Here is a 72,089-nt window from a genome sequence, read left to right as displayed (position 1 = left end):
TGGGAGGTGGGAGGAGGGTTCATGTTTGGGAACTTATGTACACTCGCGGTGGATTCATGTCAATGTATGGCAAAACCAATACAATATCGTAAAGTAAAATAAAGTAAGAATAAAAATTAAAAAAAAAAGAAAAAAATGGGTACTGAGGATTGGGTTCTTAAAGGTAAAAAATTGATAACAAATACCAAAAAGCAAAGATTAAAAATCTAGAGTAGAGGTTAGATTCTCAAAAATACAATATTAAAAAAAAAAAAAAAACAAAGTCACAAAAATTATAAAAAATATATATACATACATATGTGTGTGTGTGTGTGTGTGTGTGTGTGTGTGTGTGTGTGAAGTTTGCTTTAAAAATAGGGTCTTTTTTTTGCAAGGTAATAGTAGGTTATAAAAATGAAAATTAAAGGAGTAATAAAGGACTTAAAAAACTCTTTAAATTTGAAAAATGATAATAGTAAAAGTATATCTAGGACTTTCTCTGGAGCTGTTGTGGACAGTGTGGGGTCAGTTCATTTTCAGATATTTCCTTGATCCAGCTTGTACTTCTCAAGATTTATAGGTCCCTTCCTATGTAGTCAGTGCTAACTACAGGGTTTTAATCTATTGCACCTGTCACTTCCAAAGCAGTTTCCTCTGTTTATTTTAGCTTCCTCTGTTTGCTGGTCTCTTCAGTGTCTAATTTCCGCCCTGACACAAAGGGGCAGTGGTAGTCACCATTTTTAGACTCATTTGTTCAGTTGTACTGTGGGGAGGGAAGAACACTGCAAACAAATATCACTGGCATGCGTGGAAAGTGCTCACAGTGTCTCAGTCACGCTGGGTTTGCCCCAACTCCTAGCGTGTGTGCTTTCCCAGTCTACACTGCTCAGGCTCTAGTTCGCTCTTCCAGGAACTGTCTGAGGTGGGCCCTGGGTTGCATGCACTTCCCAGGTTTAAGCCGCTCAGGTTCAGGTTCTTGGGTATTCCACAGAGGAGACTTGGTTGGGCCTGTGTTTTGTGCCCTTCCCAGGTCCAAGCAGCTCAGGTGACCAGTGCTTGGTAAGCGCAGTCACCCTCAGTTGGAGCTTGTGTCTTATTGCCTCCCCATCCTAGCCACTTGGTTTTCCGGGTGTACAAAGGGCACACCTTCTCAGATGTGCCGTGTCTCTCCTCTGGGGAGTTGGTCTCTGGCTGTGACCCTCCCAGAGGATGTTGACTGTCCAGCATCCCAAGAAGTCTTGGTTATTAACGAAGCCTGCTTGCAGTTTGGTAGAGGATGCCTCTCTGGGGCCTCAATTGCCCCCTTCTGGCTCTGGCTGCCCTTGCCTGCCTGTCTCAGGTGGGGGATGGGCCAGTCCATAGACGGCTAGCTCTGCTTAGTCTTTTGTTCTTTGAGCGGGACTGGCAGTGTCTTAGGTTAGGGGTTTTTGCGGGATAGCTATCCCACAGTCTGGGTTGCTATCTGAAGTTAGTTCCCTCAGATTGCCCTCAGGGCATTCAGGCCCAGTCCTTACCCTCAGCAATACAGCCTGCACCTCCTTGTCCAGTCCCCACTTGCAGTGTCTGAAGCCCTTCCTCTGAAGCCCTAGTAACCCCTGATCTTCACACTATGTTCACAGTTTTGTCTTTTCCATCATGTCATATATTTGGAATCAATTGGTTACAATTATTATACAATTGGATACAATTGTTATACAATTGGTTATAATTGTAATCAATTGGTTACAATTGATGAGTCAATATTGATTCATTACTATTAACATAGTGTGCCATAGTTTACATTCAAATTCACTGTGTGTTAAACATTATATGAGTTTGGCAAATGTATAATGACATATATACCCCATTACAGAATCATGCAGAAAAGTTTCACTGCCCTAAAATTCCCTGAACCCCACGAATTCTTTCCTCCCTGCCTTCCTCTGAAGCCCTAGTAACCGCTGATCTTCATACTATGTCCACAGTTTTGTCTTTTCCATCATGTCATATATTTGGAATCATGGCAAACAGGCTTTTCAAATTGGCTTTTTTCACTTGGCAATATGTATTTAAACTTCTTTCATGTTTTTGTGTTGTTTGATAGCTCATTTCTTTATTAATGCTAAATAGTATTCCATTGTCAAGATACACCACATTATTTATCCATTCACCTACTAAAAGACATCTTGATTTGTTCTAAGTTGTAGCAATTACGCACAAAGCTTCTATAAACATCTATGTGCAGGTATTTCTGTATGTGTAAGTTTTCTATAGGTTGGATGGCCTCACCAACTCAATGGACATGAGTTTGAGCAAGCTCCAGGAGTTGTGATGGACAGGGAAGCCTGGCGTGCTGCAGTCCATGGGGTCACAAGTAAGCAACAGATCTGAAGTTTTCTATGGGCTTCTCTGGTGGCTCAGTAGTAAAGAATCCACCTGCAATGCAGGAACTACAGGAATGCAAGTTTGATCCCTGGGTCAGGAAGATACCCTGGAGGAAGGCATGGCAACCCATTCCAATATTCTTGCCTGAAGAATCCCATGGACGGAGGAGCCTGATGGACTGCAGTCCACAGGGTCACAAAGAGTCAGACGTGACTGAAGTGACTTAGCACACACACACGAAGGTTTCAACTCCTTTGTGTAAATACAAAGAAGTATGCTTGCTGTATGCCATGATAAGATTATGTTTAGTTATGTGAGAAATTGCCAAACTGTCTCCCAAAATGGCAATGCCAGTTTTCATCCCCACCATCAGTAAACGAAAGTTCTTGATGTTCTATATCCTTACCATTAATTGGTGTTATCAATTTTTGGATTATAATCATTCTAATAGGCATGTAGTGGTATCTCATTGTTCAATTTACATTTCCCTAATGATGTATGACATGGAACATCTTTTCATATTCTTATTTGTCATCTGTATTTCTTCTTTGGTTAGGTGTCTGCTAAGGTATTCGGCCCTTTTAAAAATTGGGTTGTTAGTTTCATTGTTGAATTTTAAGAGATTTTACATTTTGGATTAAAGTCCTTTATCATATATGTCTTTTTCAAATATTTTCTAGTTTGTAATTTGTCTTTTAATTCTCTTGACATTGCTTTTAGCAGAGCAGAAGTTTTTAATTTTAATGAATCAAAGTTTATAAATTATTTTTATTTCACAGATCATGCTTCTTGTATCTAAAGTCACTGACAAACTCAAGGTCATCTATATCCTCTCCTACATCATGGAGTTTTGGAGTTTTATACTTCTGTGTTTTTCAAACAGGCCTATGATTCATTTTGAGTTAATTTTTATGAAAGGTATAAGATCCATTTCTTTCTTTCTCTCCTTTGCGTATGGATGTCCAGTTGTTCTGGCACCAACTGTTGAACATTTTTCTTTACATTGTAATAATTTTAATTTTTCTGATTATTATTTTGAATTTTTAAGTTTTCTATATAAACATTTACTTGTTGTTAGTTGGTCAGTTGTGTTTGACTCTTTTTGACCCCATGAACCATAGCCCACGAGGATCCTCTTTCCAGGGGATTTCTCAGGCAAGGATACTGTAATGAATTGTCATTCCCTTCTCCAGGGGATCTTCCCAACCCAGGGATCAAACTTGGGTATCCTGCATTGGTAGGCAGATTCTTTACTTTCTGAGCCACCTGGGAAGCCCATAGAAATATTCATACTGTTGAGCAATAATGAAATTTTGCTTCTTCTCTTTTAACTTTATATGTTCTCTCTCTATCTTTTCCAAATGCACTATCTAGTGCCTCCAGTACTATGTTAGATTGATGTGGTTATAGGATGCATGTTATCTTATTCCTGATTTTAGAGGGAATGCTTTAAACACTTCACTGTAGATTATGGTGTCTGTTGCAGCTTTTTAAAACATTTTATTCATGTATAATTCATGTAACATAAAATCTACCCTTTAAAAGTATATATTTTAGTGCCTTTTAGTATGTTCAGAGAGTACAACCATTGCCACTTTCTAACTTGAGAGTATTTTCATCATTCAAACATAAACCCCTTACTTACTAACAATTCTCCCAACCCTCAGTCCCTGGAAACCACTAATCTATTTTTTGTCTGTATAGATTAGCTTATTCTGTACATTTCACATAAACAGAATCATATAATATGGGGCATTTTGTGTCTGGCTTCTTTCATTTAGCATAATGGTTTAAACGTTATCCATGTTCAAGTAATTTATCCAAGTATCAGTAATTTGTCAGTTTTTATTGATGAATACTATTTCATTATATAAATATACCATTATTTTAAAAACAAATCATCAGCTGATGGATGTTGAGGATATTTCTACTTTTTGGCTTTTTTGAATAATGCTGCTGTAAATGATTGTTTTACAGATTTTTGCCCACATATATGTTTTCAATTCTCTCAGATGTATACCCAGGTCATATGACAATTCTATATTTATTTTTTTGAGGAACTGCCAAACTGTTTTCCAAACCAGCTGTGCTGTAGATTTTGTAAATACCTTTATTTCCTAAAGTTTGAGAAGTTTCTTCCCCTTTTTAGTTTGCTAAATTATGTTAAAATTATGAATGGATGTTGAATTCTACCAATTTTTTCCTGCCTTTATTGAGTTAATCATATGTTTTTTCCTCCATAATATGTAAATGTAGTACAGTGCATTAGTAGATTTTCTAATGTTGAGTCAAATTATCCGTCTTAGAATAAATCCAATAAGGTTTTAATGGCTTGACTAATTTATACATGCCAAAATTAAGGCATTAATAACTTGGTGGGAATTTTTGCATTAATGTTAATGAATATGGGGTCCAATACATTTTCTTTTTTCATTTTATCCTTGTGATGGTATAAAAAGTGTACGGCTTTTTTAAAAAAATAAAATTGGTTTGGAATTTTCCCTTCACTTATTTCCCCCCAGTTTTATTGAGAAATAATTGACATACACAGTTGTATAAGTTTAGGGTGTACAGCTTCCCTGGTGATATAGTGGAAATGTAACAGACACAAGAAACACGGGTTCAACCCCTGGGTTGGGAAGATGCCTGAAAATTCCATGTCCAGAGGAGCCTGCTGGGCTACAGTTCATGGGGTTACAAAGAGCTGGACACAATTGAGCACTGAGCACAAACATACTGAGCACAAGGTGTACAGCATGATGGCTTAATTTACATATATTGTGTAACGGTTACCACAATAGGCTGAGCTAATATCCATCTTCACATATAATGTTTTAACGAAGAAAGAAGAAATGAGAAAAGGGGATAAAACTTTTTCTTTCTTATGTGAATTCAGGATTTACTGTCTTAACAACATTCATATACAACATACAGCAATATTAACTATATATTTATCAAATTCTGTATTATATTTCTTGTGCTTACTTATAAGTGGAACTTTATCTTTCAACCACCTGCCTCCAATTCCCACTCCCCTGCCAATTTCTTAAGGTTTGACAGAACATACTCATAAAAATACCTCAGTTTAGTGAGTTTTGTGTCATGACTTTTAAATACTGATTGCATTCCATGAATAACCACATAAGATGAATAAAATGTTGTATTTTTCTTGCATCAGTTTCAGAAATTTTATTTCTTTAGTTTCACCCATGTTTTCAAAATTATTAAGATAAAGTTGTTCATGATAGTCTCTATTTAACTTTTAATATCTCCTGCATCATGCCTTTTCCTATTTTTTAATTACAAAAACCTGGTCCAGGAATTCTGATTTCCAGGATATACCCAGCAAAATTGCATCCAGGACTGCAGATACTTTTGAAATTTAGGGAGAAGTGAGACACCAGGAAGTCTGAAGTGATCTCACTGTCTTCTGATTCTTAGAGAAAATCACATTTGTTTAAAAAAGTAAGTTACATGGAAACACATGATTTGAAAAATTATAGTATCTTATAATTTTTCAATAGGTGTAATCACTGTTAACACATTGGAATATATTCTCCATAGATATCATTTACTTCCATAGGAATGAGACCACAGTAAATATACTCTTTGAAAATTTCTTTTTTAAATACTTTATTTATTTGGCTGCATTGGGTCCCAGTTGTGGGCACACAGGTTCTTCCTTTGTGGCATGGGTTCAGTAGTTGCAGCACCTAGGCTTATTTGCCCTGAGGCATGTGGGATCTTAGTTTCCCCACAAGGGATCAAATCCATGCCCACTGTACTGCAAGGTGAAATCCCTGGTGGCTCAGAGGTTAAAGTGTCTGCCTGGAATTCGGAAGACCAGGTTTGATCCCTGGGTTGGGAAGATCCCCTGGAGAAGGAAATGGCAATCCACTCCAGTACTCTTGCTTGGAGAATCCCATGGAGGGATGAGCCTGGTGGGCTACAGTCCATGGGGTCACAAAGAGTCGGACACGACTGAGTGAGTTCACTTTCACTTTCACTTTCACTATGTACTGCAAGGTGGATTCTTAACCACTGGATGACCAGGGAAGTCCCTGGAAACATTTTTTGTTTGTTTGTTTTATGTAATATATCTTAGCTACATTTTCATGGTCTAAACACTGTAATTTAACAGTATGATAGGCTGCATATTGGACTTCAGTTCAGTTCAGTCTCCAAATCATGTCTGACTCTTTTAAACCCCATGGACTGCAGCAAGCCAGGCTTTCTTGTCCATCACCAACTCTCAGAGCTTGCTCAAACTCATGTCCAGGGAGTCGGTGATGCCATTCAATCATCTCAGCCTCTGTTGTCCCCTTCTCCTCCTGCCTTCAATCTTTCCCAGCATCAGGGTCTTTTCAAAAGAGTCAGTTCTTCACATCAGGTGGCCAAAGTATCATAGTTTCAGCTTCAGCATCAGTCCTTCCAATGAATATTCAGGGTTGATTTTCTTTAGGATTGACTGGTTTAATCTTGCAGTCCAAGGGACTCTCATGAGTCTTCTCCAACACCACAGTTCAAAAGCATCAATTCTTTGGTGCTCAGCTTTCCTTATGGTCCAACTTTCACATCCATACATGAATACTGGGGAAAAAACATATTTTGAGTAGATGGTACTTTGTTGGCAAAGTAACATCTCTGCTTTTTAATATGCTGTCTAGGTTGGTCATAATTTTTCTTCCAAGGAGCAAGCATCTTTTAACTTCCAAGGAGCATGCAGTCACCATCTGCAGTGATTTTGGAGCTCAAAAAAATAAAATCTTTCCCTATTTCCATTATTACTCCGTCTATTTGACATGAAGTGATGGAACTGAATGCCATGATCTTAGTTTTAAAAATGTTGAGTTTTTCATTTTCTTTTTTCCACTCTCCTCTTTCACTTTCATCAAGAGGCTCTTCAGTTCCTCTTCACTTTCTGCCATAATGGTGGTGTCATCTGCATATCTGAGGTTATTGATATTTCTTCCGACAATCTTGATCCCAGCTTGTGCTTCATCCAGCCCGGCATTTTGCACGATGTACTCTGCATGTAAGTTTAGCAAGTATGGTGACAATATACAGCTTTGATGTACTCCTTTCCCAACTTGGAACCAGTTCATTGTTCCATGTCCTGTTATAACTGTTGCTTCTTGACCTGCATACAGATTTCTCAGGAGGCACGTAAGGCGGTCTGGTATTCCCATCTCTTTAAGAATTTTCCACAGTTTGTTTTGATCCAGACAAACAAATGATATAGTGTAGTCAATAAAACAGAAGTAGATGTTTTTCTGGAACTCTTTTCTTTTTTCTATGATCCAATGGATGTTGGCAATTTGATCTCTGGTTGCACTGCCTTTTCTAAATCCAGCTTGAACATCTGGAAGTTCTTTGTTCATTTACTGTTGAAGCCCTGCTTGAGAATTTTGAGCATCACTTTGAGATCATGGGAGATGAGCACAATTGTGTGGTAGTTGGAACATTCTTTGGCATTACCTTTCTTTGGGATTAGAATGAAAACTGACCTTTTCCAGTCCTGTGGCCACTGCTTAATTTTCCAAATTTGCTGACATATTGAGTGCAGCACTTTCACAACATCATCTTTTAGGATTTGAAATAGTTCAACTGGAATTCCATCACCTCCATTAGCTTTGTTCATAATGATGCTTCCTTGAGAAACCTATATGCAAGTCAGGAAGCAACAATTAGAACTGGACATGGAACAACAGACTGGTTCCAAATAAGAAAAGGCGTATGTCAAGACTGTATATTGTCACCCTGCTTATTTAACTTATATGCAGAATATATCATGAGAAACGCTGGGCTGGAAGAAACACAAGCTGGAATCAAGATTGCCTGGAGAAATATCAATAACCTCAGATATGCAGATAACACCACCTTTATGGCAGAAAGTGAAGAGAAACTAAAAATCTTCTTGATGAAAGTGAAAGAGATGAGTGAGAAAGTTGGCTGAAAGCTCAACATTCAGAAAACTGAGACCAAGGCCTCTGGCCCCATCACTTCATGGGAAATAAATGGGGAAACAGTGGAAACAGTGTCAGACTTTATTTTTTTGAGCTCCAAAATCACTGCAGATGGTGACTGCAGCCATGAAAGTAAAAGATGCTTACTCCTTGGAAGGAAAGTTATAACCAACCTAGATAGTATATTCAAAAGCAGAGACATTACTTTGCCGACTAAGGTCCATCTAGTCAAGGCTATGGTTTTTCCTGTGGTCATGTATGGATGTGAGTGTTGGACTGTGAAGAAAGCTGAGTGCTGAAGAATTGATGCTTTTGAACTGTGGTGTTGGAGAATACTCTTGAGAGTCCCTTGGACTGCAAGGAGATCTAACCAGTCCATCCTAAATGAAACCAGTCCTGGTGTTCATTGGAAGGACTGATGCTGAAACTCCAATACTTTGGCCACCTCATGCGAATAGTTGACTCATTGGAAAAGACCCTGATTCTGGGAGGGATTAGGGGCAGGAGGAGAAGGAGACCATAGAGGATGAGATGGCTGGATGTCATCACCAACTCAATGGACATGAGTCTGAGTGAACTCCAGGAGTTGGTGATGGACAGGGAGGCCTGGCTTGCTGTGATTCATGGGATTGCAAAGATTTGGACATGACTGAGTGACTGAACTGAACTGAGCTGAACTGAAGGCCCACTTAACTTTGCACTCCAGGATGTCTGGCTCTACATGAGTGGTCTTACCACTGTGGTTATCTGGGTCATTAACATTTTTTGTAAAATTCTGCAAATTCTCACCAGCTCTTTTTAATATCTGCTGTTTATGTTAGGTTCATACCATTTCTGTCCTTTATTGTGCCCATTTTTGCATGAAATATTCCCTTGGTATCTCCATTTTTCTTGAAGAGATCTCTAGTCTTTCCCATTCTATAGTTTTCTTCTATTTCTTTGCATTGATCACTTAGGAAGGCATTCTTATCTCTCCTTGCTGTTTTTTAGAACTCTGAACATGGGTATATCTTACATTTCTTCTTTGCCTTTAGCTTCTCTTCTTTTCTAAGCTGTTTGTAAGACCTCATCAGACAACCATTTTGCCTTTTTGCATTTCTTTTTCTTGGGGAGGTTCTTGATCACTGCCTCTTGTACAATGTCACAAACCTCTGTCCATCGCTCTTCAGGCACTCTCTCTATCAGATCTGATTCCTGGAACCTATTTGTCACTTCCATGGTATAATTGTAAGGGATTTGATTTAGATCACACTTGAATGGTTAATGGTTTTCTCTACTTTCTTCAATTTAAGTCTGAATTTTGCAATAAGGAGTTCATGATCTGAGCTACAGTCAGCTCTTGGTCTTGTTTTTTGGTGACTGTTATAGAGTTTCTCCATCTTCAGCTGCAAAGAATATAATCAATCTGATTTCCATCATTGACCATCTGGTGATGTCCATGTGTAGTCATCTCTTGTGTTATTGGAAGAGGGTGCTTGCTATGACCAGTGCGTTCTCTTTGGAAAAACTCTTTTAGTCTTTGCCCTGCTTCATTCTGTACTCCAGGGAAAAATTTTACTGTTGCTCCCAGTATCTCTTGACTTCCTACATTTTCATTCCAGTCCCCTGTGATGAAAAGGACATCTTTCTGTGTGTGTTAGTTTTAGAAGGTCTTGTAGGTCTTCATAGAACCGTTCAACTTCAGCTTCTTCAGCACTATTAGTTGGGGCATATATTTAGATTACTGTGATACTGAATTGTTTGCCTTGGAAATTAACAGAGATTATTCTGTCATTTTTGAGACTGCACCCAAGTGCTGCATTTCAGACTCTTTTGTTGACTATGAGGGTTACTTCATTTCTTCTAAGGGATTCTTGCCCACAGTAGTAGATATAATGATAATCTGAATTAAATTCACCCATTCAACTCAATTTTAGTTCACTGATTCCTAAAATGTCGATGCTCACTCTTGCCATCTCCTGTTTGACCACTTCCAATTTACCTTGATTCATGGACCTAACATTCCAGGTTCCTATGTAGTATTGTTCTTTACAGTATCAGACTTTACTTCCATCATCAGTCACATCCACAGTTGGGTGTTGTTTTTGCTTTGGCTCCATCTCTTCATTCCTTCTGAAGTTATTTCTCTACTCTTCTCCAGTAGCACATTGGGCCCCTACCAACCTGGGAGGTCATCTTTCAGTGTTGTATCTTTTTGTCTTTTCACACTGTTCATGAGGTTCTCGAGGCAAGCATACTGAAGTGGTTTGCCATTCCCTTCTCCAGTGGACCACATTTTGTCAGAACTCTCCACTATGACCTGTCTCTCTTGGATGGCCCTACACGGCATGCCTCATAGTTTCATTGAGTTAGACAAGGCTGTGGTCCATGTGATCAGTTTGGTTAGTTTTCTGTGATTGTGGTTTTCATTCTGTCTACCCTCTGATGGGTAAGGATAAGAGGCTTATGGGAGCTTTCTGAAGGGAAAGACTGACTGTGGGGGAAACTGGGTCTTGTTCTGATGGGTATGGCCATACTCAGTAAATCCTTAAGCCAAATTTCTGATGATTGGCAGGGTTGTATTCCCTCCCTGTTGTTTGGCCTGAGGCAAAACTATGGTAGGGGTAATGAAGGTAATGGTGACCTCCTTCAAAAGGACTTTTGCTAGCACTATTGTATTCAATGTTCCTGACCTAACAAGATGGTGGAGTAGAAGGATGTGTGCTCATCTTCTGAGAGAACTCCAAAATTGCAACTCACTGCTGAACAACCATCAGCAGAAGAACATTGTATCCCACCAAAAAAAGGTACCCTACATCCAAGGGCAAAGGACAATCCCCAACAAGATGGTAGGAGGGGCAAAATCACATTTTAGAATAAAACCCCATACCCACCAGAGATGCTCAGAGGGCTCAAACAAAACCTTTTGTGCAGCAGGACCCAGAGACCTCACAGAGAGTGAGCCAGACCTACTTTTGAGTGTTTGAGTGTTTCCTGTGAAGGCATGCGTCAGAAGTGACCTGCTGTGGGGACAGGGGCTCTGGCTGCACCAGGTCTGGGTCATGCAGTGTGTGGGATAAGCACTTTTGTAGGAGGTCACCATTAGCCCGGCCATACAGATGTCTAGCAGACGACCCACGAACTGCAGAACAATTATGCCAAAGAAATTCTCTCACTGTTAAGAAAGTTCTAGGACCCGCAACAGATTTCCCAACCTGGGGATCCAGCAAAGGGACTGAGAACCCCCAGGGAATTTGACTCTGGAGGCCAGTGGGATTTGATTACAGAACTTCCACAAGACTGGGGAAACAGACTCTTGGAGGGCACAAACAAAACCTCATGTGCACCAGGAGCCAGGAGAAAGGAAGAGTATCTCCACAAAAGACTGAGCCAGACTTGCCTGTGAATGTCCAGGAGTCTCCAGTGGAGGTGTGGGTCCACAGTGCCCTGAATATTTGAAAATCAGTCTATTTTAATTTCCATCCTAACTCTTCTCTCTTGCATATTCCAGTTCACAGTTACTTCTCCCTTCTTTGCCCTCCTTTAATACTTGCCTTATTTAATCTCTGATATACCATCTTTCATTTTATTCACTATATCAATCTCTTATTGTTTCCTTAGTAAGACTATTTTTTTTTTCTTGTATTCCACCATCACAGTAAGAATGCAGTGGATGCTCATCTACTTGTTAACTTCATATGATCTTATAAATCTGGGCTTCCTGAATTCAGCAGGCAAAGGCATACAAATTATGTTCATATCAAAGTTCTCCTTAACTAACCAGGAAATATTTTTTTGCTCCATTCTTGAAGAGAGGAAACCCTGTTGTGCTCACATTCTGAATAGCCGCCAGCACATTGCTGAATCTCAATAAATGTTAAACAAGAAAAGCTGAGATATATTAAACATTGCCCTGCAGTTCACTCCATCTGCAGATGTCAGTATTTATTCTAACCAAAGCTTTCTCTGGCCTACAGTTGATTTTCATAAAGGGATTCATCTGTTCATCTGTCCCTTCATTTTAAGCCAAATGTGTTCACAGGCAGGGGTGGAGCCAGAGGCATAAATAGTTCAATATTCCTAATCATTTTATTTGTTCATTAACAAAGAGAAATAGTCTTATACTAAATTTTTAAAACATCTTTTCAATGGTTGATGAGTTTCTCAATACACTCTCATTCATTTGTGCTATTAAACTTTAAGATATATGGAGTATTTAAAAAACAATATTAAAGATATATTTTTAAACATCTTCCTGAAGCTTTCTCCTTTCTGTACCAAAGAGAATGGTCTCAGGTATGAAGTTTTCTGTTCAGAAAAGTGCCTCCACATTGCTTCCTTGCTTAAGCTACACTAAAATTTGTTTTATTAATATCCTTGTGATTTCCTTATTCAGATATCTGTATAACAGAATCTCTCTGCTGCAAGTGAGAGGTAAGTATTTCCCACCAGAAGAATTTGGTTCTGAATATACAATCTTCTCAACAACAATGCCAAATGTATCCATGATTCCTTCCCCAGTTATGTATATTAAAGGCTTCTGACAGGATAAACTAAAACTCTAGAAGTGTAGTTTTATTCCAAACATCCTTTTTCTAAAAATGGTATAGGTTAGAGTTCTGAACAAAGATATTTCATGCAAATACAGGCAGCACAAACAGGTCTAAGGAATGGTTCAAATTTGTAATTTAACATGAAAATATACTGCCCCGATAGTTTTTGCTGAGGTGTAGACTAAAGGTCAGGCTTCCCTGGTGGCTCAGATAGTAAAGAATCTGCCTGCAATGCAGGAGACTTGGGTTCAATCCCTGGGTTGGGAAGATCCCTTGGTGAAGGGCACTGCAACCCACTTCAGTATTCTTGCCTGGAGAATACCCATGGACAGAGGAGCCTGGTGGGCTACAGTCCATGTGGTCACAAAGAGTCAGAAACAACTGCGTAACTAAGCACAGCACACAGAGTAAAGGTCAGGCTTCCCTGGTAGCTCAGCTGGTAAAGAATCTACCTGCAATGCAGGAGACCCTGGCTTGATTCCTGGGTTGGGAAGATGCCCTGGAGAAGGGATAGGCTACCCACTCCAGTATTCTTGGGCTTCTCTGGTGGCTCAGACGTTAAGGAATCCACCTGCAATGAGGGAGATGTGGCTTCTATCCCTGGGTTGGGAAGATCCCCTGGAGGAGGGCATGGCAACTGACTCCAGTATTCTTGCCTGGAGAATCCCCATGGACAGAATACCTGGTGGACTACAGTCCATGGGGTCGCAAAGAGTCAGGTACGACTGAGCAACTAAGCACAGCACAGTGCAGACAGTGGTCTTGTAAGAAAAGGATTTACCAATTGACACAAACAGGAGCCTTCATGGCCAGTTGTGTATGCACCTATATTTCTAGAAGAGACCTTTGAAATTCTTCATACAGAAAATGCCAGTGCAGGGTGATTCTTAAGTTCCTCTGGCCGAGCTAAGATGTAAATTACCATCGTGAGATTTCAAACCGAGTCTTAGTATACAAAACCCCCTAGGTCAGAGTCCCTCCAGCAAGCACCTCCAATCTTACTCTACAACTGTGAAGCGTGTTAAAAACAGAACATATCATGCTCTGTATAGTACCTGTTTCTTGCGTGTTCTACAAGCACAGATGAGCCAGCAATATTTTTTCTGGTGGTCTTGTTGGGATTGTGAAGAGAAAATGCACCCATTGATGACATTAGAGGGATATTGTCATTGTCGTTTAGTTGCTAAGTTGTGTCTGACTCTTTGCAACTTCATGGACTGTATCCCGCCAGACTCCTCTGTCCATGGGATTCTCCAGGCAAAAATACTGTAGTGGATAGCCATTCCCTTCTCTATGGGATCTTCCTGACCCAGGGATCGAACTCATGTCTCCTACACTGGCAGGCACATTCTTTACCACTTAGCCATCTAGTAAACCTATTTAGAGGGATATAGATTCTTTTAATTTAGATAAAATATAAAGCACCTTAAAAGTCTGATAGAAGTGGATTTGCTTCAATATTTTTAAGAAATTTTCTAAGATTTACATTTATTCTTTAAAAAAAATACAAACTGAGTGACAAAATACTTGCTCTACAAAAGGGGAGAATACAGATGGTGACATGTGGTTAACCATGGCCGATTATATGTTTTAAAATAATGAAAGTTAAATAAAAATCATAATACTGAAGGAGAAAAGAGAACAAAAACAATAAAGGAGAAATGCAAATAACCTTGAGGAGTAGTAACAGATACAATAGAAGTTAGAAAGCTGAAAGCTAAGTCTCTGAGAGGAGTGAAGGAATGTGATAGAGGAGAGCAATGAAACAAGTGCATTTATTTTCAGAACCCAGGAAGGGTCAGAAATTATAATCTCTAGGTAGTTCTGAAGGTTTGGATGTGGGCATGGTTCAAAAAAATAAGAGAGAGAGAAGCAGAATATTTGATGATTTGTGTAAAGAGCACTAAGACTTCCAGATCTACTCCCCATTCCAACATAAAATGGGGACGATTGAAACAAGGGGATTCTAGACCTGTGGATCACTAAGAATGAGAATACCACAATTTAAGCCAGGATATTATCTTGGAATCTACATCCTGAGTGATGGAATGCTCTCAGGTCTTTCTGTGTCTGTCAATTTCTACAGCACTGACAACCAAGATTAAAATTCCAAGAAAGGGATTGGGGGGTGGATTCTGCTTGGGCTGGTTTACCAAGGAAAGATAATACACATATACACACTGCAATCAGCTGTACAGGGCCACATTCCTAAATATTAAAACTCTTAAAATGAGAAATAGACCAAAACACACAAAAAAGGAGTTTAGAGGAAACAGAGATAATACAGGGAGCAAAACAGAACGTCATTATCATCATTACCATCATGAACAGAACTATGAAAAACATTAATGAATGGTTGGAAGAAGTTGATGAAACTGCCCAGAAAGCGGGTAAAATATCAGGCCTTGAAAACAACAGAAAAGATGAAAAACCAGATCAGTTCTGGAGGTCCTACTTCATAATAGAATTGCCCCAAAAGCCTGAAAAGTAATCACGGGGCAGGAAGTTATTAATAAAACAATGAAATAGAATTTCCCATAAATGAAGGACAAGAGTTTCCAGAATAAAGGTGCCAACAAAATAAAATAAATGAAAGAAAACATAGACAAACTCACATTACTGTGAAATTTCAGAGAACTGAGGTGCTGAGAAGATCCTAAAAACTTCCCTAAAGGAAATAAAACAAACAGAAAACAAAGTAACATACAGAGGCTCTGAAACAAGAATACATTTTCTCAACAGTAACACTGGATGGCAGATGATATTGGAGAAATATTTTCAAAATCCAAAACAAAAATAATTCTCAATCTAAGAATTATATCTCGATAAGGATCCTTGGGGCTGGTGCACTGGGATGACCCGGAGGGATGGTATGGGGAGGGAAGTGGGAGGGGGGTTCAGAATGGGGAACACATGTATGCCTGTGGCGGATTCATGTTGATGTGTGGCAGAACCAATACAATATTGCAAAGTAATTAGCCTCCAATTAAATAAATTTAAATTAAAAAATATGGTTTTAAAAAAAAGAATTATGTCTCATTAAAGCCTCAAACAAGTGAAAAGTGATGCTTAAGATAATGCTTAAGAGAATCCTTCAAATACCAACTAAGCTAAGAGATAATATCTTAAACTAAAAATTTAAAAAAAAAAAACTGTAAGTGTTAGCATGCTATTCAGAAATAGCAAGATAAGTGTCAAAAGAAACATCTAAAAGAGTTGAAAGCTATTAGTCTAGGGAATGGTACTTGAGGGTGGAGATGGGGTGGGGAAGTAGACTGCTGTTTTTCTTATTTTGACTTTTTAAGGCATGGTCATGTATTATTTATAAAAAAATAAGAACTGCATAAAAAAGAAATATGATGACTTCAAGAGGGATTTATTTTTGAGCCTCAACATCAACTCATCCTAGTCTTAAGGTAACTATATGATTGATATGAAGAACCTAACCACCTTTTATTAATATAAACTCTTCCAGAAATAATCCAGCAGGTTTTTAATGCTTTATTTACTAAAGTGAGATTTTACTCTAGTTGAATGCCAGTAATATAGAAAGCTTCTAAATAATTTTAGCTGCAAAGTAAGCACTGAACTTTTAGCTTCAGAAATGCCCTTTTGAGACGTCTTTCTATTGTGCCTCCCATAAAAGTTTCTGTGCTCTTGTTGGCCTAAGTAGATGTGTGACATCTCTATCAATGAAAATTTCTCACTACTCTTCCTAAGAATGACATTATTCCAATAAAAAAAAGTACTAACTATAAGCCAGCTCTGATTAAAACTTTATACAGAGAGGGGAGTTAGGGTCTCTTATGTGTGATAATTTGAGTGCTCTTTGTGTATAGCCTGTGGGAAGGGATGGTATAAAAAAAATAGCCTGGAGTGAGGAAACTCTGGCATCCTTCTTAGATTAATGTAGCACTCCTGTATCCATTTCAACAAAACTGTTTTTGTAGTTTCAGCAGCAAATGCAGTAGGCATAGTATACTCTGTTTACTAAATAATTCTATAAACTTGGATAAGATTATAGAATTAACTGAGGATGGAATATTACCTACATTATGGAGTTAATATAAAGATTACATGAGATAATATTTGTAAGGTGTTCAATGCACGCCATGACACATTAGAGTTCATGCAATCTTGTTTCTTAGTTCCTTCTTAAAATCCTTCCAACTTGAAATTTATTCTTATGAGTGATTTATTTTCTATAATTTATTTAGTCTGTGGTCACTATGCTATTTCCTAAATCCTTATTTCACCCCTTAAATAGTTTAGGAAAATGCTGCTAATACTATTTTGCTTTTAAATAGCCCCTTTCCTAGAGAGTATACAGGAGGGAAATACAGTGATTGAAATCGTCATTTTAAACATTTTCAAAGATCATATAGGAAAATAAAATACATAAAAACAGATGATCAGCATTTCTCGACACATATTCATTATTGATAGGAACCTACCATAATACTTTTTATATGGTTAAAAAAATAGGCTGCATTAATATGATAAGAATCTACAGTTTCTTGTCTAAGTTTGGTCTTCTTTCAAAGTGAGTCTTAATATCCAAAACCCTCCAGTTGAGAGTCCCTCCATCAAGTCTCTCCCACCTTACTCTTCAACTGTGATGTGTTTTAAAGTCATTGTGTCTAGAGTTGTTATGCTGCTTTTATTTGAAGAAAAGTGCAGCTGCAATGTAAAATCCTTACATTTGTCAAACCTTCCTTTCATTCACCTGCAATATTGCATTCTTTACCCATGTAGACAGAGTCTCATGTGCTTTCTTACTTCTACTTTAGGACCTTCTCTGATGCCTTTACTGTCTTCTCTCTTCTCTTGTATTTGAGATTTGTATTTAGTAAGGTCCCTGATGATCCAATTCAATCTTTATTTATTGCTCATGTACTTGGTACATGACTAGTATAAGATAACAAGGCAAAGGGCTTCCTTTACAGGACCTACATAAAAAAGAAGAAATGGCTTAGATCCACTGCTGTCAGTTGAATCCTTGAAAAGGCTTGTTTAGAACTATATAAGAGGTGGGGAAGATAACAGTATAGCTCAGTGCCTAGCCTATAGTATGTGCTCAATAAATTTGAGCTATTATTCCTTCCCAGAATAATTAACTACATATTCTTTATTCTATTTACTGTTATCTGTTATTTGTTTAGTTTTTTTTTTTTTTTAATTTGGATTACTGTTTGCTACCATTACCATGTGAAAAGCTTGTTAGGATCACAATCCCTAAAAGAACTTACCCCAGTGCCACTCTGCAGGGCACTATGTACAGTACACTTCCCACACCAAGTCCTCAGTCAGTGCTGCTGTGGGTTATGGTGAAAGAATTTTTAAGAACCTCTCTGCCTATGGTATAATAACATCTGGGTTCTCTTCCTGTATTTCCAGTTCATTCAACCTCACCTCTAGTAGTCCCTATTTTTTTTTTTTCCATATGAGTGCTGCCAGAGCAAGCAGAGTGAATGACCATATATGTGGAATATTTGAGGGTCTCAGAAAGGTGTCTGTCTCTTATATACCACCCTTCTTATCTTATGATTATTTTTTTTAGTTCAAACAGAAGTACCATGACCACTTATTACTGTAAAATAGATTCTCCTTTGAAAAATGAGAAAATGTAGGTGCAGAAACCCAAATGCTTTGTCCAGGGCCATTCAATTAATAAATGGAGCTGGAATTAAAGCTCCAAAACTCAAGTAGGTTCTTTGCTCTTGGTAATTTTAAAAATACAGCTATCACTCAAAAGAAAAGGTCATCTATTTCCTAAATTTCCTTTTGAAATGAAAAATTATAGAGATGATAACTACATATAGGGCCTATTACTACCAAATCTTTAAAAGGCTTGACCTTCTGTTTTTCTGAAAAATTTCCAGCTAGCTCTGGATGCTACATCCTTGATTCATGTTAGGGATTTACATATGGACCAGAGACTTGAGCACAAAAGTATTATGAATTTATATATAAAAGTACAGGACCCTTGTCCTATAGCACACTTCCTAATGCTAATGTCAAGGTAAAGACTAGGGCCTCTAAGTTGCTACATTGAGCCCTCCTCCTTCATGACTGAGAAGAGATTTTCCTTTTCTTCTCTATAGTTTTTTCTCTCTATGATGCTATTTTCCCCCAACCTCTCTCAATTCCATTCTTCCTCTCATTTCTAAGGCCAACTTGGTTTGGTCAACTGAATTAAATTTCTTATTTGTTCTCAAAGGGAAAACAAATCAGGAAGGGGAACAGAGAGGGAGAAAGTGACTAGACCTAAATGGCTGAAATCTTTATACTCCATTTTCCGTTTCAAACACAGAAAGGATAAAACCTTCTCTATTAAGGGTTATTGTTGGTGTTCACTTGCTAAGTCGTGTCCAACCATTTGTGACTCTTGGACTGCAGTTTGCCAGGCTTCCCAGTCCTTCGTTATCTCCTGGAGTTTGCTCAAACTCATGTCCATTGAGTCAGTGATGCCATCCAGTTATCTCAACTTCTGTCACTCCCTTCTCCTCCTGCCCTCAAACTTCCTCAGCATCAGGGTCTTTTCCAGTGAGTTGGCTCTTCACATCAGATGGCCAGAGTATTGGAGTTTCAACTTCAGCATCAGTCCTTCCAATGAATATTCAGAACTAATTTCCTTTAGGGTTGACTCATTTGATCTCCTTGCAGTTCGAGGCACTCTCAAGAATCTTCTCCAGCACCACAATTCGAAGGCATCAATTCTTCAGCTCTCAGCCGACATTATGGTCCATCTCTCACATCCATACATGACTACTGGAAAAACCATAGCTTTGACTAGATGGACTTCTGTCAGCAACGTCATGTCTCTGCTTTTTAATACGCTATGGGTGTTATAACTTCCCTTCCAGGAGCAAGTGTCTTAATTTCATGGCTGCAGTCACTGTCTGCAGTGACTTTTGGAGCCCCCAAAAATACAATCTGTCATTGTTTCCATTGTTTCCTCATCTATGTGCCATGAAGTGATGGGACCAGATGCCATGATCTTAGCTTTTGGAATGCTGAGTTTTGAGCCAGCTTTTCCACTCTCCTCTTTCACTTTCATCAAGAGGCTCTTTAGTTCTTCTTCGCTTTCTGCCATAAGGGTGGTGTCATCTGCATATCTGAGGTTATTGATATTTCTCCCAGCAATCTTCATTCCAGCTTGTGCTTCCTCCAGCCTAGCGTTTCTCATGATGTACTCTGCATATAAGTTAAATAAGCAGGGTGACAAAATAAAACCTTGACATACTCCTTTCCCAATTTGGAACCAGTCCATTGTTCCATGTCTGGTTCTAATATTCTAACTGTTGTTCTTGACCTGCATACAGGTTTCTCAGGAGACAGGTCTGGTATTCCCATCTCTTTAAGAATTTTCCACAGTTTTTTGTGATCCATACAGTCAAAGGCTTTGGTGTAGACAATAAAATAGAAGTAGATGTTTTTTTTCTGGAATTTCCTTGCTTTCTCTATGATCCAACAAATGTTGGCAATTTGATCTCTGGTTCCTTTGCCTTTTCTAAATCCAGCTTGTACATCTGGAATTTCTCGATTCACATAATATTAAAGGTACAACATAGCAAAAAGATGATTCCCAATTCATGTAAAACTCACACGAAGCTAATTTGTGTCTTAGAAAGTCAGAAGATTTCTTTTCCTCAAGCAGTCGCAAGTTGTCTCTGGGAAACCAGAATAATTCACATTAGTGTTGATAACCCCACTCTTTCAATCTCCACAAAAGAAAAGGATATTTTTCAACTACTTGTTCTATAGAGATGTGTGAAAATTGGTCAGTAATTCTCTTAGTTTCTCCTACACAAACCACTGAAGCATTTTTTTTTTTGTTTTGTTTTGTTTTATAGAACTTAACAGCTACTAAGACTGAAAACTATGAAATGAAGTGTTTCATAGTAGTTTCATATTCTGGAAGCAGAATATCAGTAAAGAGAGCAAGATGTCAGGCTCTTGGACAATACATATTAGTATAGCCCAAAGCTATCTAAAGAAGAGTTTCTGGGTGAAATGAGGCTTTGTAGTGAGTGGGATACAATTTGAAAATGAAGAAGGGAAGGATGGAATGGGTGGTAATTGAAGAAAAGAATTTGTATTGCTTTGATGGTTAATGGTAAATTTTATTTAAGTAGAGCCTATCTAAGAAAGACTTTATGATCATAATGGGACCTTGAAATACCTCATGAAAAAATTTCATATTTGCCTTGAAGCAGCTATTTTAAGTGGTTCAAAGATTAGCCGTAGTTCATTAGAAATTCTTTGGGTAGGGGAGGCAGGTCCCTGGACTTGCATTTGAAAATAGTTCATTGAACAGATTTCCAAAGACCCCACTGCACAGCCAGAGTTGTATAATAATATCAGTAGCAGTTCACAGGAAAGTGGAAAAGTCTGTGGAAATTAGAATTTGTAATATCTAGGGTGGCAATAAGCAAGAAGGTTAAACTGCCTTTTGCACAGAATTACAGAACTTATCACACTTAATTTTTTTGGTATGTAAATAAAAGGGACAAAGAAGTGAAACCATATATTCAGTTCAGTGCAGTTGATCAGTCGTGTCCAACTCTTTGTGACCGCATGAATCACAGCACGCCAGGCCTCGCTGTCCATCACCAACTCTCGGAGTTCACTCAGACTTACGTCCATCAAGTTAGTGATGCCATCCAGCCATCTCATCCTCTGTCCTCCCCTTCTCCTCCTGCCCCCAATTCCTCCCAGCATCAGAGTCTTTTCCAATGAGTCACTTCTTCACATGAGGTGGCCAAAGTACTGGTGTTTCAGCTTTAGCATCATTCCTTCCAAAGAAATCCCAGGGCTGATCTCCTTCAGAATGGATGGACTGGTTGGAGCTCCTTGCAGTCCAAGGGACTCTCAAGAGTCTTCTCCAACACCACAGTTCAAAAGCATCAGTTCTTCAGCACTCAGCTTTCATCACAGTCCAACTCTCACATCCATACATGACTACTGGAAAAACCATAGCCTTGACTAGACAGACCTTAGTCGGCAAAGTAATGTCTCTGCTTTTGAATATGCTATCTAGGTTGCTCATAACTTTTCCTCCAAGGAGTGTCTTTTAATTTCATGGCTGAAATCACCATCTGAAGTGATTTTGGAGCCCAGAAAAATAGAGTCTGACACTGTTTCCACTGTTTGCCCATCTATTTCCCATGAAGTGATGGGACCAGATGCCATGATCTTCATTTTCTGAATGTTGAGCTTTAGACTAACTTTTCACTTTCCTCTTTCACTTTCACCAAGAAGGTCTTTAGTTCCTCTTCACTTTCTGCCATAAGGGTGGTGTCATCTGCATATCTGAGGTTATTGATATTTCTCATGGCAATCTTGATTCCAGCTGTGTTTCTTCCAGTCCAGTGTTTCTCATGATGTACTCTGCATAAAAGTTAAATAAGCAGGGTGACAATATACATCCTTGACGTACTCCTTTTCTATTTGGAACCAGTCTGTTGTTCCATGTCCAGTTCTAACTGCTGCTTCCTGATCTGCATACAGATATCTCAAGAGGCAGGTCAGGTGCTCTGGTATTCCCATCTGTTTCAGAATTTTCCACAGTTTATTGTGATCCACACATTCAAAGGCTTTGGCATAGTCAATAAAGCAGAAATGGATGTTTTTCTGGAACTCTCTTGCTTTTTCCATGATCCAGCAGACGTTGGCAATTTGATCTCTGGTTCCTCTGCCTTTTCTAAAACCAGCTTGAACATCAGGAAGTTCACGGCTCATGTATTGCTGAAGCCTGGCTTGGAGAATTTTGAGCATTACTTTACTAGCATGTGAGATGAATGCAATTGTGCGGTAGTTTGAGCATTCTTTGGCATTGCCTTTCTTTGGGATTGGAATGAAAACTGACCTTTTCCAGTGCTGTGGCCACTGGTGAGTTTTCCAAATTTGCTGGCATATTGAGTGCAGCACTTTGACAGCATCATCCTTCAGGATTTGAAATAGCTCAACTGGAATGCCATCACCTCCACTAGCTTTGTTTGTAGTGATGCTTTCTAAGGCCCACTTGACTTCACATTCCAGGATGTCTGGCTCTAGATGAGTGATCACACCATCATGATTATCCGGGTCATGAAGATCTTTTTTGTACAGTTCTTCTGTGTATTCTTGCCACCTCTTCTTAATATCTTCTGCTTCTGTTAGGTCCAGAGCATTTCTGTCCTTTATTGAGCCCATCTTTGCATGAAATGTTCCTTTGGTATCTCTAATTTTCTTGAAGAGATCTCTAGTCTTTCCCATTCTGTTGCTTTCCTCTATTTCTTTGCATTGCTTGCTGAAGAAGGCTTTCTTATCTCTTCTTGCTATTCTTTGGAACTCTGCATTCAGATGCTTATATCTTTCCGTTTCTCCTTTGCTTTTCACCTCTCTTCTTTTCACAGCTATTTGTAAGGCCTCCCCATACAGCCATTTTGCTTTTTTGCATTTCTTTTCCATGGGGATGGTCTTGATCCCTGTCTCCTGTAAAATGTCATGAACCTCTGTCCATAGTTCATCAGGCAGTCTATCTATCAGATCTAGGCCCTTAAATCTATTTCTCACTTCCACTGTATAATCATAAGGGATTTGATTTAGGTCATACCTGAATGGTCTAGCGGATTTCCCTACTTTCTTCAATTTAAGGCTGAATTTGGTAATAAGGAGTTCATGATCTGAGCCACAGTCAACTCAAAAGTAGGAAGTCAAGAAACACCTGGAGTAGCAGGCAAATTTGTCCTTTGAATGTGGAATGAAGCAGGGCAAAGACTAATAGAGTTTTGCCAAGAAAATGCACTGGTCATAGCAAACACCCTCTTTCAACAACACAGAAGACTCTACACATGGACATCACCAGAAGGTTAACACTGAAACCACATATTGCATCTACTTTATGCTTAGATTCTTGTCAAAATCTTAACTTTTTTGTGTCTTTCTAAAATGCCCTTCAGATGGGGCAGGATCATGGTGGTGAACTAAGAAGACCCTGAGCTCACCTTCCCCCACAGACACACCAAACCTACAATTACTTATAGAGTGACCTTCACTGAAATTGACCCGGGGACTATCAGAAGAGCCCTTCTACAACCAAGGCTGCAAAGAAAGATGCAAAGAAAGATACAAATTCTGACAGGAAGGGAGGAAAAGTCATCTGGTTGGAACTTATGCCCCAGTAGTGGACACAGAAGAAGAGGGGGATCTCACAAGTTCATAGATCATCCCTAAGAAATGAGAGGTTTGAGGCCCATATTAGGCCCCCCAACCTTGAGTCCAGATATCAAAAAAATAAGACCCACTACCTGGTTTGAAACCAATGGGGCTTACCAGAGAATTCTAAGAAACTACGACTCTGCTCTTGAAGAGTGCATGCTCCCAGTCCCAGCACATAGGCAGCAGATTGAAAACTTCCTGGTGCTCTGGATAGACTGCCAGGACCACTCCAGCATGCATGTCAGTGCACACCAGTTTCCTGCTCCAGCCCCTCCTGCACCAGCGCTCAATCCTCTAGCCAGAACAGAGATCTTCTTGGCTTTGTACACACACACACACCCTGGGGAAGAAGTGAAGCCAGCCAGCTTGGGCCCCACTGCCACCCTGTGCAAGAGTACACCAAGAAAGGAACTGAGCCAGATCAGGCTGGAGCCCTGCATCTATTCAGGGCAAAGACCTCAGAAGTGTAGCTCCATCTCTGAACAAGGCAGAGATCCAGAGCCAGATCATAAGTATAGATCCAACCCCCCAGGTTGTGGACATGCCCCCAATCAAGACAGAAACTGCCATCATTCCAAGAAGAAGCCCAGCTTCTTCAGGCTCCTGCCCCAGGTCTGGACCCACCTCCTGATAAGGTGGTGACCACCACCCAAATAAACAAAATAAGAAATGAAAGAGGAAAAATAACAGCTGACATCATGAAATACAATCATAAAAGAATACTGCATCAACAGTTATATGCCAACAAATTGGACAACCTAAAATAAATGGATAAATTCATAGAAAAAAATAATTTTCCAAGTCTGAATTAGGAATAAATTGATAATCCAAACAGACTGATTACTATTATATAAATCAAATCAGTAATCAAAAAACTCCCAACAAACGAAAGTCTAGGGGAATTCTACCAAACATAAAGAAGAGCTAATACCTATCCTTCTCAAATTATTCCAAAAAAAAAAAAAAATGAAGAAGAGGTAATACTCCCAAATTCATAGTGTGAGGTCAACATTACCCTGATACTAAAACCAGAGAAAAACACTCCAAAATAAAAAAGAAAATTACAAGCCAACATCCCTGATGAATGTTGATGCAAAAGTCACCAAGAATTATTAGCAAATCAAATCCAATGATATATAAAAGGAATCACACACCATGATCAAGTGAGGCATTACAGGAATACAAGTATGGGTCAAAATCTGCAAATCAGGACTCGCTGGTGGTACAGAGATTGAGAATCCACCTTGCAATGCAAGGGACATAGGTTTAATCCCTGGCTGGGGTTCTAAGATCCCACATGCTTCAGAACAACTAAGCTTATGTGCCACAACAAAGATCCTGTTTGCTGCAACTAGGACCTGAGGCAACCAAACAAATAAATAAATAAATATACTTTTTAAAATCAGCAAATCAACCAATGTTATACACCACATTAATAAAATGAAGGATAAAAATCACATGATCATCTCAATAGATGCATAAAAAACACTTGACAAAATTCAATACTCATTCATGATAAAAAAAAAAAAACTCTCAACAAAGTGGGTATAGAGGGAACATATTTCAACATAATAAAAGCCATTTATGACAAACTCACAGCTAACATCATACTCAATGGTGAAAAACAGAAAGCTTTTTCTCTAAAATCAGGAACAAGAGAAGGATGGCCACTATAACCACTACTTTTTAACATAGTATTGGAAGTCCTAGCTTCAACAATCAGACAAGAAAAAGAAATAAAGGCATAGAAATTAGAAGGGAAGAAATTAAAAACTGTCACTATTTGCAGATTACATGACACTATATATAGAAAACTAAAGTCTTCACCAAATATATATATATATATATATGTGTGTGTATATATATATATATATATATATATATATATATATATATATATGAGAACTAATATATTAATCCAGTAAAGTTGCTGGATACAAGATTAGTATACAAAAATATGTTGTTCTTCTATACACTAATACTGAACTATCAGAAAGAGAAAGCAAATCACATTTACAATCACATAAGGAATGAACTAACAGGAAAAAAATTAACCAAGGAGGTGAAAGACCTATGGTCTGAAAACTATAAGACATTGTGAAGGAAACTGAGGATGATATAAATAAGTGGAAAGATATCCCATGTTTATGGATTGGAAGAATTAATATTGTTAAAAAGTTTATACTACCCAAAGCAATCTCCAGGTTTAATGTAATCCATGACACTTTCCCAGAAATAGGCCAAATAATCCTAACATTGATATAGAACCAGAAAAGACCCTGAATAGCCAAAGTAATCTTGAGAAAAAAGAACAAAGTTGGAGGTATCTCACTCCCTGGCTTTAAACTACACTATACATTTTCAGTAATCAAACAGCATGGTTCCGGCACACAAGCAGACACATACATCAAGGGAATGGAAAACAGAGCCCAGAAATAAACCCATGCACATATGGTCAATTAATTAATGACAGAGGAGCCAGGAATGTAAAATGGGGAAAAGACGGTCTCTTCAATAAATGCTGTTGGGAAAATAGGACAGCCACTGCAAAAGAATGAAACTGGATGATTATCTTACACCATATACAAAATTAGGTCAAAAGGGAGTAAAGACTTGAATGTAAGATCTGATACAGCAAAATTCCTAGAAGAAAACCTAGGTAGTAAGCTCCTTGATATAGATCTTAATGATAGTTTTTTTTTTCAATTTGACACCACAATAAAAGTAATAAAAGCAAAAATAAACAAGTGGGAATATATCAAACTATTCCCACAACAAGAGAAACAATAAAATGATAAGGCATCAAACAGAATGGGAGAAAATACTTGAGAATCATCTATCTGATAAAGTGTTACTATCCAAAATATACAAAGAACTTGTATAAGTCAATAGCAAAACAAGTGAAATCCAATTCAAAGAATAACCAAATGACCTGCATAGATATTTTTCTAAAAAATACATACAGATGGCCAGTAGGTACATGAAAAAATGTTCTACATCACTAATCACCAGGGAGATGCAAATCAAAGCACAACAAAATATCACCTCACACATTTTAGAATGGCTATTATCAAAAAGACCAGAAATAATTAATGTTGGTAAGGATGTGGATGAAAGGGAATCCTCATGCACTGTTGGTGGGAACATAAAATGGTGCAGGCACTATGGAAAACAGTATGGAGTTTCCTCAAAAAAATAAAACTAGAACTACTTTATGATCCATCAATTCCACTCTTGAGTATATATCCAAAGAAATTAAAAACATTAATTAGAAAACATATATGCATGTCAATGTTCATAGTGGCATTTTATTTATGGTAGTCATTATATAGAAGTAACCTAAGTGTCCTATAACAGATGAATGAATAAAAAAGATGTGATACACTTACACAATGGAATATTATTCAACTATAAAATGAATGTGATTTTTTTCATTTGTTACAATATAGATTGACTTGGAGAATATTATACTTAGTAAAATAAATCTGATAGAGATAGACAAATACTACATGTTTTCACTTATATGAGGAATCTAAAAAATAATACAAATGAATCAATGTAACAAAAAGAAACAGATTCACATATACCAAGAACAAACTATTGGTTACCAGTGGGGAGCAGGATAGAGGGAGTAGCTAGATAGGTAAAGGGGATTAAGAGGTACAAACTACTATGTATAAAATTGGTAAGTTACAAGGATGTAATGTACAGAACAGGAAATATAACCAATATTTAGTAATAACTTTATATGGAGTATAATGTATAAAAATATGGAATCACTATGTTGTACACCTGAACTAATATAACACTGTAAGTCAACTATACTTCAGTCAATTAAAATAAATAGGTAGATATATAGACAGCCTTCTAATCCATTCTCCCAGCATTTTATCTACCCAAAAAGTAAGTGTAACTCAGACTTCAGTAGTTATATTTAGTGTGTTTGAGAAGCCAGGCTTATTCATTATTTATAAATCTCATGGCAAAATGAAAGCCAGTCATGCACTGGAGAAAAGTACACTGGACTCTGCATTGGGAGATATAATTTGGCCCTTGCTCTGCCTTAAGCATGTGTTTCAATCTCTTTACCTCCCTGTCTCTATCTCTCTTTCTCTCTCTTTGCTTCAATTTTACATTTTCTAAAATGAAGAGAATCAGCTATATGTTCTTTAAGGTGCCTTCTGAAACAGAAGAGAAGGGGGCAGGGCACAACCTTTAAAAGAATGACATACCATAGGACATGGCAAAAATTGGTTAGAACCAACTTGGTCCAAGATGGTGGAAGAGTCCACTTCCAGTGGACTTTGAGTCTCATTATATGCATATTGTAATACATTAACATACTAAATGACACAACCACCAGTGCCATGACAGTTCTGAGGTTAACTATAAAAGGTCAAAAAATGGGCAGTGGCCTAATTCCTGGGAATGCCCACCTCTTCCCTGAAATAATTGAAATAATCTTCCCACTCATTAGCCAATGAAATTATCCAGCCCCTCAAAACTAGACACTCAATATCTCAGGGCCTCTTGCCTTCTGCGATGGCCCACACTCTGTCTGTGGAGTGTCTTTCTCCCCAAGGCCTCTTGCTTTTTGAGACAAACCTCATTCTATCTATGGAATGTGTATCTCTCTAAATAAATCCATTTTTTACCTATCACTTTGTCTCTCATTGAATTCTTTCTGCCATGAGACATCAAGAACCTGAGCTTCACAAGAAATGCAAATCAAAACTACAATGAAGTATCACCTCACCTGTCAGAATGACCACCATCAAAAATCTATAAGCAACAAATTCTGGAGAAGATGTGGAGAAAAGGGAACTCTTTTGCACTGTTGATGGGAATGTAAATTCCCACCAGTCACTATTGGTACAGCCAGTATACAGATTCCTTAAAAAAACTAGGAATTAGTTAGGATGACCCAGCAGTCCCACTACTGGGCATATACCCTTAGAAAACCATAATTCAAAAAGACACATGTACCTCAATGTCCCCTGCAGTGCTATTTACAATAGCCAGGACATGGAAGCAACCTAGATGTCCATCAACAGATGAATGGATAAAGAAGATGTGGTACATATATACAATGAAATATTATTAGCCATAGAAAATAATGCATTTGAGTCAGTTCTAATGAGATGGATGGACTTAGAGCCTGTTATTCAGAGTGAAGTAAGTCAGAAAGAGAAAAACAAATATTGTATATTAATACATATATATGAAATCTAGGAAAATCATACTGATGAACTTATTTGCAGGGCAGGAATAAAGACACAGGCATAGAGAACTGACTTGTGGACATAGCAGGGAAAGGAGAGGGTGGGACGAATTGAGAGGATAGCACTGACATATATACACTACTGTGTGTAAAATAGATAGCTAGTAAGCAGTTGCTGGGAACACAGAGGACTCAACCTGGAGCTCTGTGATGACGTAGAGAGGTGGCATGGGGGATTGGAAGGGAATATATGTATACTTCTGGCTGATTCACATTGTTGTATAGAAGAAACCAACACAGCACTGGAAAACAATTATCCTCAAATTAAAAATATTTTAAAAAGAACCTGAGGTTCATTAAGTTCTGAGAACAGGTAGATGAGCTCAAATAAAAGACTGTGTTCAAGTCCTAATCTGGGTTTATGCAGGGTAGAGTCCAGCATGCAGGTTTGAGTTCCATCTGAGTTGTGCAGTTTCACTTCCAGATACAGAATAAAGTTCTATGATCTTGTTACCGAATGCCTGATACACGGTAAGGTCAAACAATACCAAAATGTCGAAGTGTGGAGCAGAGAAAGGTTAACTGAAGGGCCATACAAGGAGACAGGTGTCTCAGTTCAATTCAGTCACTCAATCTTGTCCAACTCTTTGAGACCCCAGGAATCGCAGCATGCCAGGCCTCCCTGTCCATCACCAACTCTCGGAGTTCACTCAGACTCACGTCCATCGAGTTAGTGAGGCCATCCAGCAATCTCATCCTCTGCTGTTCCCTTCTCCTCTTGCCCCCAATCCCTCCCAGCATCAAAGTCTTTTCCAATGAGTCAACTCTTTGCATGAGGTGGCCAAAGTACTGGAGTTTCAGCTTTAGCATCATTCCTTCCAAAGAACACCCAGGGCTGATCTCCTTTAGAATGGGCTGGTTGGATCTCCTTGCAGTCCAAGGGACTCTCAAGAGTCTTCTCCAACACCACAGTTCAAAAGCATCAATTCATTGGCGCTCAGCTTTCTTCACAGTCCCACTCTCACATCCATACATGACCACAGGAAAAACCATAGCCTTGACTAGATGGACCTTTGTTGGCAAAGTAATGTCTCTGCTTTTGAATATGCTATCTAGGTTGGTCATAACTTTTTTTCTAAGGAGTAAGCGTCTTTAATTTCATGGCTGCAATCACCATCTGTAGTGACTTTGGAGCCCCCCAAAATAAAGTCTGACACTGTTTCCACTGTTTCCCCATCTATTTCCCAGGAAGTGATGGGACCAGATGCCATGATCTTCGTTTTCCGAATGTTGATCTGTAAGCCAATATTTTCACTCTCCTCTTTCACTTTCATCAAGAGGGTCTTTAGTTCCTCTTCACTTTCTGCCATAAGGGTGGTGTCATCTGCATATCTGAGGTTATTGATATTTCTCCCGGCAATCTTGATTCCAACTTCTGTTTCTTCCAGTCCAGCATTTCTCATCATGTAGTCTGCATAGAAGCTAAATAAGCAGGGTGACAATATACAGCCTTGACATACTCCTTTTCCTGTTTGGAACCAGTCTGTTGTTCCATGTCCAGTTCTAACTGCTGCTTCCTCACCTGCATATAGGTTTCTCAAGAGGCAGGTCAGGTGGTCTGGTATTCCCATCTGTTTCAGAATTTTCCAGTTTATTGTGATCCACACAGTCAAAGGCTTTGGCATAGTCCATAAAGCAGAAATAGATGTTTTTCTGGAACTCTGTTGCTTTTTCCATGATCCAGCAGATGTGGGCAATTTGATCTCTGGTTCATCTGCCTTTTCTAAAATCAGCTTGAACATCTGGAAGTTCACCGTTCACATATTGCTGCAGCCTGGCTTGGAGAATTTTGAGCATTACTTTACTAGCGTGTAAGATGAGTGCAATTGTGTGGTAGTTTGTGCATTCTTTGGCATTGCCTTTCTTTGGGATTGGAATGAAAACTGACCTTTTCCAGTCGTGTGGCCACTGCTGAGTTTTCCAAATGTGCTGGCATATTGAGTGCAGCACTTTCACAGCATCATCTTTCAGGATGTCTGGTGTCCCCCCAATCCCCTCAAACACTCTGAAAGCTTTCAGCAAAGCCATCAGAGTTCTAGGCCCCAGCCAAGAGGAGGGGAGCTTTCATGCAGCACTCAGCCTGGGTCCTCCCACCAGTGCCCAGGCCTGGCTGAAGAGGCAGATGTTAGCTGATGACACCCTCAGGGCCGGGTCCCTAGACCCTGCCCAGCCATCATCCCTGAGGGAGCCAGGTGCCTAAGACCCAGCCAGCCTTCAGGCTTTTCATTTAACCTGGACAGAGTCATTTGTATAGGATCAATAGAAATGCGTGTTGTAGCAAAAGGCCATCAGTTGAATTCTCAGCTCACAATGGCCCTGCTTTGACAATAGTCCAACCACAGAGCAAAGAGCAGACGTAATGACGGCAACCACCTTACAACTTAACCCTGACTCAGGCCACCTCCTAGGGGTAGACAACTGACCTAAGCTTTACTGAGTTTTGAAACATGAATGAGAAACTGGAGTTGATTGAAGCTCTTACCTTAATGGCAGCATCCATACACTTCAGGAGACTGCTGCCACCATTAGGTCAAGGAGATGGGGATGAGCTTGCAGTTCCAGCTGCTTTAAGGCCTGGGCCCAGCCAGTGAGCTGGCCGAGGCAAGGGCTCTGGAGCTCCTCAGCGCATGGCCCTCAGCGTGTCCCTGGGTCCCTTAGCTCACCTGGCAACCCTAAGGCTAGAGGGTCTGGAAAGAAGCTGCCACCTCTCACTGCACTCTGCCCAGAAGACTGCTAGGAGTCTGGCAGAGTGGGACTTCAAACCACTGCATGCAGAGTCTCAAGGTAATAGCTGTGCACCTGCTATTACAATCCTATGGTCCTGTTAAAAAGTGGAAGGAGCAAGTTATCATTCAACCAACAGCCAGGGAAAGCAACAAATTTATTAAAATAAAACAAACAACAAAAACTGTACATTGTAAAGGAACTGCATTAAAATGACTTTTTAATGGCAAAATTAACTTGTCTACTCTTGTACTATTCATGTTAAAAACAGTATAGGATTACTGATTTTAGTCATCTGTTCCATGTACTAAGAGACACTATGGATTGTTGTATGGTGGTCAGTTGATAACTGGTAGCCACAGTTAATGGGAGGAGATTCAGCAGTTTAGCAAAACAAGAAGAGTAGAATGTCATTCACACAAACAGAAGGAGAAAAGAAAGTGAAGTCACTCAGTCATGTCCAGCTCTTTGTGACCTCATGGACTGTAGCCTACCAGGCTCCTCTGTCCATGGGATTCTCTAGGCAAGAGTACTGGAGTGGGTTACCATTTCCTTCTCCAGGGCATCTTCTTGACCCTGAGATGGAACCAGGTATTTTACATTGCAGCCAGATGCTTTCTACCAGGCTCAGCTGGTAAAGAATCTGTCTGCAATGTGGGAGACCTGTGTTCAATCCCTGGGTTGGGAAGATCCCCTGGAACAGGGAAAGGTTACCCACCCCAGTATTCTGACCTGGAGAATTCCATGGACTGTATAGTCCATGAGGTGGCAAAAAATCGAACACAACTGAGCTACTTTCACTTTCACAAACAGAAGAAGAGGATGCACTTAAATAGGAGAAATAGGGCTGTGCATTTGCTGAGCCTGGTACCATGGTCCTGAAAAGACTCTGGTCTCACTCAGGGTAGATGCTCTTATGGAATCATGTAGGGTTTGAAAACAGACATCTAGAAAACAGCATGGATTTGTCTTTTGTTCTTCCATTACTGTAACTATCAATTGATTTTAGTCTGCAGCTATAAAGCAGCCGAGTCATGTAGCATCTGCAACAAGGAGGAGATTACATTTGAATTCTGTATTAAAAGAAGCCTGGTTTGCCTCACTTTCAGCCACAAGTTCTTTGAGTCTGGAGGTTATGTCTTACTCATTTTTGTGTCACCCCCAAATCTCCTATAGAGTAATCAACACAGTTTCATAAATTATAAGCATTAAGCTGTCATGTTAATCAATAAAGAAGTACTTGCATTTTCAAGATTCAAAGCTTGTTTTTTTAAAAGGTGGATATTATATACTATGTTGGGTTTTAGTCAATATATAAAAATTGTTTGTGGTTAATACGTTAGGTGTCCAAAAGCACACTGACATACCCAAGAATCTTTGGGAAGCTTCCTGACTATTCTAAACATACTCAATTAAGTTTAGTTAATTACCATAGAAATTAATACAATTAATTTACTTAGAAAATATTTATTCTACACAGGTAGTTTAAAAAGTAACCTATCTAAACTATATGTGTTATTAATTTGAATTTGTAAGATTCTCTAAATATGTGGCATCAAGTCTCCTGTGTTGAGGCCAGGTTGATTATAGTTGGAAAAGGCAGTCTCTAGTGCACAGTGTTTTGACCCCTATTCAGTCATATCACCTGGGCCTGGAACACTTCCTATCCAACAAAGAGCCTACACAGTCTCTGCTGGACTTATTGTCTCCTTGTATGCTGGCATGAATGCTCAGTCATCTCAGTCGTGTCTGACTCTTTGCGAGTCTATGGACTATAGTCTGCCAGGCTCCTCTGTCCATGGGATTATATCCAGCCAAGAATACTGGAGTGAGTTGCCATTCCCTTCTCCAGGGGATCTTCCCGACCCAGGGGTCAAACCTGCATCTCCTGAATCTCCTGCATTGCAGGCCAGTTCTTCACTGCTGAGCCACCAGGAAGCCCACCTCCTTGTATGGGAATATCTATTTGTTCTTTTGTTCTGCTTAGGTGAGTACTCGAGTACTCAAGCACACTCTCAGCTTTCAGTATTTCAGACTCCACTGGAAGGGAGAGTTGTCCTTTTACTGCAGATTGATTGTTGCCAGTAGGCCCATTGCTTTTCACTAGCTGCCTTGACCACGTGCTACCCCTGGGGAACTGCTGTTCATTGTTGGAGCTGATCTTGCCCTGTTTTTTCTCTAGGTGAATAAAGGCTTTGTCCATCCAGTATTTGACTGTGCTGTTTTCCTTGGTTACTCTTGATACCAAGATGCAATGAGAAGAATCATTTGGACTTCTGTATCTGGTGGCTGGCATTGTAATGATCTTTGATAATTCTTCAGGTCATTGAAATCCTTCCCTGGAATTGGTGAACAATATACACAGTGTTCTTCTCAAAAAGTATAATAGTGATGATGAGATGATACCAGAGCAAATGATAATGGAAATTATAAGGGTTTCAGAATCAAATGCCATAGTCTGTATATAAGAAATATTAATTTGTTAAGGATCCATGTAAGTGTGAACTAAAAAATAAATAGTTAAAAGCTTTAGTTAAAATATGTTTAATAATTGATTATAAAATATGATAATAATTTGGAAATGTTCATATTTTCCTGGAATCTACAGTACTGTTGGTTGTCATACTTAATACTTGAAATTTTAAATTTGGAGAGCCAGCCATGAGTCTTCATTTTTACTTCCCTTCTTAAATGATGACAAAGACCCCTCCATCAAATGGACTGCCTTGCATGTCTCCTGGTTCAAAAGTAATACTCTCAGAAGCCCCTAGAAGCCTCAAATAGTAAATTTGCCTTTGCCAAACCCAAGTACCTAATTAGGATTTCTGAGCATGTATTAAATATTTCTTTCTTCTCTAAAAATGTACCATGAAGACCAGTCATTTAAGATCCAATTATATACTATGCTCATCTTTTGCTTCTTATTTCTTATTATATAGGTTCATTAGAAAATTCTTCATTGAAAAGTTTAGACTCATATGCAATGCTCTCCTTATCCTATCCCTTCCCTGTGTATCCTTTTGGATCTTAAATCAATAAAACTACCAATGATGGATGCAAACAGTTTAACTTTTGGTGAAAACTTACATAGGAAAAACTTATTTTTGGCTTGAAGAAATGAAAATTACATAATACTTGCAATCATGAGGGAATTTTGGAAGGCTTTAACATCATTGCAGCCACTCCAGAGGTACAGGTTTTTCAAATACCTTCCATGGGTATTCCTACATTTCCATAAATGTCTCTTAATTTTGTTCCTCCCCATGTAGAGTATTGATAGGAGTTGGTGAGACGAGAAGAGGAGGGAAAGTAGGAGTAAATAGTCAGCATTATAAGCATAAGGGCATTCTAGCCTGGCTAAATTTATTGTATTGATATGATAAGCATTTGCAAAAACCACACATTTTGCTAGGAGTCTTTAAACAACCTGTGTATGAAAAGTCAGTGTCTGAGACAGCAACTGCACATTTTAGGATGACATGGGTTGATGGAATACAAAAAAAAAAAAAAAGCCACCTCATAGGCAAATACTCATTTTAAAGCCACTTGAATTGCCAGCACATTTTGTCTTACAAATGTAAAGCTATATTTTCAAGACACAAAACCAAAATAGTACTGAAATCCATTAGAAAGTATGTGTGAAGGAGTCAGGCTTTGAGGACTTGGTTTTCATGATTTGAAAAGCAGAGGAAGAACGTCAAACTAATTTTCACCTGTATAGGGATTTGTTTTCCTCGCTCATTTAATATCAGAGCCAACAGTAATAAATGGTTTACTATGACCCTAAAACTTTCTCTTCATTTAGACCAACTGATTGGCAAGTCTATGAACAAATAGGTCATTTCCTATAGAAGGGCTATCATATATGCACTTTTTATTGCCATATTTGAAACCCCTTCATATTTTAGTTAAACTGCAATCCTTCACATGCTGACTACACAAGTATGTTCTATGACCATGGATTAGTGACAGTGGTTAGTACAAATAATTACTCATTATAATTAACAACAGCATGGTAAATCTTCCAGGCTACTTAGTTTAACATATAAAGTTAAATTTGAAAGACATCTTTCTTTTTATTCAACCCTTCACATTAGAAGAAGGGACTGTTTGCTATCCTTGTTTTCTAACACTGGATATAAGACAGATAGATAAAAACAACTTGCCAAAGGTCAAACAGAATATCAGGAAAAGTACTGGGAATAAAACTTCAGGCTTACTGATAACAAGGCACTTGGTTCCATTGCTTGACATTCTCATGCATGGTATTCTGACTTGTCTCCTATAATATGCACTACTATTGCCACTTCATTCTCTATAATTGCTTATTAGACTGGAGCTAACATGAACCAACACCAAACAGTGGTAGATATGGCACTATTTTGAAAGAGAAATTTGAACAGAATCAAGCTCAACTGTGACTCAAACATTCAGAAGAATCAGTTGAGCTTTGCAATACTTTTAACCATTCCACTTTTAGTTTACCTTGAAAATTCAAATCTCAGATTTGTCTTGGAAAATTACTTTTCACATTTCTCATAACAAGTCACAACTTCTATTAGCACATGATCAATTTTGTTGCTAACTGGTCATAATCAGACAATACAGCCAAAGACAAAAGATACAAAAACTTAGCTGGCCGTATCTCAACTTTAAATTTATAGTACTAAAGTGTGTTATTAATATACTTATGAATACAGCTGCATACAAGGAAATATTCATGTTTATACGATATGTATTGATTGAAAATAGACATTCTGTCAAAAATCCATCTGTAGAAGTCTGCTTTAGAGATAGTTTATTATGCTGCCAGGTCACTAAATATATAAATCCTCCTCTTGTACTTAGAATTTTCATGGAAAAAAAAAAAAACATTTGAGACAACTGTATCAGCAGCTACATATACTGAAATGCATGATGTAGGAAAGTGGGCAATATATTAAATTATCATTTTTCAAGCTGTCTCTATATTGGGTTAATAAATTGATATTTTTATAAAATTAAATTGCATAGCAGAGAAAAATATTCCTCAAATTGGTTTTACAGATGTTTTAATTGAATATCTTTTGGGGTGGGATGTAAGAAATTGAATTGACTGGTCATTTTAATGCATTAAAATAATCTGTGTAGATGATATGAATATTAAAATAAACACTTAATGGGATCACAATAGTTCAAAAATGTGGGTGTTATCATTAGTTCTCTTTCTGGCATTATTATGCACATGCCTAATACATAGAACTAGATGCACTAGTAGGCTGAATTTCTCTGTTTTGCATTCCTATTACCTTTTTAACCCAGATTCTTATCAATGCATTAAGTCATATGCCAATTCAGAGTTAGAAACCAGAACTAAGGCTAAATTTATTGTGTTTTTCTAGCAAAATGTTTTTACCTGCTTTGCCTAATCTTATGCTAAATACTCTAAATAGCTCACAGGGTAGCACTTGTAGCTCTTGCCTTGATATAACTGATTCCATTCTTAATTAAATTTTATGACAGCTCAGATCTGAAAAGCAATTTATTGTTCCCCTGTTAGATTTAGAAAAGACTGATATGTCCAAAGGCCTCCCTTGTTACTCAGCTGGTAAAGAATCTGCCTGCATGTGGGAGACCTGGGTTCGATCCCTTGGTTGAGAAGATCCCCTGGAGAAGGGAAAGGCTACCCACTCCAGTATCCTGGCCTGGAGAATTCCATGGACTGTGTAGTCCATGAGGTCCCAAAGAATTGGACATAACTGAGCAACTCTCATTTTCAGGACTTCCCTTGTGGCTCAGGTGGTAAAGAATTCTTCTGTAATGTGGGAGACCTGGGTTCAATCCCTGGTTTGGGAAGATCCCCTGGAGAAGGGAAAGGCTACCCACTCCAGTATTCTGGCCTGGAGAATTCCATGGACAGAGTCAGACATGACTGAATAACTTTCACTCAGTCGCTCATAAGTGAGTTCATCTTCTCCTGCAAGAGCTCAAAAATTACAACTCACTGCTGAACAACTGTAGACTGGAGAATGTTGGATCCCACCAAAAACATATACCCCATGTCCAAGGGCAAAGGAGAAGCCCCAGCAAGATGGTAGGAGGGGCAAAATCACATTTAGAATCAAACTTCATACCCACCAGAGACACTTGGAGGACTCAAACAAAACCTTGTACACAACAGGAGACCACAGAGACTGAACCAGACCTGCCTTTGAGTGAGTGTCTCTTATGGAGGTATGGATCAGCAGTGGCCTGCTTCAGGGGCAGGGGCTCTGGGTGCAGCAGACCTGGGTATGGCATAAGCCCTCTTAGGGGAGGTCGCCATTAACCCCACCATAGAGCCACTCAAACTACCAAACAATTGCACTCATCTCACATGCTAGTAAAGTAATGCTCAAAATTCTCCAAGACAGGCTTCAGCAATACGTGACCCGTGAACTCCCTGATGTTCAAGCTGGTTTTAGAAAAGGCAGAGGAACCAGAGATCAAATTGCCAACATCTGCTGGATCATGGAAAAAGCAAGAAAGTTCCAGAAAAACATCTATTTCTGCTTTATTGACTATGCCAAAGCCTTTGACTGTGTGGATCACAATAAACTGTGGAAAATTCTGAAAGAGATAGGAATACCAGACCACCTGACCTGACTCTTGAGAAATCTGTATGCAGGTGAGGAAGCAGCAGTTAGAACTGGACATGGAACAAGAGACTGGTTCCAAATAGGAAAAGGAGTACGTCAAGGCTGTATATTGTCACCCTGCTTATTTAACTTCTTCTTTTTTTTTTTTTTTTTTTTTTTTGTATTTACTGTTTGTAATTTTCTTTCTTTTTTTTTAATTTTTATTTTTACTCTATTTTACTTTACAATACTGTATTGGTTTTGCCATACATTGACATGAATCCACCACGGGTGTACATGCGTTCCCAAACATGAACCCCCCTCCCACCTCCCTCCCCATAACATCTCTCTGGGTCATCACCATGCACCAGCCCCAATCATCCTGTATCCTGCATCAGACATAGACTGGCGATTCGATTCTTACATGATAGTATACATGTTTCAATGCCATTCTCCCAAATCATCCCACCCTCTCCCTCTCCCTCTGAGTCCAAAAGTCCGCTCTACACATCTGTGTCTTTTTTGCTCCAGTTTCATCCATCTCATCAGAACTGATTCAAATGTATTCTTTTTAATGGCTGAGTAATACTCCATTGTGTATATGTACCAGAGCTTTCTTATCCATTCATCTGCTGATGGATATCTAGGTTGTTTCCATGTCCTGGCTATTATAAACAGTGCTGCGATGAACATTGGGGTACATGTGTCTCTTTCAATTCTGGTTTCCTCAGTGTGTATGCCCAGCAGTGGGATTGCCGGGTCATAAGGCAGTTCTATTTGCAATTTTTTAAGGAATCTCCACACTGTTCTCCATAGTGGCTGCACTAGTTTGCATTCCCACCAACAGTGTAGGAGGGTTCCCTTTTCTCCACACCCTCTCCAGCTATGCAGAGTACATCATGAGAAATGCTGGACTGGAAGAAACACAGCTGGAATCAAGATTGCCAGGAAAAATATCAATAAACTTAGATATGCAGATGACACCACCCTTATGGCAGAAAGTGAAGAGGAACTCAAAAGCCTCTTGATGAAAGTGAAAGAGGAGAGTGAAAAAGTTGGCTTAAAGCTCAACATTCAGAAAACGAAGATCATGGCATCCAGTCACATCAATTCATGGGAAATAGATGGGGAAACAGTGGAAACAGTGCCAGAATTTATTTTTTGGGCTCCAAAATCACTGAAGATGGTGACTGCAGCCATGAAATTAAAAGACGCTTACTCCTTGGAAGAAAAGTTATGACCAACCTAGATAGCATATTCCAAAGCAGAGACATTACTTTGCCGACTAAGGTCCATCTAGTTAAGGCTATGGTTTTTCCAGTAGTCATGTATGGATGTGAGAGTTGGACTGTGAAGAAAACTGAGTGCCAAATAATTGATGCTTTTGAACTGTGGTGTTGCAGAAGACTCTTGAAAGTCCCTTGGACTGCAAGGAGATACAACCAGTCCATTGTGAAGATCAGCCCTGGGTGTTCTTCGGAAGGAATGATGCTAAAGCTGAAACTCCAATACTTGGCCACTTCATGCGAAGAGTTGACTCATTGGAAAAGACTCTGATGTTGAGAGGAATTAGGGGCAGGAGGAGAAGGGGAGCACAGAGGATGAGATGGCTGGATGGCATCACTGACTTGATGGACGTGAGTCTGAGTGAACTCTGAGAGTTGGTGATGGACAGGGAGGCCTGGTGTGCTGCGATTCATGGGGTCGCAAAGAGTCGGACACGACTGATCAACTGAACTGAACTGAACTGAGAGCTACCAGAACTTCACAGGACTGGGGAAACAGATTCTTGAAGGGCACAAACAAAATCTTTTGTGCAGAGAAAGGAGCAGTGACCCCACAGGAGACTGACCCAGACTTGCTCAGGAGTGTCCAGGAGTCTCTGGCAGAGGCATAGGTTGGCAGAGGCCTGGTGCAGGGTCAGTGACACTGAGTGCAGCAGTAGGGGCATGAGATCTTTTGAAGGAGGTCACCATTATCTTCATTGCCTCCACCGTAGTTTCACCTCAGGTCAAACAACAGGGAGGGAACACAGCCCCAAACATCAACAGAAAATTGGATTAAAGATTTACTGAGCATGGCCCCAAGCTCATCAGAACAAGACCCAGTTTCCCTCTCAGTCTCTTCCATGATGAAGCTTCCATAAGCCTCTTATCCTTATCCATCAGAGGACAGACAGAATGAAAACCACAATCACAGAAAACTAGTCAAACTTATCACATGGACCACAACTTTGTCTAATTCAATGAAAACATGAGTCATGCCACGTAGGGCCACAAAAGATGTACGGGTCATGGTGGAGAGTTCTAATGAAACGTGGTCCACTGGAGAAGGGAATGGCAAACCGCTTCAGTATTCTTGCCTTGAGAACCCCATGAATAGTATGAAAAGGCAAAAAGATACAACACTGAAAGATGATTTCCCCAGGTCAGTAGGTGCCCAACATGCTACTGGAAAACAGTGGAGAAATAACTCCAGGAAGAATGAAGAGATGGAGCCAAAGCGAAAAACAACACTCAGTTGTGGATGTGACTGGTGATGGAAATACAGTTCAATGCTGTAAAGAACAATATTGCATAGGAACCTGGGATGTTATCTCCATGAATCAAGGCAAATTAGAAGTGGTCAAACAGGAGATGGCAAGAGTGAACATCAACATTTTAGGAATCAATGAAGTAAAATGGACTGGAACGGGTGACTTTAACTCAGAAGACCGTTATATCTACTACTGTGGGCAAGAATCCCTTAGAAGAAATGGAGTGGCCCTTATAGTTAACAAGAGTCCAAAATGCAGTACTTGGGTGCAATCTCAAAAATGACAGAATGATCTCTGTTCGTTTCCAAGGCAAACCATTCAACATCACAGTAATCCATGTTTATGTCCCAACCACTAATGTTGAAGAAGCGGAAGTTGCACAGTTCTCTGAAGACCTACAAGACCTTCTAGAACTAACACCAAAAAAAAAAAAAAAAAAAAAAGATGTCCTTTTCATCATAGGGGACTGGAATGCAAAAGTAGGAAGTCAATAAATAACTGGAGTAACAAGCAAATTTGGCTTTGAAGTACAGAATGAAGTAGGGCAAAAAGGCTAACAGAGTTTTGCCATCACTGGTCATAGCAAACACCCTCTTCCAACATCACAAGAGAAGACTCTACACAGACATCACCAGATGGTCAATAATGGAAATCAGATTGATTATATTCTATGCAGCCAAAGATGTAGAAGTTCTATAGAGTCAGCAAAAACAAAACCAGGAGCTGACTGTGGCTCAGATCATGAACTCCTTATTGCCAAATTCAGACTTAAATTCAAGAAAGTAGGAAAAACCACTAGAACATTCAGGTATGACCTCAATAGATTCAAGGGATTAGATCTGATAAACATAGTGCCTGAGAACTATGGACAGAGGTTTGTAACATTGTACAGGAGGCAGTGATCAAGCCCATCCCCAAGAAAAAGAAATGCAAAAAGGCAAAATAGTTGTCTGAGGAGGCCTTACGAAGAGCTGAGAAAAGAAGAGAAGTGAAAGCAAAGTAGAAAAGGAAAGATATACCCATTTGAATGCAGAGTTCCATTTGAATGCAGAGTTCCAAAGAATAGTAAGTAGAGGTAAGAAAGCCTTCCTAAGTGATCAATGCAAAGAATTAGAGGAAAACAATAGAATGGGAAAGACTAGAGATCTCTTTAAGAAAATTAGAGATAGCAAGGGAACATTTCATGCAAATATGGGCACAATAAAGGACAGAAATCGTATAGACCTAACAGAAGCAGAGGATATTAAGAAGAGGTGGCAAGAATACACAGACAAACTATATAAAAAACATCTTCATGACCACGAGGATGTGATCACTAAGCTAGAGCCAGACAGCCTGGAATGCAAAGTCAAGTGGGCCTTAGGAAGCATCACTACAAACAAAGCTAGTGGAGGTGATGGAATTCCAGTTGATCTATTTCAAATTCTAAAAGAAGGTCCTATGAAAGTGTTGCACTCAACATGTCAGCAAATTTGGAAAACTCAGCAGTGGCTACAGTACTGGAAAAGATAAGTTTTCACTCCAATCCTAAAGAAAGGCAATCTCAAAGAGTGTTCAAACTACCACACAATTGCACTCATCTCACACAGTAGCAAAATAATGCTCAAAATCCTCCAAGCCAGGCTTCACCAGTACATGAATTGTGAACTTCCAGATGTTCAAGCTGGTTCAGAAAAGTCAGAGGAACCAGATATCAAATTGTCAACATCCATTGGATCATAGAAAAAGCAAGAGAGTTCCAGAAAAAAAATCTATTTCTGCTTTATTGACTATACCAAAGCGTTTGACTGTGTGGATCACAACAAACTGTGGAAAATTCTGAAAGAGATGGGAATATCAGACCACCTGACCTGTCTCCTGATAAATTTGCTTGCAAGTGAAGAAGCAATAGTTAGAAATGGACATGGAACAACAGATAGGTTCCAAATCAAGAAAGGAGTACTTCAAAGCTGTAAATTGTCATTCTGCTTATTTAACTTATATGTAGAGTACATCATGTGAAATGCCGAGCTGGATGAAGCACAAGCTGAAATCAAGAATGCCAGGAGAAATATCAATAACCTCAGATATGCAGATGACATCACCCTTATGGGAGAAAGTGAAGAATAACTAAAGAGCCTCTTGATGAAAGTGAAAGAGCAGAGTGAAAAAGTTGGCTTAAAGCTCAACATCCAGAAACTAAGATCATGGCATCCGATCCCATCACTTCATGGCATATAGATGGGGAAACCTTGGAAACAGTGAGAGACTTTATTTTTGGGGGTTCCAAAATCACTGCATATGGTGACTGCAGTCATGAAATTAAAAGACGGTTGCTCCTTGGAAGAAAAGTTATGACCAACCTAGACAACATATTAAAAAGCAGAGACACACTTTTCAACAATGGTCCATCTAGTCAAAGCTCTGGTTTTTCCAATAGTCATGTATGGATGTGAGAATTGGACTATAAAGAAAGCTGAGTGCCAAAGAATTCATGCTTTTGAACTGTGGTTTTGGAGAAGACTGTTGAGAGTCCCTTGGACTTCAAGAAGATCCAACCAGTCAATCTTAAAGAAAATCAGTCCTGAGTATTCATTAGAAGGACTGATGCTGATGCTTTAGCTCCAATACTTTGGCCACCTAATGTGAAGAACTGACTCCTTGGAAAAGACCCTGATGCTGGGAAAGACTGAAGGCTGGAGGAGAAGGGGATGACAGAGGATGAGATGATTGGATGGCATCACTGACGTAATGGACATGAGTTTGAGTAAGTTCCACGAGTTGGTGTTGGACAGGGAAGCCTGTTGTGCTGGAGTCCATGGGGTTGCAAAGAGTCAGGCATGACTAAGCCACTGAACTGAACTGAGCTGAATTGATATGTCCAAGTACATCATTACTGGTTGATACAAATTGATGTCTATGTCTATAGGAAACCAATACACTGGATAATTGAACCTGTTCCACACATTTAGAAAAATTTACAGAAGATTTTCCAGTTTAATAATTTAGGGCTAGAATAGTCAAAAATCAGTTCTTTCAAATGGGTTCCATAAGATTTTTTATAGATATGCATGAAAGCAGAATATTACCACATTCAGTTCACATTATCTGAATAAATGTAACATTCAGCTTTTTTAAAAAAAGACTATTTTTTAGAGCAGTTTTATGTTTACAACAAAATTGAGAGGAAAATACAGAGCATTCTCATATATCCCCTACATCCATGCTTGTGCTTCATTATCAATATTATCAACAGGCTTCCTTCATTATTGACATTACTCACCAAAATAGTACTTTTTTTTTTTTTTTTAGTAAGAATGACACATCCTGATCACTCAATATTCATAGTTTACCTTAGAGTTCACTCTTGGTGTTGTGCATTCTATGACTTTGGATAAAGTATTATGACATATGCATTATAATAATATCAGAGTATTTTCACTGCCTTAAGAATACCCTGGGCTCCACCTATTCTTCCCTCATAACTAACTAACCCATGGCAACAATGGATCTTTTTACTATCTTGATAGTTTTGCCTTTTCCAGAATGTCAAATTGTTGGAATCACCCAGTAGGTAGCCTTTTCAGATTGGCATCTTTCACTTAGCAATATGCTATTTAAGGTTCCTCCATGTCTCTATGTCTTTCCATGGTTTGAGTTCATTGCTTTTCAGTGCTAAATGAAGTTTTGTTGTCTGAATGTACCACAGTTTACCTATTCACCTACTGAAGACATCTTGGATGCTTCTAAGTTTTGGTAATGATAAAAGCTGCTATAAACATTCACAAATAGGTGTGTGTGTGTGTGTGTGTGTGTGTGTGTGTGTGTGTGTGTGTGAACCTAAGTTTTCAGCTCCTTTGGATAAATACCCAGGAGTGTGAATTCTAGATTTTATGGTAAGAGTATGTTTAGTTTTGTAAGAAATCAATAAGCTGTCTTCCAAAGTGGTCATATGATTTTTCACTCCTAAGAGCAGTATAAGAATGTTCCTGTTTCTCTTTTGCTGCCTCGCATACAGGGTTATCATTACCATCTTTTTAAATTCCATATATATGCGTTAGTATACTGTATTGGTGTTTTTCTTTCTGGCTTACTTCACTCTGTATAATAGGCTCCAGTTTCATTCACCTCATTAGAACTGAGTCAAATGTATTCTTTCTAATGGCTGAGTAATACTTCATTGTGTATATGTACCAACACGTGTATACCTGTGGTGAATTCATGTTGATGTATGGCAAAACCAATACAATATTGTAAAGTAATTAACCTCCAATTAAAATAAATAAATTTATATTTTTAAAAGAGAATTTTGCTGTTCCTCCACATGTTTCCCAGAATTTGGTGTTGTCAGTGTTCTGGACTTTGACCATTCTGTTAATAATAGATGTGCAGTGATACCTCATAATTTTGATTTGCTTTTTCCTAATAAAAAATAACATGGAACATCCTTTCATGTGCTTATTTATCTAGGAATTTATCTGTGTATCTTCTTCCATGAGGTGTCTGTTAAAATCTTAGCAGCGTGCATGACTGCTCAGTCATGTCTAACTCTTGTGACCCTATGGACTGTAGCCCATCAGACTCCTCTGTCCATGGAATTCTCCTGGCAAGAATACTGGAGTGGGTTGCTGTGACCTCCTCCAGGAGATCTTCCTGACTCAGGGATCTAAACCACGTCTCCTGTGTCTCCTGCATTGGCAGAGGGATTCTTTACCAGTGAGCTGCCAGGGAAGCCCTGTTAAAGTTTTAGGTTCACTTTTTAATTAGTATGTTTGTTTTCTTATTTTTGAGTTTTACAGGTTCTTTGTATATTCTGGATTCAAGTCCTTTATCAGATGTGTCTTTTGCAAATATTTTATTCTAGCTTGTCCAAAGGTGGCTTGTCCTTTAAGTCTCTTAATATTGTCTTTCACAGAGCAGAAGTTCTTAATTGTAGTCAAGTCCAGCTAGTTCACCAATCATTTCTTTCATGTTGTGCCTTTGATATTGTATTTAAAAAGGCAATAGCATACTAGGTCATCTAGTTTTTCTCCTATGTTATATCTTCCAAGAGTTTTATAGTTTTATATTTTATATTTAGGTCTATGATCCATTTTGAGTTAATTTTGTGAAAGGTTTAAGGCTAATATCTAGATTTATTTTTTGCATGTATATGTCTAGTTGTTTCAGCATCATTTGTTGAAGAGACTATCTCACTCCATTGCAACATTCACCTTCTTTGGTAATTTAGATTTAGCTTCAGTGATTGCAGTAGAAATTGGTACTCTATTCTGTCACTGCAGGTAATAACTGCATTTCTCTTTTCTTTTTATTACAAATCAATAATGCAATTAACATAACAAGCTCCCCAGAGCTATCTATGTAATTATTGCTTTTATAAAGTAAAGAATTGCCACATAAAATGTAAAACAGCTTGAAACAAAATCATAAAATAAATTCCAGAAAACCACTCCTTAGATAAACAAAATAGTGTACTTTTTACAACTGATCTACTTTAAGATTTTGTAAGAACTATTAAAGATAGACTAGCACCAACAAAATCAAGGAACTTTGTTCACTGAAAGTATCAACACAATCCAGCCTGGGTTCCCAAAAGAAAATGTGTCATCCTTCACATATGTTGATACCATCTGAGACCATTAATTCCTTTATTTTGTTTAACTTATGGAAAAGCAACTTTAGTACATGAGTAAGAAACTAAGAAGTCTGAGTGTGTGTGTGTGTGTGTGTGTGTGTGTGTATGTATATATATATATACATACACACACACTGTGTATGTATATATATATATACATACACACACACACATATACATATATACTGGTTACTATTTTAGTCAAATGACTTATGACAAACTTAATCTGAAGTATACTTAATGGCATTCATGAATTGTTTTCAGAATAAGTAGGCATAAATTGTAAGTAGGTAGCACACATAATACTAATTAATTAGTATTATGTTTGTATAACCACATCCTTCTCTCTCTCTCTCTCTCTCTCTCTCTCTCACACACACACACACACATGTTTCTTGTATCACTTTTAGATCTTCCAGTTTTTGAACAATTGTATCATCACTTGTATTTCATAGACTGTGAATTGAAAACAGTAAGGGGCACTGGCTGGGATGCATATTAAGATAGGCCACATAGTTAAATTACTTTAGGAAATGAAGCATCAGGGAGAAGATTGAAGTACATTTAAGTGGGTAGTTAGTGTCAAAAGATCTTGGCACATAGGTAGACAATGAGATATGACAGCCAGAAGTGAAGCACAATGATTTGAATTTATAACAAAATTCATAATTAATGCCTGATACCAACTGGAGGTGGCTAGGGCACCAAGGGTAGTCTCAAATTTAGAGAAGGGCTCTGTTCTTAGGTCAAAAAAGAACTCTAATTGCAATGATCAAAGGGCTTCTGGTCCCAGTAATACTGGAATAACTACTTGAGAAGTAGTTATTTAAGCCTCATCAGAATTTATGCCTCATACTGAAAAGGAGCCAGAGTGTAAATTAGGGCATTTGTTGGTCCAGACTTCTAGTGGTTTTACATCTCTGGAAAATTTCCATCACTGGAAACAAACCTAAACTTCATCATAGTTTACAAGGCTTACCTTGACCTGACTCACCCATAATCCTATTTTATATATATATTCTTTGGAACAGGCCAAACACAGTTTCATCTCTGGGCTTTTGCACTTTCTGTACTCTTTGCCTATAACTGTGGCTTTTTCCCTTAAATCAATAAGGCTTCTGCTCAAATGTCAGTTTCTTGAGATATACTTTCTGAGGATCTTATCTAAAACAGCAACCTACCACTTGCAAACCTCTTACCACTATCAATTTTCTTTTATATCTGACATCATTGAATATACTTGTCTATTTTGTAACTCCTCCATTAGAATACCAGTTTCATGAAGACAGAACTTTCTATTGTGTTACTCTTGTATCACTAGCACCAGAGTTGGCTACTGCTATGAAGCTAATGAAATTTAAACTTCAGGGACTCTCATTTGCATAGGTCCCTTTCAAAGCCCTGCATGTGATTTTTTACTTATAATTTTAGAGTCTTCTTTGCAAAGTGGATCTATCAAAATTATGTAAGCTTTTATTTTATTTTTGGCTGTTCCATGCAAGATCTTAGTTCCCTCACCAAGGATCAAACCTGCAACCCCTGCAGTGGAAGCTCAGAATCTTAAACACTGCACCTTCAGGGAGGTCCCAATCCTGTAAGCTTTTAGACCTCACTAAACCCCTGCTTAGTTTGACACTTCATAAGCTCTTAATAAATATTTTCAAATAAAAGAATAAAAATAAATGAATAATATCTTAGGGGAGAGAGGTGGGGGGGGTGGTTCAGGATGGGGAACACGTGTACACCCAAGGTGGATTCATGTTGATGTACGACAAACCCAATACAATATTGTAAAGTAATTAAAAAAATATTTCTTAGTTTTTTCCTTCATAGTACGTTTTGATAAGGATTGAATTTGGTTGAAAAGTAAAAGATATTAGGTGTCCATTGAAGATATAGAAACAGGACTGTTCTGAAGAATATAGAAGAGATACTAGAAGAGCATGATGTAGGCTCTAAAGGTAAACTTTACATCATATTTTTTCCTAGTGCTGGGATACTAATTAAAGCAAAGATGTACATTATATTTATTGCCTTAATAAATGGTACTCCAATTACAATTCCATTTCTTGAGACACAACCTTCTTTCTCTTATATTTCCTATAAGCTACCCTTTTTTAGTATATCCAGGGAATATCCGTACTTTAAGAAAATCACTGAAGCATGATTGCCTTCTCATTACTGCACTGGGTTACTTCTTACTTTTCCCTGTGAAAACATTGTTTTCACAGTTTTCAAGGCTTTTAAGAAAGATTATAGATTCAATCAAGATTGTGTCATAAAGTGGCATTTACTCAGTGGAAAAATAGATGCATATTGTATGCATACCTTATAAAGACAGTTAAATATCTATATTATATATATATATATATAATATACACAAACATATTATAGATTATATACATGCTAGAGAGAAAGATTTAGCAAGCACACCTTAAGATTTATTTTCACTTGTTAACTGTAGCTCTTCCATAGGATCATCTGGCTCTTCCTGAGTCACTAATAAGGAATTCATTGGAAAAGGAAATGGTAACCCACTCCAATATTCTTGCCACTCCAGTATCCTCTGTCCAGAAATCCCAGGGACAGAGGAGACTGACGGGCTACAGTCCATGAGATTGCAAAGAGTCAGACACAACTTAGCAACTGAACAACAACAATAAACATACAATCAGACAGATTGTGATTTGGAGAAATACCTCTTGATGGAAATGTGGCATAAAATGGAGAGTGAAGTGACCTAGCAATATGGAATGTAGAATTTTGTAAGAAAATAAAATTTCTGTATAGAGTCATAGTCACAAATGTTCAAATAATAAAGTCTGTGACTAAAGGAAAAAAAATAAGGAATTCATAAAAATGGGCCAATAATAAAAGAGCTTGGTTAAATAATACATTACACATTAAATAATGGTCAAAACTAGTTACAATGAAAACTATCTATGAATTGATCACTCTCAATTTATAGAAGCTCATCTGCCTTGGTTTTTAATCTACTCAAATTGTTTTTTGGCCAGTAGCACTGCCTCAGGCAACTTTATATCAACCTGACAAAAAGCAATAGAAAGTCTTGCTTCAGAGGTTTCTCATTGCTTAAACCCACAATACGTCTTTAAAAGCTCCAAGGTGTTATAATTAAAAATGTATCAATTGCTTAACTTGTCAACCAAAGGCAGTTATTATAAAGCAATATTTCCCCTCAAACAGCTAGAATCTCATTGCTCATGTGTGATGGCATTTAGAGAAAAAAAAAATAATTAAAGTGTAAATTTAACTTTTGGGAAGAAAAACCTCATCAAAGCATCTCTAAAACCTGGAATCTGTTCACTTTCTGGGAAGTATATGCTAACTTTTTATTAACCTTTATAGGTGAAAGTGAAAATGTTAGTTGTTCAGTTGTGTCTGACTCTTTGCGACCTTATGGACTGTATCCTGTCAGGCTCCTCTGTTCATGGGATTTTCCAGGCAAGAAAACTGGAGTGGGTTGCATTTCCTTCTCAAGGGAATCTTCTTGACCCAGGGATCAAACCCTGACCTAGAGATCGAACCCAGGTCTCTCATACTGCGGGCAGATTCTTTATCATCTGGGCCACCAGGGAAGCCCTAACATTTACAAGTAAACATGTGCAAGCACAATTAACATACAGATTTTTGAATGTGACTTGAGAGGAAGCATGAAAATTATCTCCACAAGTACTTGTATTGACTTGAATAACAGTATAGCAATTGAAATTGTAACGATATTTCCTTTTAATCATTTCATTCTTATTTTATCGTTCTCTTGCCCCCTCTTTTTCCTCAAGAAATATAGACTGCAATTAGTAGCATAATGATTAAAGAAATAATTACACACCGCAGGCTCACATCACAATAATTTAGGACAATTTCAAGCTTATACTACCATGTCAAATTAGCAAATTCTGTTACAAAAAATTTGTGAAGCAAAATTGCCCTATCTTCCTCTTATTCCACACCACCACCACCACCACCACACACACACACACACACACACACAAACAACACTGATGGTAAAAGAACCATTCTCCTATCTTGTATAAAAAAAGAATTACTTCTCCATAAATTAAAATTCAAGAATCAGTTCTACTCCACTGTGTTTGTACAAACAAGCTGCTTTTCATGGAGAGCTTTTATTTTAATTGAATAACAGACTCAACTCACTGCAAATAATTGTGTTGTTAATCTCACTACATTACTTTGAACTGAAAGTGAGGGAAAACTGGTCAATGTTAATCAATTGCCTTGGAGGAACAGAGAGTTCTTTTGACAGAGTTGCATAATGGATGAAGCACAAAATGAGATAATTGGGAGATGTTTGTCCTAGAGGGTGCTAAGTTCATAATTACAATTAAAAAGTTCTCTCATATCACAATATTATCCTTTGTAAAAACATACACTCTGTCTTACTTGACTGCATCAATATATATTTTTCCAAACCAATAATGTCCTGTTCATCCATAACCTAGCCTGAGGTTGGAAAACTAACAAAGAATGTAAATAATGCAGACTATTCATTTTTTTTTCCTAACATGAGTGCTATTGCATGCTCGCTCATAGATAGCTCCTTGACAAGAAAAGTGAAGACTTCCTTGAATATACAAACCTAGAGTGACTGCAAAAAATATATATATTTGAATGCTTTAATCCAAAATTTTAAATGTTTTAAAATTTTATTTTTTAAAATGTTTTATTTTGTATTGAGTTATAGTAAGTTAGCAAATAATGTTGTGGTAATTTCAGCTGAACAATGAAGGGACTCAGCCATATGTATACATGTATCCATTCTTCCCCAAACTCCCCTCCTATCCAGGCTACCATGTAACACTGAGCAGAGTTCCTTATACTATACAGTAAGTACTTATTATTTATCGATTTTAAACAGAGCAGTGTGTACATATTCAACCTCAACTCCTTAACTATTCCTTCCCCCAACCTTCCCCCCCACGACCATAAGTTTGTTTTTTAAGTCTGTGATTCTCTTTCTGTTATGTAAGTTCATTTGTATCTTTTCTTTTTAGATTCCACACATATAGGATATCATATGATATTTCTCCTTCTCTGTCTGACTTCACTCAGTATGACAATCTCTAGGTCCATCCATGTTGCTACAAATCTAATTGTTTCATTCTTTTTAATGGGTGAGTAATATTCCATTGTATATATGCACCACATCTTCTTTATCCATTCTTCTGTTGATGGACATTTAGGTTGCTTCCATGACTTGACTATTATAAACAGTGCTGCAGTGAACATTGGGATGCATGCCTCTTTTTGGATCATGTTCTTCTCTGGAATATATGCTCAAGAGTGTGATTGCAAGGTCTTTTGCTAGCTCTATTTTTAATTTTTTTTTTTTTATGGAACCTTCATACTGTTCTCCATAGTGGCTATATGAATTTACATTCTCACTAATAGTGTAGGAGGGTTCCCTTCTCTTCATGCCCTCTCCGGTGTTTATTGTTTGTGGATTTTTTGATGATGGCTGTTCTGGCTTGAATGAGGTGATATCTCATTGTAGTTTTGATTTTAATTTCTCTAATAATTATTGATGTTGAACATCTTTTTATATGCCTTTTGGCCATCTGTATGTCTTCTTTGGTGAAATGTCTATTTAGGTCTTCTGTCCATTTGTTGTTTATTCCAACATTTTAAATCTGTGTTGTTTCAGGATTATGTTTTATAAACTCTAAAATTTCCAAGTGAAGGCTTATATATTAGGATGTTTGAAAATTCATAGGCAGATAAATAATTTTTCAGAGATACTTTATATAAAGATGGTAATAGTTCAATATCTTGTTTCCTTCAAGAAAATCAAAGCATTTTGTTGGCAGCTCTTTGAGATGTGTCATATAGTCAACACATAATCCCTTAACAAAATCAGAGTTACTAATATATTGCATTACGATATTGTTTTTTTTTTTTTTTTTACAGCTTATAAAACACTTTTGTTGGTTTGAGACTTCAAGAGCACCTTGGATGAAATCTGAAACTGGTTCCCATACAGGAGAGAGACAAGAGAAAGAGGCCGCCCACCTCAGATTGGCAGGTGGAAATTTTAATAAACAAGGGAAATTACATACCAACTTATCCTAGGTGATCATAAGATGAGTAGATCTCTGCATCAGCCCTCCAGAATCTTAAGAGTTTAAATAGAGGACTTAATAGGTTTTGTTGTTATTCAGTCCCTCAGTCATGTCTGTGTCCAACTATTTGCAACTCCATGGATTGTAGCCCAAGAAGCATCCCTGTCCTTCACTCTCTCCCAGAGTTTGTTCAAACTCATGTCCATTGAGTCAGTGATGCCATCCAACCATCTCATCCTCTGCTGCCCCCTTCTCCTCCTGCCCTCAGTCTTTCCCCAAATTAGGGTCCTTTCCAATGAGTCACCTCTTTGCATCCGGTGGCCAAATATTGGAGCTTAAGCTTCAGCATAAGTCTTTCCAATGAATATTCAGAGTTGGTTTTCTTTAGGACTGACTGGTTTTAGTCACGTACTTAGTCCAAATAGTCTGAATAACAAATAACACCTGACTCTTTCAAGGCTGTGTCCTTGAAGTAACTCCAACAGCAGGAACTGTGGGCAGAATATACATTCCAAGGACAGGGTAGAGGATGAGGGACATCTGATTGCCCAGGTCCAGCTCTCAGATCAAACGACAGTTTTGTCCACTGTTAATCTTCTCCAACAAATTCCTCATTTTCAACTATCTTATGAAGTAAGTAAAGGTGGCTTCATCATTTCTGTCCACTGTATAGTTGGGAAAATTAGAGTTTAGTCAGTAGGTACCAGGAAGAAAATTTGAATTCCAGCCTTCAGTCTCCAAATCTAGTGCTTATTTTCCTACACAGTGTTAAGAAATAATAATTCAAAAGCCAAAGAAGAAAGTTGAGAGGGGTTAAAACCACAAAACAGGCACCCGTTTCCTTTTGCAAGCCATTCATTTATTAGTTTCTTTTTTTCCCACAAGTTTCAAAGGGCTAATGATGCATGTCATAATGCTCAGCTGAGTGACTGGTCTGTACAGATTATACAAAAAGTCTATTTTAATTTAAATATTTATGATTCACATTTCTGCCAAGACATATTCTCCTGTTGGTCAATAAACCCTTAACAATTACCTTAAGAAGGTTTTACTGTGGTTTGACTCTGATATAATAGTTATCAGAGAAAAAAGCATGTCCCAAGAATCAAGACTCAGACAGGAATGGGGACACTCAGAAATTTGATAATACATCAACACCGAAGCTTTCATTATTGTTTCAAAGTTTAAGTGCTATCTAAATCGTACTATTTTCAGGGTAACTAAGTAAAGTGCTTTTAAAAAAAGAATATTTAATGCATCCAAGCAGAATTTCAAGATGCTTATTTAACACTAGGATTGGAAGAAAACTTAGACAGCATCTACGCCAACCACTCTATTTTTTTTTATTTTTCTTTGTTTTCCTTTTTTTTAATTTATTTTTATTTTTATTTTTATTTTATTTTACTTTACAATACTGTATTAGTTTTGCCATACATTGACATGAATCCACCACGGGTGTACATGCGTTCCCAAACATGAACCATCCTCCCACCTCCCTCCCCATAACATCTCTCTGGGTCATCCCCATGCACCAGCTCCAAGCATCCTGTATCCTGCATCAGACATAGACTGGTGATTCGTTTCTTACATGATAGTATACATGTTTCAATGCCATTCTCCCAAATCATCCCACCCTCTCCCTCTCCCTCTGAGTCCAAAAGTCCGCTCTACACATCTGTGTCTCTTTTGCTCTCTTGCATACAGGGTCATCATTGCCATCTTTCTAAATTCCATATATATGTGTTAGTATACTGTATTGGTGTTTTTCTTTCTGGCTTACTTCACTCTGTATAATCGGCTCCAGTTTCATCCATCTCATCAGAACTGATTCAAATGTATTCTTTTTAATGGCTGAGTAATACTCCATTGTGTATAGGTACCACAGCTTTCTTATCCATTCATCTGCTGATGGACATCTAGGTTGTTTCCATGTCCTGGCTATTATAAGCAGTGCTGTGATGAACATTGGGGTACACATGTCTCTTTCAGTTCTGGTTTCCTCGGTGTGTATGCCCAGCAGTGGGATTGCTGGGTCATAAGGCAGTTCTATTTGCAATTTTTTAAGGAATCTCCACACTGTTCTCCATAGTGGCTGTACTAGTTTGCATTCCCACCAACAGTGTAGGAGTGTTCCCTTTTCTCCACACCCTCTCCAGCATTCATTGCTTGCAGACTTTTGGATTGCAGACATTCTGACTGGTGTGAAGTGGTACCTCATTGTGGTTTTGATTTGCATTTCTCTAATAATGAGTGATGTTGAGCATCTTTTCATGTGTTTGTTAGCCATCTGTATGTCTTCTTTGGAGAAATGTCTATTTAGTTCTTTGGTCCATTTTTTGATTGGGTCGTATAGTTTTCTGGAATTGAGCTGCAGGAGTTGCTTGTATATTTTTGAGGTTAGTTGTTTGTCAGTTGCTTCATTTGCTATTATTTTCTCCCATTCTGAAGGCTGTCTTTTCACCTTGCTTATTTTTTCCTTTGTTGTGCAGAAGCTTTTAATTTTAATTAGATCCCATTTGTTTATTTTTGCTTTTATTTCCAGAATTCTGGGAGGTGGATCATAGAGGATCCTGCTTTGATTTATGTCAGAGAGTGTTTTGCCGATGTTCTCCTCTAGGAGTTTTATAGTTTCTGGTCTTACATTTAGATCTTTAATCCATTTTGAGTTTATTTTTGTGTGCAGTGTTAGAAAGTGATCTAGTTTCATTCTTTTACAAGTGGTTGATCAGTTTTCCCAGCACCACTTGTTAAAGAGATTGTCTTTACTCCATTGTATATTCTTGCCTCCTTTGTCAAAGATAAGGTGTCCATATGTGTGTGGATTTATCTCTGGGCTTTCTATTTTGTTCCATTGATCTATATGTCTGTCTTTGTGCCAGTACCATACTGTCTTGATGACTGTGGCTTTGTAGTAGAGCCTGAAGTCAGGCAAGTTGATTCCTCCAGTTCCATTCTTCTTTCTCAAGATTGCTTTGGCTATTCGAGGTGTTTTGTATTTCCATACAAATTGTGAAATTATTTGTTCTAGTTCTGTGAAAAATATCGCTGGTAGCTTGATAGGGATTGCATTGAATTTGTAGATTGCTTTGGGTAGTATACTCATTTTCACTATATTGATTCTTCCAATACATGAACATGGTATATTTCTCCATCTATTAGTGTCCTCTTTGATTTCTTTCATCAGTATGTTATAGTTTTCTATATATAGGTCTTTAGTTTCTTTAGGTAGATATATTCCTCAGTATTTTATTCTTTTCGTTGCAATGGTGAATGGAATTGTTTCCTTAATTTCTTTTTCTACTTTCTCATTATTAGTGTATAGGAATGTAAGGGATTTCTGCGTGTTGATTTTATATCCTGCAACTTTACTATATTCATTGATTAGCTCTAGTAAATTTCTGGTGGAGGCTTTAGGGTTGTCTATGTAGAGGATCATGTCATCTGCACTTTCACCACTACTATTCAACATAGTTCTGGAAGTTTTGGCCACAGCAATCAGAGCAGAAAAAGAAATAAAAGGAATCCAAATTGGAAAAGGAGAAGTAAAATTCTTACTGTTTTTTTTTTTAATTTTTTAAAATTTTCTTTAAAATATAAATTTATTTATTTAAATTGGAGGTTAATTACTTTACAATATTGTATTGGTTTTACTGTACATCAACATGTATCTGCCACAGGTATACAGGTGTTCCCCATCCTGAACCCCCTTCCCTCGTCCCTCCCCATACCATCCCGCTGGGTCGTCCCAGTGCACCAGCCCCAAGCATCCAGTATCATGCATTGAATCTGGGCTGGTGATATAGAAAACTATAAAACACTGGTGAAAGAAATCAAAGAGGACACTAATAGATGGTGAAATATACCATGTTCATGGATTGGAAGAATCAATGTAGTGAAAATGAGTATACTACCCAAAACAATTTATATATTCAATGCAATCCTTATCAAGCTGCCAACGGTATTTTTCACAGAGCTAGAACAAATAATTTCACAATTTGTATGGAAATACAAAACACCTCGAATAGCCAAAGCAATCTTGAGAAAGAAGAATGGAACTGGAGGAATCAACCTGCCTGACTTCAGGCTCTATTACAAAACTCCTTTCTTTTAAAAAACAAAGAAGACAAGGTTCAGAAGTGTTATGACTTGCCCAAGTTCTCACAGTTGGTGGTATAGTTGGATATACATTCCTACTTTCTTGTGTCCCACTTTTCTTTTTCATCGCATCTCCTAAATCTCTCCTCACTCTACTGCAAATTGTAGGTTTGAATAAAATATATATTAATGAATGTTTAATATTACTGTAACTGTAGTCACATAAAAATGAATATCCAAATAAAAAACTCTTTCATCTTAAGTTTAATAATATGAATTTGCAATACTTTTCACTAGTAAAAATAACACTTTATTACAAATTACATTATTATATTTTTAATTCAGTATCACTCTTAGATTAATGTATGTAAAAGCCTCAGGGCTTTCAGAACATGTTAATATGGAGCTATTCCCAATAATTACATGAATAAAAATCTTGTGTACATATGACTTATAAGTTTAATATTTAAGACTATTTTGTTAAGATGAGATGTTCTGCACTAAGTGAAGAGCCCATCTTCTGACTAGGTAGAACATTTTTTAGGTTTTCTTAGAGCAGTCACACTGTATGATGTGAATCAAAGATAATGAACTTACCTCTCATCACATAAAAACATTATATGTCGCAGAACTCAATACAGTGAAAAGAACAAAAAATAATTGACACTTGTACTTTGCATTTGTTCATAGGCTAGAAAACAGAGACATCAAGACTTCAGACTTTAACATGAGATATATCTAGACAATATCACCAATATTCCCCAAATTCATGGTCCTATTCCTCTTTTATATTTTTTTTTTCTCATGGTAATCCAAGAGTTTTGTAACTAATCTCACTTTCTCTCATTTATCCTCTTTTAATTCTGAATTCAATTATCAGATTAATTGTATAAAGCTCAGTTTTCAGGGTACTGCTTTTAATTTTTCCTCTATACCTAAATTCAAATGCCTCCATAATTTTGTCCCTACTTCTCCATCTCTAGTTTTCTCCTGCTTGAATATCATAAAGCCCAGGGCATTTCCAACACTGTCCAGGGGAGGGTGCCCTTTTACACAAATAAGGAGTACTGGGCTTCCTGGCTATCCCTGAAGTGGTGATAGGGACCTCAGGTTGTCTTAGATCGATAACAGGAACCATTAAGAGCATTCGGAGAATATGTCTAGTTCTTAATATTTTTAAGGCAAACACAGGTCATTGGGTGACAACATTATGAATATCTCAAAGTAAACACCCATGACCCTCATCTTAAACCCCAATGATCTCCTCTCTGTCTTCATCTTTACCGTCTGAGCCAACAGGGAAGCCCCTTTCATATACTACCCTCTCTCTAAAGTATTTCTTCTCTTCCTCAGCAACTCTAAGTATATTACTTAAATATTATATTACTTAAGTAATATACAGAGGGCTTAAGCCCTCTGCACTTCAGCTTTCTCATCTATAAAACAGGGGTGACAATGTCATCTAATCCATAGAGTTGATATGAAAATTGAACATGAATCACATGGAACAATGCCTGATATGTAGGAAGTTTTCAATAAACATTAACTATTATTCATTTTGCCATCATCACTCACACTTATTATAATTATTATTACTATTTTTTCCTAGGATGGTAAACAACACAGAGATAGATCCTATTTTTTCTTATCCATTGGGAAGCCCACCTTTAAGTATAGGTTTCTATTTTTATTCTAAAATGTCATGTGTTGAATTCTTAACTTTAATTAAGAAAATAATAAAAACTATGCTAGACTAATTGTATGTCTGTTTTTCTCTTGCAATAAATAGCCTTAAATGGGGGGATAGGAGTAGAGAAGATCTGCATTCCTGCTTAAGTGGGTAAGATGAACGTTTTTAAAAAGAAGAAGGAAGGAAAGGGGGAGTAAAAAGAGGAGGAGAACAGTTTACAACATTTTCAGCAAACATTAGGATGCAAACAGGCATCCCATTCAAAGAGTTTCAACTATCTGGTGTTTATGAAGGCAGAAACTTTTCCACCTTTTTTTAAAACTAATAGTTTATTTATTTTAATTGGAGGTTAATTATTTTACAATATTGTAGTGATTTTTTCCCATACATTGACATGAATCAGCCATGGGTTCCCCATCTTGAACCCTCCTCCTACTTCCCTCCCCATCCCATCCCTCAGGGTCATCCCAGTGCTCCAGCCCTGAGCACCCTCTCTCATGCATTAAACCTTGCCTGACGATCTATTTCACATATGGTAATATATATGTTTCAATGCTATTCTCTCAAATCATCCCACCCTCGCCTTCTCCCACAGAGTCCAAAAGTCTGTTCTTTACATCTGTGTCTCTTTTGTTGACTCGCATATAGGGTCATCATTACCATCTTTCTAAATTCCATATATATGTGTTAATATACTGTATTGGTGTTTTTCTTTCTGGTTTACTTCACTCTGTATAATAGGCTTCAGTTTCATCCAACTCATTAGAACTTATTCAAATGCATTTTTTAATGGCTGAGTAATATTCCATTGTGTATATGTAACACAGCTTTCTTATCCATTCATCTGCCGATGGGCATCTAGGTTGCTTCCATGTTCTGGTTATTGTAAACAGTGCTGTGATGAACATTGAGGTAGATGTGTCTCTTTCAATTCTGGTTTCCTTGGTGTGTATGCCAAGCAGTGGGATTGCTGGGTCATAAAGCAGTTTTATTTCCAGTTTTTTAAGGAATCTCCATACTGTTCTCCATAGTAGCTATACTAGTTTGCATTCCCAAAAACGGTGTAAGAGGGTTCCCTTTTCTCCACACCCTTTCCAGCATTTATTGTTTGTAGACTTTTTGACAGTAGCCATCCTGATCAGCACGAGATGGTACCTCATTGTGGTTTTGATTTGCATTTCTCTGATAACGAGTGATGTTGAGCATCTTTTCATGTGTTTGTTAGCCATATGTATGTTTTCTTTGGAGAAATGTCTGTTTAGTTCTTTGGACCATGTTTTGATTAGGTCATTTATTTTTCTGAAATTGAGCTACAGGAGCTGCTTGTATATTTTCGAGATTAATTATTTGTCAGTTGTCTCATTTGCTGTTATTTTCTCCCATTCTGAAGGCTGTCTTGTCACCTTGCTTATAGTTTCCTTCGTTGTGCAAAAGCTTTTAAGTTTAATTAGGTCTCACTTGTTTATTTTTGCTTTTATTTCCATTACTCTGGGAGGTGGTTCATAGAGGATTCTGCTGTGATTTATGTCAAAGGGTGTTTTTCCTATGTTTTCCTCTAGGAGTTTTATAGTTTCTGGTCTTATGTTGAGATCTTTAATCCATTTTGAATTTATTTTTGTGTATGGTGTTAGAAAGTGTTCTAGTTTCATTCTTTTACAAGTAATTGACCAGTTTTCCCAGCACCACTTGTTAAAGAGATTGTCTTTTCTCCATTGTATTCTTGCCTCCTTTGTCAAAGATAAGACGTCCATAGGTGCATGGATTTATCTCTGGACTTTCTATTTTGTTCCATTAATCTATATTTCTGTCTTTGTGCCAGTACCATACTGTCTTAATGACTCTGCTTTTGTAGTATAGTCTGAAGTCAGGCAGGTTGATTCCTCCAGTTCCATTCTTCTTTCTCAAGATTCCTTTGGCTATTCAAGGTTTTTTGTATTTCCATACAAATTGTGAAATTATTTGTTCTAGTTCTGTGAAAAATACCCTTGTTAGCTTGATAAGGATTACATTGAATCTATAGATTGCTTGGGTAGTATACTCATTTTTACTATATTGATTCTTCCAACTCATGAACACAGTATATTTCTCCATCTATTAGTGTCCTCTTTGATTTCTTTCATCAGTGTTTTATAGTTTTCTATATATAGGTCTTTTGCTTCTTTAGGTAGATTTATTCCTAAGTATTTTATTCTTTTCATTGCAATGTCACTTTTTAAAATTTTTTGTAGAGAATTAAATCACGTTAATTGTTGAAATGGTGCTTGCTATTTTGAATAGCTACCAAATTCTGAAATAATGTGATGAATTTAAGAAACAAATGCTGAATGTTTACTCTCTGACAGATGCTACATAAAACAGGATCTCAAAAACATCTCATGTAATAAATACATATGTTTGGATGGAGTCTTAATAAGAAGTTGATGCTTAAGTACAACAACAATGAAAAAAGATAAGAGCTGTTCATATCATTAAATACCCTGCTTTGGTTAAATTGTATTCTCATATAAGAAATTCATTGTTCAAATCCTGGACATTTATCACTATACTCATGTGTACTTCTTATACAATTATTTTGTCTCTCCAGATAGATTACAAGGTTTTTGAGGGCAAAGAATATGTCTGTTGTAAATGTTCTGGAACTTTTCAACCACTCTGCTTCCTATGGATCAGAAGTGTCCAGGAACTCACAGAAAATGAATTTACTATTTGGTTGCATATGTACCCAAAAGCATCTGAGCATAAACGTAGGACAGAGTTCTTTTTTTCTGAGATTCTTATGTTCAATTTCTTCAACTAACTAAGATGAAACTTCTGGGAGCTACTTTTTCAAGTCACTGGGATTTTCAACAAGTGCCTCTCAACCGGTAGTTTTTAGCCCTCAGTGAATCCATGTTTTCCTTTTCAGTCTCCTCTTTGTTCCCTAACTCATGAAGATGGAAAGCACTACAAATAGCTTGCTGCTAAGTCACTTCAGTCGTGTCTGACTCTGTGTGACCCCAGAGACGTCAGCCCACCAGGCTCCCCCATCCCTGGGAATCTCCAGGCAAGAATACTGGAGTGGGTTGACATTTCCTTCTCCAATGCATGAAAGTGAAAAGTGAAAGTGAAGTAGCTCAGTCATGTCCAACTCTTAGCAACCCCATGGACCACAGCCTACCAGGCTCCTCCATCCATGGGATTTTCCATGCAAGAGTACTGGAGTGGGGTGCCATTGCCTTCTCTGATAAACAGCTTACTCTTTCTTCATTTGTTTCTCATTACGTGTGTTACACAGAGATTGTTGCTTTGTTTTGTGTTTAATGAGGTGTCTGAAAAATCATCATGGTTTTATATCCTCTATTACAAATTATCAACATGTGATTAGAATATTTCAATTTCTACAAAAGGAAGTCTTATGATGCCATGATTCCTGTTATACACCTCACTTAGCTGGCAGTAACAGAAGTAGGGTCGCAACTTGGGAGCAATATTTTTACCCCTCTGAGTCATAAAATTTCAGGGCTGGAGAAAAACCAGAACTCTGAAAAACTGTACTGTAAAGCCACTGGTAATAATTTCAATGTGCCTTACTTAGAAAATATATTCTGCCCTTTTAAGGGAGGAAAGTGTTTTTCACCTAGTTTATATTTAATGACTTCTTGTTATAAATATTGAATTTTAAATGATAAATTTTGTCCTTCAGTTTTCACACTGGATAAAAGGATTTGGCACTTAGCATACATATCTATAACTCAACCAAATTTTAGTGATAAATATTTGATATTTCAGATAACATACTTAATGAGCTCATGGATGATTCAACTAAACTGTGCCATTTTTTCATTTGTGTATGGATTTTATTACCAAGTGCAAACTCTGAACACCTCTCCCCTTCTTCCTTTTCTTTCCTGTCCCATCCCCTTCTTCTCTGGCAGCCTTTTAGTGAAGGTGCACATCTGCTGCCATAAACATACAAATTAGCACATCAATGTTTCTGATAAAAAATAAAAGTGCAATAAGAGAATGTTTTGAAAGCAAGCCAGTTTGTCAGTAAATTATAAGCTTCATTACCATAAAACTCTAACAAATAGAACCCACATCTCATTAACTGAAAGCACAATATGACTGCAGCAATATTCATCTCCCCAAAGAGTGCTTATCCATAGGAAAAAAAGATAAAAGTTTTGCTTAGAGTTGCCACTAATGACAGCATTAACTTTATTTATTAAAGAATGTCTACACATTTTGCAAAATGTACATTTTACCCCCTCCCCCATCCCTTTTTTCTGATTTAACACAGTGGTGGGTGATACAGTACAGGAGTTATATGATGGCTAACTTGATTCCACTTTAACATCATTCTAACTATGCTCTACTAAGGATGGAGACCAGTTTTTGTTTTGTTTTGTTTTTTTCCTACAGATACTGCTTCTAACTGTGTATGGCTGGTAACATGTTTCCACAGTATATTTAAGGCCAAAACTCCATAGAGTTCCCCAATGAGTTCATTTCTGTAAAGGTAGAAGGAAAGAAATTAATTTCACCACTATATCCAAAATAGAGACTTACTTTCAAACCTAGAGTGTTCAGTAGGTTTTGGAACTGCTTGGGTACTGCTAAACCAACTTCTCTGTATATTATCTTGTCATGATTTGGAAACATTTCTTTAAAGATGTGCTATTGTGTATGTGACTCTGTATATTTAAGAATGTTTTTTAAATTCTCAGAAAACAAAGTTAGATTTAGTAAAGTTTTCACAAGAAGGTAGCAGTTTTAGAGAGGAGAGCTAATCTTAAATAGCTCCAATTGCTAAAGAGTGCCACTTTTGGAAGGGAAATCTAATCCCAAATTAAGTAAGTAAGTAGACTGACAGAAGGGAACAGAGAGTAATTAGGAATAAAGACATCACTAGTATAAGTTGAGTAAGAATGGTTTAGTCAACTATTTAATTATGGGCCAAGTTTGTGAAAATAATAGGTAAGAGCTTAAATATAATGATGTCTTGTACTTGCTGGGAAAAAACAGGGACAATAAACAGATGAAAGGAGACTGGGAAAAAACGTTGATAATTGTTCAGGCAGAGTGATGAGTGCATGGGAGTTTTCTGTAATATTCTCTTTACCTGTGTGAATGGTTGAAAATTCTCATATTTTAAATTTTAAATAGAGAAGAAGGATTTGAAACTCACATTGGTTAAGGAGATCCAACCTTCCTTTTATCTGTTTTCTATTATGCAAGGAAAACAGGAAAGGCTGAGAGAGAAGCAGCCTTAAAAAGGGAAAAGCTTACTGTGTTTCATAGTAGAGCAAGAGTTGGACCCTGAATGTGCCAGCTATTAGTTTTATGGTCTTGTGCAAATCTCTGAGCTTCTTTCTTCATTTATTAATTGGGGGTGATTATTCATACATCACAAAGTTGTTATGAAGATTAAACAGAATAAAATTTGTGAAAGTAGGATATGCACATAAGTCCTGCATTAATGCTCTCCTCTTTTACCTGGAAGTAAGATTGGTGGGTCAAGCAAAAGAATTTTAATTAAAAATACCCTATTTATTTAGAATTTCAGCAAAATAATATTTTTTTATATAATGTCCCCTGCAATATTTATCTGCAAGTCAAATAAGACTTGGTGTCCCATATTTGAACTGACAACCATACATGAAAGGGATACTTCAACAAATGAATAGTCTTGCAAAGCTTTGCCATAACAAGCATAATGTATTTCCAGATACGAGTGCTAGCTATAGCATGAGGGTTAGCGCCTAATCGAAGATTTGGCATTGGAAGAACAGGAGAGACTAATGAGAGAATTTCAGCAGAGTGATGACAAACCCCAAAATATGAGCAATTCCAAATCTCCAAGGGCTAAATATTGTTTGAGGTTATCCATGAGTAAAAGGAAGGTGAGAAAAGAAGAAGCATTCAGAAACCTGGGCTCCCAATGAGGTTACAAAAATAAGAGGTTTCTGACTTCAGGGTAAAAGAGATAAATGTATTTAAATGAAAATTATTCTCTCTGTCTCTTTTTGTCTCTGAGTCTCTGGCTGTCTCTCACACATAACATAGTTTTAACTTCTCTGTTCCTTCTATTGTTCAATTATTCATATTTTTTAAAATATATTACTAGATTTCCTGTATCCATTCTCCTAACAATATGTCTATTCATGTTTGTAGCCTTCTTTTGGACTTCTAACAATGATTTTTTTAAAAAATGAAAGCTCAGCCTTAGAACTATAAAATTGTGTGACTGAAAGCCTCAGTAAGCAATGTCCAAAAAAGATTAGAACACATAGTTTTCTTTATCAAGTAATGGAGTATGATCTCAAGTGAAACTAATACAAATATTTCTCCACTGTCTGTGTAGTATTACTGTTTCTCATGGGGGCCTAGTTAAACAAATCAATTCTTATCAACAGCAGATCAAATCTGTGCATATATTAATTTTAAGTTGGAATTTTAAAAAAAGGAAATAAATAAACCCACAGCTGTCTTAAAGCAAGAAATTCACTTGAAACTCTATACACATTCATGAGCTGATATAAAAATCAAATACATTTCTCTAATGAGTGATGTTGAGCATCTTTTCATGTGTTTGTTAGTCATCCATATGTCTTCTTTGGAGAAATGTCTATTTAGTTCTTTGGCCCATTTTTTGATTGGGTCGTATAGTTTTCTGGAATTGAGCTGCAGGAGTTGCTTGTATATTTTTGAGATTAGTTGTTTGTCAGTTGCTTCTTTTGCTGTTATTTTCTCCCATTCAGAAGGCTGTCTTTTAACCTTGCTTATATTTTCCTTTGTTGTGCAGAAGCTTTTAATTTTAATTAGATCCCATTTGTTTACTTTTGCTTTTGTTTCCAGAATTCTGGGAGGTGGATCATAGAGGATCCTGCTGTGATTTATGTCGGAGAGTGTTTTGCCTATGTTCTCCTCTAGGAGTTTTATAGTTTCTGGTCTTACATTTAAATCTTTAATCCATTTTGAGTTTATTTTTCTGTGCGGTGTTAGAAAGTGATCTAGTTTCATTCTTTTACAAGTGGTTGATCAGTTTTCCCAGCATCACTTGTTAAAGAGATTGTCTTTACTCCATTGTATATTCTTGCCTCCTTTGTCAACGATAAGGTGTCCATATGTGTGTGAATTTATCTCTGGGCTTTCTATTTTGTTCCATTGATCTATATGTCTGTCTTTGTGCCAGTACCATACTGTCTTGATGACTGTGGCTTTGTAGTAGAGCCTGAAGTCAGGCAAGTTGATTCCTCCAGTTCCATTCTTCTTTCTCAAGATTGCTTTGGCTATTCGAGGTTTTTTGTATTTCCATACAAATCCTGAAATTATTTGTTCTAGCTCTGTGAAAAATATTGCTGGTAGCTTGATAGGGATTGCATTGAATTTGTAAATTGCTTTGGGTAGTATACTCATTTTCACTATATTGATTCTTTCAATCCATGACATGGTATATTTCTCCATCTATTAGTGTCCTCTTTGATTTCTTTCATCAGTGTTTTATAGTTTTCTATATATAGGTCTTTAGTTTCTTTAGGTAGATATATTCCTCAGTATTTCATTCTTTTCGTTGCAATGAGGTACCACTTCACACCAGTCAGAATGGCTGCGATCCAAAAATCTGCAAGCAATAAATGCTGGAGAGGGTGTGGAGAAAAGGGAACCCTCCTACACTGTTGGTGGGAATGCAAACTAGTACAGCCACTATGGAGAACAGTGTGGAGATTCCTTAAAAAATTGCAAATAGAACTACCTTATGACCCAGCAATCCCACTGCTGGGCATACACACTGAGGAAACCAGAATTGAAAGGGACACATGCACCCCAATGTTCATCGCAGCACTGTTTATAATAGCCAGGACATGGAAACAACCTAGATGTCCATCAGCAGATGAATGGATAAGAAAGCTGTGGTATATATACACAATGGAGTATTACTCAGCCGTTAAAAAGAATACATTTGAATCAGTTCTGATGAGATGGATGAAACTGGAGCCAATTATACAGAGTGAAGTAAGCCAGAAAGAAAAACACCAATACAGTATACTAACACATATATATGGAATTTAGAAAGATGGCAATGACGACCCTGTATGCAAGACAGCAAAAAAGACACAGATGTGTATAACGGACTTTTGGACTCAGAGGGAGAGGGAGAGGGTGGGATGATTTGGGAGAATGGCTTTGTAACATGTATACTATCATGTAAGAATCGAATCGCCAGTCTATGTCTGACGCAGGATACAGCATGCTTGGGGCTGGTGCACGGGGATGACCCAGAGATATGTTATGGGGAGGGAGGTGGGAGGGGGGTTCATGTTTGGGAACACATGTACACCCGTGATGGATTCATGTCAAGGTATGGCAAAACCAATACAGTATTGTAAAGTAAAATAAAGTATAAATAAAAATTAAAAAATAATAATAATAAAATAAAATAATACCTCCAAAAAAAAAAAAATCAAATACACACTATTTGAAGCTGATATACAAATTTTAAATGCCCATTCACTCACTCAGTGAATCTCTATTATCAAGTACTACTGTGTGGAATTTTAGCTTGCCAGTACCCAAACATAAATTTGCTATTGTTCTCCATTTGTTTCATGTGATATTTAGATGCTACTACTTGCTTGCTGCCTCTATGTCTCATATACATGCTTTGTTCCCCAAATGCTTGCATTTTCCTTCTTTCATAACATTCTAGAAACACCTAGTGGAATGTTTTACAAAAAATGCACAGTGACTGAAAACTTACTTAGAACTATCAAATAATGTTATATGCCTTCTCTTAAGTTGTCAGATAACATCCATCACATGAAAGTCAATCTTTAAAACCAGACTCAGACTACAGTGAGGCCAATATGGTGTGCAGGGTGCATGTTCAATGAAACACTCATTCTCAGTTAAAGTTTGACTCTTTTGTGACCCTGAGAGCACAAATATCCTTAAATATTGTATCCAAGCTGCCTCACCCTAGTCTGAAGCTGTCTTTTAAAGTGCCAGAATGTCTATAACAGTATTTGTCTGTTGAAAATGACATTTTTAAAACAAAGAAATAAGATTTCTTCTGAAAATGTAAGAAGAGTGCATCAAAGAATTTTGCCTGACTAAGTCTTGGTGCTCCTCTGACAGGTCTCACAGTCATTCCCAAACATCTGTTGACCTTTGCCATCTGCTTTTGGCTTCTCCACATTGGACTGTTTCCTGATTGCCACCTGCTTGAGCAGCTCATGTTTCAGGCCTTGTCATCCTTTACCAATTCTTGCTGTTGCTCTGGGACCAAGAGTAAGATAGAAGCAATCCTTTGTATTCTTGAGGCATTACATTTGAATATATTTTTGGCATTTTTCCTTTTCTCAGATTTTTCTCTTCATAGTCAACGTGTTTCACATGTCCAACTTAAATATTGAACAATGTTTATTCATAAATGCTAAAGTGAAGATAATAAAGCAATTATAATTAACATGGTGATATTAAACCTGCTATACTATCTGACAAAATCACTGGCCCACACATGCTCATGAAGATGCTGGATTTGTTTCTGTAGTAAAAGGTTACAACATACTTCTTTCTTAATATTCTTTTTATGCAGTGGAGATGCACTCAGTAAAATGGCATAAAACTAATTGTTGTAAACTAAGAATGAAGCTGTGATCTGGCTATTATTACCCTGATGGGGAAAATGTGAGCTGTCATGATGGCATTATGTACTGTTTTTAGTTTTCTCTTCTTTGTACTTTTGACCTTTCCTTTCTTCATGTCAGTATAAGATGATTCAGTCTGATCCTGAACATTTCTTGACCCAGTCTCCATGCAGTTCTGTCTTTAAGGGATCCTGGTTCCCTCATTGAAGAATGATGTTAGAAAACAAGATCTGGATACTACATGTGCTCTTTGCTACTAGGGTGTTGTTGCTTCTTCTCATGAGGCAGTAGATAGATGGGCTGAGCAGCTGAATCTGTCTCCTATGGACAGATACTCCAAGACAAACATAATGATGGAGCAAGGAGGAGCTGAGTGCTGCTGGGATAAAAGATAAAGAAATCAAGTATTTATCATTCTTAAAGTCAAGGAGACCTCTCAGAGGACACATGAGGAGAAAGTGGGGTCAAAAGGAAGGGGATGTCACCCCATAATGAGGGTTATGAAACTTCACATAGGCCTCTGCACTGGAATCTGTCTTGGCTAAAAGATGCATGCTCATATTGGAGAGAGACCTAAGACAGGTCATAGTTCATAGTTAGTTCAGTCGCTCAGTCGTGTCCGACTCTTTGCCTCGGTCGTCCCCTTTTCCTCCTGCCCCCAATCCCTCCCAGCATCACAGTCTTTTCCAATGAGTCACCTCTTCGCATGAGGTGGCCAAAGTACTGGAGCTTCAGCTTTAGCATCATTCCTTCCAAAGAAATCCCAGGGCTGATCTCCTTCAGAATGGACTGGTTGGATCTCCTTGCAGTCCAAGGGACTCTCAGGAGTCTTCTCCAACACCACAGTTCAAAAGCATCAATTCTTTGGCACTCAGCTTTCTTCACAGTCCAACTCTCACATCCATACATGACCACAGGAAAAACCATAGCCTTGACTAGACAGACCTTAGTTGGCAAAGTAATGTCTCTGCTTTGGAATATACTATCTAGGTTGGTCATAACTTTTCTTCCAAGGAGTAAGCGTCTTTTAATTTCATGGCTGCAGTCACCATCTGCAGTGATTTTGGAGCCCCCCAAAATAAAGTCTGACACTGTTTCCACTGTTTCCCCATCTATTTCCTATGAATTGATGGGACTGGATCAATTCATGATGGACCATGATCTTAGTTTTCTGAATGTTGAGCTTTAAGCCAACTTTTTCGCTCTCCTCTTTCACTTTCATCAAGAGGCTTTTTAGCTCCTCTTCGCGTTCTGCCATAAGGGTGGTGTCATCTGCATATCTGAGGTTATTGATATTTCTCCTGGCAATCTTGATTCCAGCTGTGTTTCTTCCAGTCCAGCGTTTCTCATGATGTACTCTGCATATAAGTTAAATAAGCAGAGTTACAATATACAGCCTTGACATACTCCTTTTCCTATTTGGAACCAGTCTCTTGTTCCATGTCCAGTTCTAACTGTTGCTTCCTGACCTGAATACAAATTTATCAAGAGGCAGGTTAGGTGGTCTGGTATTTTTAACTCTTTCAGAATTTTCCACAGCTTATTGTGATCCACACAGTCAAAGTCTTTGGTACAGATCAGGTATGTAAAAAGATAATTGGGCAAAAGTAAACAGAGACCCAGAAGAACTGCCCTGCTTAAATGATTTAACCACTTCTTACTGTGCTCCTCCTCATTAGGGAGGATGCTCACACTTTTCTCTTGGGCGTGCATCTTGGTCTTGCTTCTATCTTAACTAAACAAACTGTTTCTCTGTGTGCTCTCCCACTTGTGTTATGTCTCTAATAATAAAGCTGTTTTTACAGTTTTTTCCTCCTTGAGAAATTCATTTTTCAGTGCAGCCAAGAGCCAGGGAAACTTTGCTTCTAACCTCTAGCCCCTGGTGGACTGGTGGCCAAGATTCCTGATTTTCACCTGGGCTACTCAAGTTTAATTTCTAGGCAGGAAAATAAGGTTTATTCAAGCCACTGCACACTGCTGTCTCCTCAAGATCATTCAGTTACAAAGCAAAAATATATATTTGGATAATAAACAATATGTATACAAATACCTAAATATGCCTTTAAAACTCCACTCATTTCTAAAGTTACTTAAGCCTGCAACTTATTTTCTCACTTCCTTCAGTGAGATAATTTCATATATATGTAATATAGTTAGCTGGTTTTGTCACTTTTGGCCTCCACCCTGGGATTTCCTTGACCTCATAAAGGATGTTTTTTAAATTTGCATACATTATGATTAACTCCTATGCTTAGAGTTTTGACAAAAATGTAGTGTCATGAGTTCACACTTACAGTATCATATCCAATAGTTCCTCTATTCTCAATAATTCTCTGTGCTTAGCCTATTCAATCTTCTCCTCCCTGCAGGCCTCTGGTAACCACTGATTTTTCTGACTACTGTATGTCATATAATGGGATTCAAAAAGTACGTAGCCTTCTTAGACTGGTTCCTTTAACTAAAAAATGTGCATTTAGAGTTCATTCATTTTTTTTTTTACACTCTATTCTCAATTTTAAGTTTATAAGATTTCTCACCATTAAGTAGCTTATAGTTTTATTTTTTTCTTTTAATTAAACTAAGGAAATTCCTTTCTATCCTAGTACACCACTGCTCATAGTGCGCAAAAACACTAATAGTTTCATTGCTAATTAATTGAAAAACTAACCTTTTAATTTTTTTTTTATATTATGCCAAAGTCCTGGATGATGTATATACCTACAGGTATATAACAGCACTTTAAGAATATTTTAGGAAAATGATTAGTGTTACTAGATGAACTGGGCTTCCCTGGTAGCTCAGCTGGTAAAGAATCTGCCTGCAATGCAGGAGACCCTGGCTCAATTCCAGGGTGGGGAAGTTCCCCTGGAGAAGGGCCAGGTTACCCACTCCAGTATTCTTGGGCTTCCCTGGTGGCTCAGCTGGTAAAGAATCCACCTGCAATGTGGGAGACCTGGGTTCAATCCCTGGGTTGGGAAGATCCCCTGGAGACGGGAAAGGTTACTCAGTCTGGTATTCTGGCCTGGAGAATTCCACGGACTGTATAGTCCATGCGGTCGCACAGAGTCATACATGCCTGAACGACTTTCACTTTCACTTTTCTCTATTCTATGTTGAAACTTTATCAAGAATGGATGTTGGATTTGTTCAAATGCTTTTTCTGTGTCAGTCATATGATTACATGATTCTTAAATGCATTGATGTGTTGAATTACATTGATTGATCTTGAAATGTTGAAGCAAACTTAAAAAAAAAAAAAAAACTCTAGTAAATCCTGATAAGCATGGTGCAAAATTATTTGTGGACATGCTGGATTTGATTTCCTAATAATTTGTTGAAGATTTTCGCATCTATGCTCATGATAGGTAGCAGTCTATACATTTTATTTATGTGATTTAGTACAGGGTAATGTCTGCCTCATACATCAAGTGAGTTAGGAAATGTTCCCTCTCCTTCTATCATCTGGAAGAGATTGTGGGAAATTGGTATTATTTCTTTCAGAGTATTTGGTAGAATTTCTCACTGAAACTGTCTAAGATGAGGGCTTTCTTTTTTGGTAATTTATTCATTTTTGATTCAAGTTTCTAATGGATATATGCCTGTTTAGATTATCAATTTTTTCCTTGTGAGTACTGGTAGTTTGTGTCTTTCAAAGAGTAGTTTCAAAGGTTAATTTCATCAAATTATAAAACTAGTGAGCATAGAGCTGTATGTAGTACTTTTATTATAATTTTAAGGTATTAGTAATGCCTTTATTTTTGATATTATTGTTTTGTG

This window comes from Budorcas taxicolor, chromosome X (assembly GCF_023091745.1).
Source record: "Budorcas taxicolor isolate Tak-1 chromosome X, Takin1.1, whole genome shotgun sequence".
NCBI classification, from domain to species: Eukaryota; Metazoa; Chordata; class Mammalia; order Artiodactyla; family Bovidae; genus Budorcas; species Budorcas taxicolor.
Note: the sequence above shows the minus strand (reverse complement) of the source record.